This window comes from Coregonus lavaretus, assembly GCF_964263955.1.
Source record: "Coregonus lavaretus genome assembly, chromosome: 1".
In the NCBI taxonomy this organism is placed as follows: Eukaryota; Metazoa; Chordata; class Actinopteri; order Salmoniformes; family Salmonidae; genus Coregonus; species Coregonus lavaretus.
Window position 1 is genome coordinate 80,278,344 of NC_139988.1, and position 72,089 is coordinate 80,350,432.

A 72,089-nucleotide genomic window follows, 5' to 3' on the forward strand; every position below is an offset into this window, starting at 1 on the left:
TTGACAGTTGCAAAATCAACTGAAACATTGTTTCAACACATTACAGTGGTTGTTCCAAATGAACATTGTATGACCACAGGAAGAAAGAATGGTTCTGAGGCAGCAGTGAAATGCAAGGGGCCTCATTTCGACAGCACTAAAATATGCTGAAATGTGCAAAACACTACTGTATTATTCACCTATAGATTTTTGATCTCTGCAATTTTATACTCTCAAAATGTCACCCAAAGAGGACTTCCAAATATGGAATAGGCCTTATGGAAAAGTATGTAACGTACCTTGGCCAGGGGACAGCAGCCCCAGGAACCGTCTGGGAGTTGACAGCAGGTGGTGTCGTCTGGACACTCTGCCTCGCCGTCGGGACATTTGACTGCCTTCACTCCCTCCAGCATCTAATGGAGTGACAGGCAACACATACCAATGAGTGAGTTTGAAACATGCGTTACATTTATTCAGGCAACAAAGTGAATTACCATGAATGAATAGGCTTCATAAAATTAAGAAATATAATCTATATTAAACAAAACATAGATATAATAGATTATACTAGACCAAAATACACAGATATATGGAGAATAACGTTGCATTCCCTTTACCAGATGGCCGATTAGGCGTTTGGCAGGAACTCTTCTGACCCACGGCAGAGAGACGGTTTTATTAAGGCACTTGGAGTGCACTAAATCACACACTGTCCCCTCATAACAGCAATGCAGGTGGTCTGAGCAGCACTCAGCCTGGAGATGGGATTCAAAACAGCGTCATGATTTTGGCAGCAAAACAGTCCATTTTATAGCTATGTTACAACAATTGAATGAAAAGCACCCCCACAGAATTAGCAAGACCATCAATGCTGATTATGGTTTTGCTGAGCAATGGCCATAAAATTAGCTACAGCATGTTCTTAGCTTTGTTCTTTCACACTATGGTGTTGAGTAAGCATGTTTCACACTACCAGTATGATTCAAAGCGGGGTCAGCTAGACTGACAATATGTCCTGCAGTAACCAAATTTAATCAAGCAACCACACACACAGAAACTTTAGACCAGAGACTAGTCACTTACATTCGGTAGTGGACAGCAGCCATATCCACCGCTGGGCGTCTTGCAGCAGGTGTTCCCATCTTCACACATCCCACCATCGGGACAAATCAGAGCTGAAGTCAGGCCTAGCAGAGCCAGACACACCACCCCTATCTGCACAGTCTGAGGAGAGAGATTAAGAAAACCTAAGACTGTGTGCTCGAGACATATTTCTTCATTTTTCTGATTCTGCTATGTCAATAGGTGGTGGTGATGAATAACGTTGTACACAGGGTGATCAATGTTTCAGCTGTAGGCCTACTGCGTTCGCCCACTTTAGGAATGCAGAAATCTGTGCTTAACTCCATATATTTGCTCTGAGGTTCATGTCCTTTCTAGGCAAATATTTATATGTGCTGGATCACACTAGAAAATGTAAACTCCAATCTTTAAGTCTTTATCTACACAAAACCGCCATAGCTAGTATGTCGTCTGTGTACCTATGAACCTGAAATGGCCTATTTATCTCACTCACTCACTGTAGCCTAGTAACCCATGTCCAGAAACATGATTGCTAAAATGTTATCAGAATGGACTTTTAGCACGTCCAACTCATTCCAAATAAGTACTGTAGCTAGCTAACTCAGCTACAATGCTTATTTAATACTCCTACAATGATTTTAATTTATTCTCAACAAAGAGTTGGAGGTGAATCTCTTACCATTGTATTCAGTCTGAGAAGAGGGCAGATGAGGGAATATTGTCATAAATTAGCCTTCTAAAGATGAAAGAAAACAAGAGTACACCATTATCAGATGATCACAACAACATTGAATAACAGAGCTGACAGTTGTCGCTAGCTTGGCTCGCATATTAGCTAACAAGTTAAGCAAAATCAATTGGTCAGGCGTGACACAAAATGAATGAAATGTGTTCTCTACCTTCGTGTGCAATGTAAAATTATCCTTCATTCGACGCGAGGTTGGAGTATTTTGCGATCTGGGATGACTTCAGCTTTTTTCTGAAAACAACATGCTTATCACAAGATACTCGCACGGTGTGACCAAGGGGCTTGTTCCAAATCGTCATCAGTCGCCCTGCTTGGGCGCGTTCCACAGCTAAGGCGAGGCGATGCAACAACCAATGGTGACTCACTCATCGACTGACAAGGGTTTTAACATATGATGTGGTTAGCTGATAGTTAAATACCTATCCAGGCGTTGTAAGATCTGTTACGCGTCATCAACGTCTAAGTCCATTAACGCTAATATTTTTCTCTCAAAGCTGGAGAACCTGGAGAACTGACTTCTCAGGAAGGAACCACATCAATATAATACATTATTGTTAAATATCTTTGTCAATACTGTAACTAACCAAGCGTTGATAAGACCTTCCGAGATTGGTACAGTGATAACACAGATAGAACAAAGAGACAGATGTTTCACCAGATGTATAAATCTGAAGCATCAGGTTGGAATTTCCCTCCCCACCAAATGTGGTGAGGAGAGGAAGCCCAGTGGCTGGCAGTGGGAGAGTATGGACCGAGATGGAACTGGGCTGACATTCTGCAGATTTAATGTGTTATGGGTTTTTAACCTCTGCCATATTGTGGATTCAGAGCTATCTATCTAATAAAAAACAGAGGGTATTCTTTTATGGAAGCTTCTCTAATGTTAAACATGTAAAGTGTGGTGTATCGCATGGCAGCTCTCTTGGCCCTCTACTCTTTTCGATTTACCAATGACCTGCCACTGGCATTAAACAAAGCCTGTGTGTCCATGTATGCTGATGATTCAACCCTATACGCGTCAGCAACCACAGATTCATACAGATTATACAGCCTAATCTGTTTTAATTTTCTTTTGAAGACGTCTCTTTCCCCTTGTCCGGCTGCTGCTGTGAATGAATTTTGAGTGAAGGGGATGAGTACTGTCCTGTAAAATGCTTTCAAGTTTTAGGAGGATGAGTTTTGTGTACAGGTTATTGGCTGATTCTTGATCTATACCAATTATCCTTGCCATCGTCTTAATCAAGTGCTGAAGCTTGACTTGGTCTTCCACTCGCATGTTTCCAAACACGCATATCAGACCAAAGGACAGCACACTCTGCAGGACAGATTTATAGAACATTTGTAAGATATGGCGATCGACATTAAAATGGTTGTTGCGTTAAAAAAAATCATTCTCTGTTGCAATTTCTTTATCTTTGCAAAGGCACAGTCATTGAATTTCAGTTTATTATCTATTTTGATTCCCAGGTACTTATATGAGGTCACTCTATTTCCCCATTGATCTTCGTAGGGGTTAGTGGAGTTTTGTTCCTTCTGAAAACAATTTCCATCTCTTTTGTTTTCTTAACGTTTATTTTCAAGAAAGTTATCTGGGCACCACTGGATGAATTTTGCCGTATTCACCATTCTAGATCTAGAGATGGTGGAGTTAAACTTCACTTGTTGAGTATGGTTCACAAGGAAACTATTAATCCACCTGATCAGTAGAGAGTTGACACCCAAATTCACCAGTTTATCCACCAGTAGGTGGGGTTGGATGGTGTTAAACGTGCTACTGAAGTCAATGAATACAATTTTCAATAGGCTATTTGCCTTTTCTAAATGTTCGTAGATATTGTTCAGCATGACTAGTAATGCATCATCAACACCCCTGGAGGCACGGTAGGCTAAGTGGTTTGAGTCTAATTGGGATGAGAGACAGCTAGTGAAATCACTGCAACCCTAGGGTTGCAGTCCGTTTTAGAATGGGTGGCCAGTAATAAACTGGTCCTGAACATCTCTAAAACTAAGAGCATTTTATTTGGTACAAATCATTCCCTAAGTTCTAGACCTCCGCTGAACATGGTGTGGCTGTTGACCCAGTTGAGGAGACTAAATTACTTGGTGTTACCACAGATTGTAAACTGCCATGGTCAATAGGTTCAATGGTTGTAAAGATGGGGATAGGTATGTCCATGATAAAGAGATGCTCTGCTTTTTTGACACCACACTCCACAAAGCAAGTCCTGCAGGCTCTAGTTTTATCTTATCTTGATTATTGTCCAGTCATATGGTCAAGTGCTGCAAAGAAGGACCTAGTTAAGTTGCAGCTGGTCCAGAACAGAGGGGCATGTTTTGCTCTTCATTGTAATCAGAGGGCTAATATCAATAATATGCATGCCAGTCTTTCTTGGCTAAGAGTTGAGGAAAGACTGACTGCTGTATCGCTTCTTGTTTTTATAAAGAACATTAATGTTTTGGAAATTCAAAATTGTTTGCATAGTCAACTTACACACAGCACTGACACACATATTCAAGGAAACGTACGGTATTATACAGAGCCATGATTGCATGGAACTCCCTTCCATCTCATATAGCGCAAGTGAACAGCAAACCTGATTTAAAAAAAAACAAATAAAGCAACACAAGGCATCTCCCCCATGTGCAGTGGTGGAAAAAGTACTAAATTGTCATACTTGAGTAAAAGTAAAGATACCTTGACAGAAAATGCTCAAGTAAAAGTGAAATTTACCCAGTAAAATCTACTTGAGTAAAAGTCTAAAAGTATCTGGTTTTAAATGTACTTAAGTACAGTAGTAGAAAAAGTACTCAATTGTCATACTTGAGTAAAAGTACAAAGTAAAAGTAAATGCTATACATCAAATTCCTTATATTAAGCAAACCAGACGGCACAATTTTTGTATTATTTTTAATTACGGACAGACAGGGGCACACTCCAACACTCAGACATAATTTACAAACACAGTATTTGTGTTTCGTGAGTCCACCAGATCAGAGACAGTAGGGATGACAAAGCGTTATAATAATAATAATATAATAATATGCCATTTAGCAGACGCTTTTATCCAAAGCGACTTACAGTCATGCGTGCATACATTTTTGTGTATGGGTTATATTGATAGGTGCCATAATTCTGTCCTGCTTGAGCATTCTAAATGTAATGAGTACTTTTAAGTGTCAGGGAAAATGTATGGAGTAAAAAGTAAAAGTTGCAAAAAATATAAATAGTAAAGTAAAGTACAGATACCCCAAAAAACTACTTAAGTAGTACTTAAAATTATTTTTACTTAAGTACTTTACACCACTGCCCATGTGACATACTTTTTGTGTGTATGTAGGTACTGACAATGTATGTGTAATTGATAGATGCAAACACACACGCACACTACAGGTTAATGTTTTAAAATGTATGTAAATTGTAAAGTATTTTGTCTGTAATGTATTTTTCGTTATGTATCGGACCCCAGTAAGACTAGCTTTTGCCACTGACGTCAGCTAATGGGGATCCTAATAAAATCACATTTTAAAAAAATGCTAATTGAAGAAAAGCCCGATATCAGTACAGTTTTCTGTTCCCAAAACTAGAATCTGTTATGAACATAGTGCACTAGGTTTTGTAGACGTGACCCTTTGCCAAAGTTTCTAAAAATGGCGTTGTTTACGAGGAGCGCAAGAGCGAATTGAGCTATTGCACAAGTGCACTCCACAGAGAAGGCGTTCCCTACAGGAAATATACATGCTAGAATGCACCAATAGGATCTCGCTAGCTCATGCTTGGCTCTGCCCACCTCTTTCCTTGTTCTGCCCACTATGCTTAATTTGCTCCCATTGAAAACGACATAGATGAACTATTTGGGGTTAGTTATTTATTTGGTGATAATCTTTCGTGACAGGGCTAAAATTAAGATGACCTGGAACGCGCCCAGTCTTTGCTTACAGCTGATTTCTGACCAATCACTGGTTAGGTACATGGTTCCGTAATTTCCGTTTCCGCTCCGCCATCCAAGCCCTTCCCCCTTACCGTGAAAACCCAAAATAGTTTTTAAAAGCTTCTAACAGCTCGCATTTCAATTAAATAAACCACTGAGCGTAACGTGTGTGTGTTGAGGCAGGCGGAGTTTTGCAAGAATTTGCTACGAATTCAGGTGGTGAGTGAACGCACCCGTAGCCACCTGTTTAGCCAATAGCTAACTAGCTAGCTAGCCAGGCACAGAGACCCCCCCATAATGTCATGGTGTAATTCGCACTAGCCACTGAGGTAACCCATACAAATGAATGGAAGTATGGAGGTAGTTTTGTGCCAACAAAAATAAGGGTTTAAATATGTGTCCAAAACCCACAAATATTTCCTGAGCTTTCTTATATCTCCTACATATTAAAAACCTTATTCCTTAGGATTTATTTTTTGACTATTTAGCCATTTATGAATGTGTTATTCAATGCGTTTCTATGGGCTATAATTCAATATTTTATGAAAATATTTTTTTATATACCTAAAGGGGTCCTACAATTCAAAATCAAATAGCTAAATGATCCATGGTATAACCATCAGGGTTTTTTTTATCAAGAAGGGGCACATAAGTGACCCTGCAGGGACAGTTTCATCAGCTACCCCATAAAAGCACATGAGGGGGAGGAGTTTCTGTGATGTAGGCTGGCTTTGGCTCTGCCATTGGTTGATGGCAGGTCTTGTTTATACTGTCTGGAATGTTTAATAAAAAGGTTGGACAGTAGCCATTTCAAAGGAGATGGGCTTATAGACGTGGCTTCATAACATACATAAACAGGACTTGGTTGATAAGCAGGTATCACCGTGAGTTTTTCTCTCCTTTATCCAAATGCAGACAGACTATGTCATTCAATAAAACCTGGAATCCTAACTTCTGTGACTTTTTTCAGTGTTCAGCTGTGATGTGAATTCTGCAAGTTCAAGAAATGAAAAGAGAGATAGAACTTGGAACATTGAAGATTTGACAGGGATTTAATTTCTCTAGCTTTTATAGCGGCTGAAAGTGCGGGTCAGTTGACCATGCTGCTACGGAGGCTGTCTCTGTGTGTCGGGCTCCCCCTGAACCCCAGGACTCAACGCGCCATCATCTTCCCTCGTCTAGCCAAAGCACTGACACAAGGCAAGTGGGAATGGCAAACATATGCATACATTCAAATACCCACACACATAATATAGGCCTACGTGCACCTGTAATTGAGGAGATGTATAGATGTCTATGTAGGATAAATGTTGAAAATATTAGGCTATTATTCCAGTGATTGCAATTTCAATGATTTCAGTAGCTTGAGTTTTTAGTAATAGCATGATCATTTCCCCAAGCAAGAAGGATAGCCTAGTTCCCTAAATTGATCAAGTCCCAATCGTTCAATGATATCATCTTGCATACTTGTGTATACTTTTTTATCCTCCTGGGGCCCCTGATAACATGAGTTGGGATTGATTGCATTAAGATAATGGAGGCCTATCCCTTTCTGTCCATCTTAATCTATCTCTCTGTTTCTGTTATTTCCCCTCACCCCTGCACCCCAGTCTTTTTCTCTTCCCCTCTCTGTTTCTATCTCCCTCTCTCCCTATCTCTCTCATGCGGTTGGCTGCTCTTTAGTGGAGAGATGTGTGCAGTTAGCACTGGCTTTGGCGGTTGCCGTGCTGATGTGACAGTTTGCACCCTGGCATTTTCCATCTCCATGGATACCAGGGAATTTAGGAGGGGGGTGAAGGGGATTCCTGGCTGCTCTGTTAGCCTAACACTTTATATAATCAGTGATGGACCAAAACAGAACCTAGCACACACACATACTGGTAGGAGATGTACTGTTGTGTGTATGCTTATGCTGGTTAGGCACAGTGTTTATGAACATTGTCTCAAGCTAACATGGGTATGTGTGCACAGCACACTATATGCATATGTGAAGGTTGCATGAAGCTGATCTGTTATCTTAGATCTTCCCTCCTCCATTTAGGCCCTGCTTTAATTATTATTTCATCCAAGTAAGGGAGGGAGGCAATAAGGATACATGTATAAAGCATTTGAACAGGGCTTCAGACTAGAGCTGGGACGATAAACTGGAAATGATCGACACCGACCATACTGATCATTTATCGCTGTAGCGGGTGATGATGGACAGAGTCAGACGCAGGAGAGGAAATCACAGAATAAATGGTTTAATCAATAAACAGAGGTACGCAGCAATGTGTAATACACACCAGTGCGGACAAACGGCGCACTGGGGAAAATAAGGCACACGGGTGAATAACCCAGCGATACACAATAGAAACGAGCTCCACCGAGCTATAATCTCTACAATAAACAATCCCACACAAAGACAAGGGGGCAGAGGGAACACTTATACAGGTACTGATGAGGGGATATGAACCAGGTGTGTGTAATAAACAAGACAAAACAAATGGAATGATGAGATGAGGAGCGGCAGTGGCTAGAAGGCCGGTGACAACGAACGCCGAAGCCTGCTCGAACAAGGAGAGGAGGCAGCTTCGGAGGAAGTTGTGACAGTAGCCCCCCTCCCCCTTGACGCGCAGCTCCAGCAGCGCGCCGACTCCGGCCTCGGGGACGGCCAGGAGGACGTGGAGCAGGGCGAGCCGGATGGCGACGGTGGAAATCCCACAACAGGGAGGGATCGAGGATATCCCTCACCGGGACCCAGCACTGCACCTCCGGACCGTACCCCTCCCACTCCACGAGGTACTGAAGGCCCGGCCTGAGGAGAGACACAGGGAACGAGGGGTTAATACGGTAATCTGGAGGGAGTAGTAACCTAAAGGTAACCTTGTTTATTCTCCTCAGGACTTTGAACGGCCCCACAAACCGTGGGCTCAGCTTCCACCAGGGCAGGCGGAGGGGCAGATTCCGGGTTGAGAGCCAGACCCAATCACCCGGTACAAAGACCGGGGCCTCATTGCGGTGGCGGTCAGCGTTGGCCTTCTGGCGACGCATGGCGCGCTGGAGGTGGACGTGAGCAGCGTTCCACGTCTCCTCCGTGTGCCGAAACCAGTCATCCACCGCAGAAGCTTCGGTCTGGCTCTGATGCCACGGTGCCAGAACCGGCTGATAACCTAAAACACATTGGAATGGCGATAGGTTAGTGGAGGAGTGGCGGAGAGAGTTCTGGGCATATTCGGCCCATGGCAAGAACACTGACCACTCCCCCGCCCAGTAGGACCGCAGGAACCTACCCACGTCCTGATTCACCCGTTCCACCTGCCCATTACTCTCGGGGTGAAACCCAGAGGTCAGTCTGACCGAGACCCCCAGACGTTCCATGAACGCCTTCCAGACCCTGGATGTAAACTGGGGACCCTGGTCAGACACTATGTCCTCTGGCACCCCTTAGTGCCGGAAGACGTGAGTAAACAGGGCCTCCGCAGTCTGCAGGGCCGTGGGGAGACCGGGCAGAGGCGGCAGGCTTTTGAAAAGCGGTCCACAACGACCAGGATGGTGGTGTTACCCTGAGAGAGGGGAAGATCAGTGAGAAAGTCAATACACAGGTGGGACCATGGTCGTTGTGGAACTGGTAAGGGCTGTAACTTACCCGCTGGGAGGTGCCTAGGTGCCTTACTCTGGGCGCACACTGAGCAGGAGGAGACATACACCCTCACGTCCTTAGCCAAGGTAGGCCACCAGTACTTTCCGGTCAGGCAACGCACTGTACGGCCGATACCTGGGTGACCAGAGGAGGGGGATGTGTGTGCCCAATAGATCAGACGGTCACCGCGACCAAGCATGTCCCGAAACACCTCACTCAAAACATTCCTCCCTCTCTCAATCATTCTATCTCTCTCTGTCAGTTTCAGTCAGTACCAGTTCTGGAGGCGCGGGTCTGTGCGGTAGCCGGACAGAGTGGTCTGATGGCCCTGTATGAGGCCATGTTCACGCAGTACAGCACAATGTACCTACACTTTCTCAATGTATTTGAATTCGCACTGTTACCCAGCACAATTGCCCCTCAATAAAGTTTTATCGAAACAGGATTTGCTCTGATGTAATCCCAGGTCCTGGTCACCAACCTGGACTTCCACGACGACCAGAAGCGGCGGAACCTGAACAACACCCTGCAGGAGCTGCTCCGCATGAACATCATACCCATCATCAACACCAACGATGCCGTGGTACCCCCGCCCGAGCCCAACAGCGACCTCCAGGGGGTAAACAAGGGTACAGGGCACAGGGGGGAGAGGTGTGTACAGCGGAATAGTGTTAGCTGCTAGCATACTAGCATACAGCTGTTACATTTCACCGCCTCGCCTCGCTCTACCTGCCCGCTAACCCTCCTTTGCATGCAGGGAGGGCTAGAGGAGATGGGAGGGGTGCATGCATCACTTTAGTTTCCTTTTGGATGAGAGCGGACTGGGCCTAGAAGTGTGGCTGTCTGGGGCTGACTCCTGGAGGAAGAAGCACGCTTCTTTTCTCCTTTCGCAAGCCCAGGCGGAACGAACAAGTTCTTCTGCTGTAGAAAACGCACTACTACTAGTAATAAACGACTAAACATTGTAGTATCAGTGGCTTTGCTAACCCACACAGTAGGCAAACCAATATCAACAATAGCTCATCTGCATAGTGGAGCTAATCTACATGTGGTGCTTCACCTTATCATGAAATGCTTCGATTTTAGTGACACATTTTCTTATCAATTTCAACTGATAACAAACATCAGAAAACAGTCTAGTCATTGACCCTTGACCCCATCAATTTCTATCTCTTGCTGTGAGACTAATACGTTTTTCCTCCACTTCAGGTCATCAGTATAAAGGACAATGACAGTCTGGCTACACGCCTGGCCGTGGAGATGAAGGCAGACCTGCTCATCGCTCTCTCTGATGTAGAAGGTACGCTGCTAACACAACAACACATTAACACCCATTAGGTAACGCTACAACAATACATTAACACCCATTAGGTAACGCTACAACAACACATTAACACCCATTAGGTAACGCTACAACAACACATTAACACCCATTAGGTAACGCTACAACAACACATTAACACCCATTAGGTAACGCTACAACCACACACAGTCATTTAGGAGCATTCATGTAAGAGAGAGAACTACAGGTTTTTGGGGTTGTGTTTATCAGGCACTGAATGGAAGAAAACAGAGTGAAACAAGGAGTGACCACCTGGACTTGTCCAATAGGAAACCCTAATTTTTGTGCCCTAATAAACACGACCCTGGTTGTATTTGGAAATATCACTGATGGATTGGACTGGAAGGTCATCTTTGTGCATGTTAGGCTAGCACTAAAGTAAACAATCATGTGACCTCCCATCTCTCGTAGGACTGTACGACAGCCCTCCTGGAACGGATGACGCCAAACTCATTGACATCTTCTACCCTGGTGACCAGCAGTCGATCACCTACGGTAAGAAATCCAGGGTGGGGATAGGAGGCATGGAGGCCAAGGTACTTATACAGATGCCAATGTTAATTTTGGCAGTCTTTTTTTAGATTTAGTCTAGTCTTAGTCATTTTGACTAAAATATCATTAAGTCTTAGGCACATTTTTGTCATTTGAATAATTATTTAGTCTAGTCATTGTCAAAATGACGAAAACAGTGGGCCATTTTAGTCAACTAAATACCCTTTCATTTTAGTCACATTTTAGTCACATCGCATTTGTGTTGCCTCATTAACCTATAGTAAACATAAATCAGTGACTTCCATGTGCGCAAACATAAAGTCTTAATAGGGCGTTGGGCCACCACGAGACACCAGAACAGCTTCAATGCACCTTGGCATAGATTCTACAAGTGTCTGGAACTATTGGAGTTCTTCCACGAGAAATTCCATCATTTGGTGTTTTTTTGATGATGGTGGAAAATGCTGTCTCAGGCGCCGCTCCAGAATCTCCCATAAGTGTTCAATTGGGTTGAGATCTGGTGACTGAGACAGCCAAGGCATATGGTTTACATAGTTTTCATGCTCATCAAACCATTCAGTGACCACTCGTGCCCTGTGGATGGGGGCATTGTCATCCTATGGGGCCATAGCCATGGTAGCCAAAATAGTGGCCTGCCCAGCTATTTTATACATGACCCTAAGCATGATGGGATGTTAATTGCTTAATTAACCCAGGAATCACACCTTTGTGGAAGCACCTGCTTTCAATATACTTTGTATCCCTCATTTACTCAAGTGTTACCATTATTTTGGCAGTTACCTGTAGATTAGAATAGAAAAAGTGTGTGTTCAATACATGTAAGAGTGGAGGACTACAGAGGTTCTAGGTCTACATGTCTGTAATCAGGTTTTAAGAAAGTCTTTGGAACTCAATGTGTGTCAGAGTGAGATTTGGCTTTAACCCACTGTTAAGCAAGTCTTTACATTGGGGGCCAAATCCTTACTTGGGAAACAGAAAATTGGTTAAGTGTATCCCCCCCTCTACCTCCAGGTAAAGGCTGCCCTGTGGGCCCTACAGGGGGGCACGTCGGTAGTCATCGCCAACGGCATCCACCCCAAGGTGACGGGCCACATCATCACTGACATCGTGGAGGGCAAGAAAGTGGGCACCTTCTTCTCCGAGGTCAAACCTGCCGGTGAGTTCCCCCGGGTCATCTCTGGGTGACAGACACTGGTGATGAAGGTTTGATGATGATGATCACCATGACAACAATGAGCATAATGATAATGGTGATAATTATGGCGAGGATCACAATAATGAGGATTATGGTGGTTCTTATAATGAAGAAGATGTTTGTAATTCTAAATGATGATGATAATTATGGTCACGACAGCCTCATCGAGAACCAGGCTTCCCTAATCGGAAAAGCCTGGTGAAGTCTATGGCAGAAAGTAGCTACAAAGGGGTGGAAACCAGTGACGCCTCGCAACACGTCAAACCAATCAACTGCCTTGCTTGGGCAGAGCTCAAAAGTGTCTGAAGATGGCCGGGAAATGGCCGATTTAAAAACCCCATCGAAATATGTTGATGTATGCTGTGTTTGTGGTGGCTTTCAATTTCAATAAATGACAGAAGGTCAGCCACATTTGATACACTAAACGTTTACCATATCCTGTAGGTAGACACGGGATAATGTCTGTTGAGTGATCAAGAAGATGAGTTGCAATGCCTTCATCGACTCGGAAAACAGTGACGAACATAACACCTGTGTTGTCCTTCTACGGGCATGTGTGGGGTTGTTTTTGTACACTGCTGATAATTTTTTGGTAAGATGGAGTGTTCGTGCTGGGAGTCAAGCTATACAGTGCTATGAAAAAGTATTTGCCCCCTTTCTAATTTTCTCTACTTTTGCATATTTGTGATACTGAATGTTATCAGATCTTCAACCAAAACCTAATATTAGATAAAGGGAACATAAGTGAACAAATAACACAACAATTACATATTTATTTCATTTATTTCATAAACAAAGTTATGCAACACCCAATTCCCCTGTGTGAAAAAGTAATTGCCCCCTTACACTCAATAACTGGTTGTGCCACCTTTAGCTGCAATGACTCCAACAAAATGCTTCCTGTAGTTGTTGATCAGTCTCTCACGTCACTGTGGAGGAATTTTGGCCCACTCTTCCATACAGAACTGCTTTAACTCAGTGACGTGTGGGTTTTCAAGCATGAACTGCTCGTTTCAAGTCCTGCCACAACATCTCAATTGGGATTAGGTCTGGACTTTGACTAGGCCATTCCAAAACTTCAAATTTGTTGCTTTTAAGCAATTTTCATGTAGATTTGATTGTGTGTTTTGGATCATTGTCTTGCTGCATGACCCAGCTGCGCTTCAGCTTCAGCTCACAGACGGATGGTCTGACATTCTCCTGTAGAATTCTCTGATACAGAGCAGAATTCATGGTTCCTTCTATTAAGGCAAGTCGTCCAGGTCCTGAGGCAGCAAAGCATCCCCAAACCATCACACCACCACCACCACCATGCTTGACCTTTGGTATGATGTTCTTACTGTGGAATGTAGTGTTTGGTTTTCGCCAGGCATAATGGGACCCATCTCGTCCAAAAAGTTGACTCAAGTTTGCCAAAAAGCACCTGGATGATCATCAAGACTCTTGGAAGAACGTTCTATGGACAGATGATTCAAAAGTATAACTTTTTGGACGACATAGTTCCAGTAATGCCTGGCGAAAACCAAGCTCTGTGGTGCCATATTCTTTCCATTTTTTAATAATGGATTTAATGGTGCTCTGTGGGATGTTCAAAGTTTCAGATATTGTTTTATAACCCAACCCTGATCTGTACTTCTCCACAACTTTGTCCCTGACCTGTTTGGAGAGCTCCTTGGTTTTTATGGTGCCGCTTGCTTGGTGGTGCCCCTTGCTTAGTGGTGTTGCAGACTCTGGGGCCTTTCAGAACAGGTGTATAAATACTGAGATCATGTGACAGATCATGTGACACTTAGATTGCACACAGGTGGACTTTATTTAACTAATTATGTGACTTCTGAAGGTAATTGGTTGTACCGGATCTTATTTAGGGGCTTCATAGCAAAGGGGGTGAATACATATGCACGCACCACTTTTCCATTATTTATTTGTTATAATTTTTTGAAACAAGTTATTTTTTTCATTTCACTTCACCAATTTTGACTATTCTGTGTATGTCCATTACATGAAATCTAAATAAAAATCAATTTAAATTACAGGTTGTAATGCAACAAAATAGGAAAAACGCCAAGGGGGATTAATACTTTTGCAAGGCACTGTATTTGAAGTATTTGAAAGTATTTAAAAATACTATTTGAAACTTTTTCCAAATATATTTCAAATATCCCTAGGACTAAATAGACCTGGTTCAAATGTATGGGAGTATTTAAATATTTGTATTTGAAAATATACTAATAATACATGCCATTACTTTTCCAATAAAAAATATCAAAATACTTAATGTAATGTATTTGAAAGTAATTGAAATACCTTTTCAACTAGTATTTGAACCCAGGTCTGACACAGACACGCCCACATAATTGAATTGTTGTTTTACTACCAATGAAGGAGAAGGAAGTGATTGATTGATGTTTTCTCTCTCCAGTCAGAGACTCTAAATGTGACTATCCTGCGGCCTGCAATGCTATGGAAACACTGTTGGTTCACAGGGACATACTCAGGACTCCTCTGTTTGACCAGATCATAGACATGCTCCGTACCGAACGGGTAAGACCACTCACTCACACACAAACAAATACACAGGTACAGACACACTGACATAAAGTGATATAATCCTCCTTTTCTCCAACTAAAATACAGGTTGAAATCACTCAAAGGTTTCTTGGTTAAATAAGATGACTGGTTGGTTGGTGATATGATTTGTTACATTTTACTACAACTTATAATCAAATATTCCATTTATTTTCCTAGGGTTGAGGTGAGGTGGATGGGTTTACACATGTTGATTAACTGCATTTCTCATGTCTCATTGTTGATGATTTATGCTTCTGAAAACAAATTCACAAAAATGAACACTAACAACTTACTATGCAATTGATGATTATCATAAGACGACATACTACCAAGTATCACTAAAACTTAGGTTGTGTTTCACAATGGCAGATCTATCTATGGAACTCTTGTCACGGTTTCGGCCGAGGCTGCCTCTCTCCCTTGTTCGGGCAGGCTTCGGCGTTCGTTGTTTCCGGAATACTAGCTGCCACCGTTGTATGTTTCATGTTCGTTTGCTTTTGTCTGATTGTTGTCACACCTGTTTTCATTTAGTGTCATTAGTGTCCTATTTAGTTCTCGTTGTGTTTGTCAGGTGTTGTGTGTTATTGATTTTTGTCTGTCGTGTGTAGGGCTGATGTTCGCTATTTCGCTCGGTTGAGCTTCTCTCCACTGCGTGGAGTGTTTTCGCACCTGTGTAGTGCGCATTTGTTTTGTGCGCCTTCGTGCGTTATTTCGCCTTCGGGCAAGTGTTCTCGTAATTTCCTTGTTGGAGAGTTACTAAAGTCTGTTGGACTATACTTCGGTGTCCTGCGTTTGATTCCACCACTACACCCACCTACAGCACGCGTGACAGAATAACACACCTTTAAATGGAATCAGCAGGAGCTGCAGCAGCCCAGACGACGCTGGAGGACCAGGTTCGGGAACAACGGGACCAGATCCTGCAGATGGGGACCGCACTGCAGGAGGTGATCACCACCATTCGAGGCTGGGGAACGCCTCCACCGCCACCCTCCCTGCCAGCACCATCGGCCAGTCCGCCCATTCCAGCACCGGAACCCCGAGGAGTCCGACTCTCGCTCCCGAGGTCCTACGATGGAACCGCGGCCGGGTGTCAGGGATTCCTTCTCCAGGTGGAGCTGTACCTGGCCACCGTGCACCCGGCGCCCTCGGGACATGAGAGCGTGTCCGCCCTGATCTCCTGCCTTTCCGGGAAGGCATTGGAATGGGCCAACGCGGAGTGGAGGAGGATCGACGCGGACACCATCACGTACGACGAGTTCTCCCGCCGCTTCAGGGCGGTGTTTGACCATCCCCCGGAGGGGAAAGCGGCGGGGGAGCGTCTGGTCTTCCTCCGGCAGGGGAGGAGGAGTGCGCAAGAGTTCGCCCTCGAATTCCGTACTCTAGCGGCAGATGCAGGGTGGAATGATCGGGCTCTCGTCGATCACTACAGGTGTAGTCTACGAGAGGACGTCCGTCGGGAGCTGGCTTGTAGGGACACCAGCCTCTCGTTCGACCAGTTGGTCGACATGTCCATCAGGCTGGATAACCTACTAGCTACCCGCGGACGTTCCGAGGGGGGTCCGTCCATTTCACCCTCCAGCGCCTCCGAGCCGTGTCCCATGGAGCTCGGGGGTGCTGGCGCTAGAGAGAGGAGGGGTCGGCTTACTAGGGGGTCCATCCCCTGCACCAACTGTGGTCGGGGAGGGGGATTGTGCGATAGACCTCCAGGCAGGAGCTGCGCTCCCACGGAGCCATGTGTATCCTCTGTCTCAGGAGGAGAAGAAAGCTATGGAGACTTACATAGACGAATCTCTGAGACAAGGATACATACGGCCTTCCACTTCCCCTGCGTCCTCGAGTTTCTTTTTTGTGAAGAAGAAGGATGGTGGTTTGCGCCCATGCATCGATTACCGTGGTCTCAATCAGATCACGGTGAAGTACAGTTATCCACTCCCGCTGATTGCGACCATGACTGAGTCCTTGCATGGGGCGCGTTTCTTCACTAAATTAGATCTCAGGAGCGCGTACAACTTGGTGCGCATCAGGGAGGGCGATGAATGGAAGACAGCCTTTAGTACCACCTCGGGCCATTACGAGTATCTTGTCATGCCATACGGGTTGATGAACGCTCCGTCAGTTTTCCAATCATTCGTGGATGAGATCTTCAGGGACATGCAGGGGCAGGGGGTCGTGGTGTACATAGATGACATTCTCGTGTACTCGCCGACCCGTGTCGAGCATGTGGCCCTGGTGCGCAGAGTGTTGCGGAGGCTGGTGGAGCACGACCTGTATGTTAAGGCAGAGAAGTGTCTGTTTTTCCAGGAGTCGGTCTCCTTTTTGGGGTATCAGTTGTCTGCGTCAGGGGTGAAGATGGAGGTAGACCGGGTGTCAGCCGTGCGTAATTGGCAAACACCAACCACTGTGAAGGAGGTGCAGCAGTTTTTGGGGTTTGCGAATTACTACCGGAGGTTTATCCGGGGTTTTGGACAGGTGGCAGCTCCCATCACGTCTCTCTTGAAGGGGGGCCCGGTGCGTCTGCAGTGGTCTGCCGAGGCGGACAGGGCATTTGGGAGGCTGAAGGACCTGTTTACCTCGGCTCCAGTGCTGGCGCATCCGGATCCCTCTTTACCATTTCAGGTAGAGGTGGACGCGTCTGAGGCCGGTATAGGAGCCGTGCTTTCACAAAGATCAGGCGCGCCACCTAAACTCCGCCCCTGTGCTTTTTATTCCAAGAAGCTCAGTCCGGCGGAGCGAAACTATGATGTAGGTGACAGGGAGCTGTTAGGTGTGGTACAGGCCCTAAAGGTGTGGAGGCACTGGCTTGAGGGGGCTCAACACCCTTTCCTCATTTTGACGGACCACCGTAACCTGGAGTACATCCGGGCAGCGAGGAGGCTAAACCCTCGGCAGGCTAGATGGAATATGTTTTTGACCCGGTTTACGTTTAAGATCACGTACATCCCTGGGTCCCAGAACGGTAAGGCAGATGCGCTGTCTCGGCGGTATGACACGGAGGAGAGGTCCGTGGAGCCCACTCCCATACTGCCGGAGTCGTGTCTGGTGGCACCGGTAGTGTGGGAGGTCGATGCTGAGCTCGAGCGGGCGTTACGCACCGACCCTAGTCCACCACAGTGCCCGGAGGGTCGGAAGTACGTTCCGCTCGAGGTTCGGGATCGATTGATCTATTGGGCTCACACGTCACCCTCCTCTGGACATCCGGGTATCGGGCGGACAGTGCACTGTCTTAGTGCCAAGTACTGGTGGCCCACGTTGGCAAGGGATGTGAGGGTTTATGTTTCCTCCTGCTCGGTGTGCGCCCAGTGTAAGGCGCCTAGACATCTGCCTAGGGGTAAGTTACTACCCCTGCCCGTGCCACAACGACCATGGTCCCACCTCTCGGTGGATTTCCTTACTGACCTTCCTCCTTCACAGGGGAATACCACTATACTGGTCGTTGTGGACCGGTTTTCTAAGGCCTGTCGTTTGCTCCCCATGCCGGGCCTTCCTACCGCCCTGCAAACTGCCGAAGCCCTATTCACCCATGTGTTCCGGCACTACGGGGTACCCGAGGATATTGTGTCTGATCGAGGTCCCCAATTTACCTCCAGAGTCTGGAGGGCCTTTATGGAGCGGTTGGGGGTCTCGGTGAGCCTCACCTCGGGTTACCACCCGGAGAGTAATGGGCAGGTGGAACGTGTAAACCAGGATGTGGGCAGGTTTCTTAGAACATACTGCCAGGACCGGCCGGAGGAGTGGGCAAGGTACGTTCCCTGGGCCGAAATGGCCCAGAATTCCCTACGCCATTCCTCCACTAACCTAACCCCTTTCCAATGTGTGTTAGGTTACCAGCCGGTTCTGGCACCCTGGCAGCAGAGCCAGATCGAGGCTCCTGCGGTGGATGAGTGGGCGAGGCGCTCGGAGGAGACATGGAACGCTGCACACGTCCACCTGCAGCGGGCCCTCCGACGTCATAAGGCGAGCGCCGATCTCCACCGCAGTGAGGGACCGGTGTACGCACCTGGTGATCGAGTCTGGCTCTCTACCAGGAACCTGCCCCTCCGCCTGCCCTGTCGGAAACTGGGTCGGCGGTTTGTAGGGCCATTTAAAGTTCTGGGAAGGTTGAACGAGGTGTGTTATAAATTACAGCTACCTGTTGAATATAAAAGTATTAACCCCTCGTTCCATGTGTCCCTTCTCAGGCCGGTGGTAGCTGGCCCACTCCAAGAAAGTGAGATCAGGGAGACTCCTCCGCCCCCATTGGACATCGAGGGGGCACCGGCGTACTCCGTGAGGTCCATCTTGGATTCGAGACGTCGGATGGGGGGTCTCCAGTATCTAGTGGAGTGGGAGGGGTACGGTCCGGAGGAGCGGTGCTGGGTGCCGAGGAGAAACATTTTGGACCCGTCTCTCCTGACGGAATTCCATCGTGGGCACCCGACGCACCCTGCTCCGCGTCCTCCGGGTCGTCCCCGAGGCCGGAATCGGCGCACGTCTGGAGCCGCGCGTCAAGGGGGGGGTACTGTCACGGTTTCGGCCGAGGCTGCCTCTCTCCCTTGTTCGGGCAGGCTTCGGCGTTCGTTGTCTCCGGAATACTAGCTGCCACCGTTGTATGTTTCATGTTCGTTTGCTTTTGTCTGATTGTTGTCACACCTGTTTTCATTTAGTGTCATTAGTGTCCTATTTTGTTCTCGTTGTGTTTGTCAGGTGTTGTGTGTTATTGATTTTTGTCTGTCGTGTGTAGGGCTGATGTTCGCTATTTCGCTCGGTTGAGCTTCCCTCCACTGCGTGGAGTGTTTTCGCACCTGTGTAGTGCGCATTTGTTTTGTGCGCCTTCGTGCGTTATTTCGCCTTCGGGCAAGTGTTCTCGTAATTTCCTTGTTGGAGAGTTACTAAAGTCTGTTGGACTATACTTCGGTGTCCTGCGTTTGATTCCACCACTACACCCACCTACAGCACGCGTGACAACTCTATGGAAACTTTGGTCATTTATACTTTAACTTTTTTTTTTATTATTCATATAAAAAAATTATCTAATCAACAATGACATTTGCAATTATTTTCACAACTGCCACCAGTTTGGCGTCAAAACATTTACAACAAAGACATATTGACATAGTACAATAAATACAAGCGTGTAAAAATATAAAGGACATCCATGCTGAAACCCTCATATTTGTCACGAACATTGACTGATGACTCGTGGAACCAAGGCGCAGCGTGATAAGCGTACATTTTATTTAGTACACAACACACGAACAAAACGAACGATACGTGAAGTCCTGAGGTTACAACAACACAAACCTTTACGGAACAAGATCCCACAAACTAACTGGTGCCAACAGGCTGCCTAAGTATGGTCCCCAATCAGAGACAACGAGCTACAGCTGCCTCTGATTGGGAACCACCCTGGCCAACATAGAACTAAACGATCTAGAACAAAAAACATAGAAAACCAAACATAGAAAATCCACACCCTGGCTCAACATTTAAGAGTCCCCAGAGCCAGGGCGTGACATTCCCCCCCCCCCCCCAAAGCCGCGCCACACAAACACAAGAGGGTAGGGGCCGGGTGGGCATTCCGCCTCGGAGGCGGATCCGGCTCCGGGCGTGACCACCACCTTTTCTCCACCTCCCCGTTGCACCCCTGGTCTGGTCTGGTCCCGCTGACTGGAGCTGGACCCGACGACGGTGGACCAGACCTTACCGGCTCCGGACTGGAGCCGCTGGCCGGAGCTGGACTGGACACCGGTGGAGCGGATTGCTCTGGCTCAACATTTAAGAGTCCCCAGAGCCAGGGCGTGACAATATTAAACACAAACGGTATTCACTAAGTTGATGGGTTATATATAGGATAATGTTTAACAGCTTTGTCATTCTATTTTAATATATTTTTTAAATAATCTTATTTTATTAGTTTATATATTTTACATGTTATGAAAATTCAATAAAATCCTTTAAAGTTTCAAAAATTCCAGTAGTTTACTGGTAAACTTTTAAAGTTACCGGTAATATACCCTCCCTTTGTAATCCTAGATCCAAACAAATTAACTGATTGCTAAACTGGCTGAGTCAGACAACCTTAACTCCCCGATTGATTGATTAATTCACCGATCGCTTTATGTAATGATGACCCCCTTCCATGTGCGACCCCTCTAGGTGACGATCCACGCTGGCCCCAGGTTCGCCTCCTACCTGACCTTCAGCCCATTGGAGGTCAAGTCTCTGAGGACAGAGTACGGGGATCTGGAGTGCTGCATCGAGGTGGTGGACAGTATGCAGGAGGCTATAGATCATATCCACAGATATGGCAGCTCCCACACCGACGTCATTGTTACTGAAAACGGTAGGACTGTCTAGTTGTTAGTTGTGAAAAGTTTCTGTTTTGCTCTTTTGTTTTTATCTCACCTTGATTCACCCAGATTAGTCTGGGTGAGAGAGACCAGATCTCTCTTCAAGAGAGACCTGCCCCCCCCCCCCCCCCCCCCTTCTCTCTCTCCCTTGCTCTCTCTTTCTCTAAGTGATGACAGCACTTTTTGGCTCAGTGTTCAACCTCCCTGTGAGACTACTTTGAAGAGGACAGAACTGATTTGAATGTAGAACAGGTTTTGCTAAGGGATCAGCGTTATTCATTTATATTTAGTTATAGGACTTATCGTCATCTTAAATGTTATTGGCCTCTCAATTTTGATAATTCATTTTGATTGAGTACTTTACTGACAATATCCAAGATAGGTTGGATTATAGATGTTTAGTTTTGTTGGTACCCTGCAGAGGACAAAATTTGAATTATAGATGTTTTTTTAGTCGGTTCCCTGCAGACAGCATTTCTGCCTCAGTTCTACCATCTAGTGGCCACAGATTGTACAACACGTAGAACTACATTGAATTCTCCATTGTGTGTAATGGATGAAATATATTGTATATAGCTGAAGAGAGATGTTGATGTTTAATGATGATGACAGTGACAATGATGGTAGTTGATGATGGTAGTGGTGACAATGATGGTGATGATGAGGATTCTTACAGAGGACACAGCGGAGCAGTTCCTGCAGCAGCTGGACAGTGCTTGTGTGTTCTGGAACGCAATTCGCAGATGGATACCGCTTCGGACTAGGTATGTGTTCAGTAATTATTTTTGTATCACCTCACTTCCTGTTCAACTATCCTACTCACTCCCTCCCTCCTCTAGGTGCTGAGGTGGGCATCAGTACAGCTTGTATCCATACCCGGGGTCCCATGGGCCTAGAGGGTCTCCTCACCAGCATGTGGGTCCTGAGAGGAGACGACCACACCGCAGCAGACTTCTCTGAACAGGGCACCATAAAGTACCTCCACGAGAACTTGCCAGTCACACAGCCACAGCCCAGACAGATAGCTGCCCAGAGTGAGGACTGACAGGACCTCCAACTAGAGACGCACCTATACACACTTAACCACTTGCTGAGAGAAAAGCTGTACCCTGTTACCAAAGAAACACTCCCATTGTCTTATTCATTCAGTCTGGATCAGAGTTTACATTCATTGGATCAGAGTTGACATTAATTCTACATCAGCTCTCAAAAGTTGTGTTGTAGTGATTGCCTCACTCAGTATTCAGTGAATCAACTCATGATTGGTTACATTGATCCTGTTGGACTGTAGAAGGTCTCACATCATTGGTTTAGACCTTAATTGGTCTAGATCTTATGCGCAGTAGTGATGTGTAGCTCAGTTGGTAGAGCATGGCGCTTGCAACGCCAGGGTTGTGGGTTAGTTTCCCACGGGGGGCCAGTATGAAAATGTATGCACTCACTAACTGTAAGTCACTCTGGATAAGAGTGTCTGCTAAATGACTAAAATGTAAATGTAAAATATAAATATGCTCTCCAGGACCCACACTTAATGGGAATTTTCCCTTAAGCTAGTTTACATCAGTGTTATTATCACTATCAAGAAGCTCCCCTCTTGGTTTTAGTTCCTGTTGATTGGTTTGTTGTGCTGTGCTCAATCAGATGAGACCCTTACCCTCAGAATTGATTTGGTCTCGCACAGGATACTCACATTACATTTAATGATATTTACATTTTAGTCATTTAGCAGACGCTCTTATCCAGAGCGACTTACAGTCAGTGAATACATATATATATATATATATTTTTTATACTGGCCCCCCGTGGGAATCAAACCCACAACCCTGGCATTGCAAATGCCATGCTCTATCAACTGAGCTACATCCCTGCCGGCCATTCCCTCCCCTACCCTGGACGACGCTGGGCCAATTGTGCGCCGCCCATGAGTCTCCCGGTCGCGGCCGGCTGCGACAGAGCCTGGATTCGAACCAGGATCTCTAGTGGCACAGTTTGCACTGCGATGCAGTGCCTTAGACCACTGCGCCACTCAGGAGTCTGATATCAGAAGTGTTACGAATGCACAACCAAACCGTTTTGATGCTAGGTTTAAAGCTAAACCTAATTTAGGAAAGTTACTGATGTGTCATTTAAATGGGTCTTGAATTGTAGGTCCTCATTGCCACAAATTGTATGAATTGCTATTAACGTTAATACTGCATCGTTTGCAGCTCTACCAACACAATCCTTATTTATATGCAGTTAAATGACCAGTGATGAACCGCTGGATAAACAATATTTAATAACCTTAAATGTGTTTTATCATAGATATGGATGAATAAAAAGTGATATAACCCGATCTGATTCATAAGCATTCAAGTTAGATTTTATATATAAGAAAACACATCACCCCCCCCCCCCCCCCCCTTTTGAACGCAAATGCTTTATTCTCCTTACTTGTGCTTTTTTTACGCTATCTATTTATGTCAAATTTACAGTGCCCAGAGCCTCTGTCAAATACAAGAGCAGTAATTGACAAGCTGCTTCCCATCTCCTTCAGGGGACTTCTGCCTTAAGATACAGTGCTGCTGTTACATTCCAGCTTATGAGCTTTATATCTGATGTCAAGCGACGCACACCACAGATCAGTTCAGTTTTTTTGGTATTTTATAGACATATTGTAGAATAAAAGTTTTTGTTGAATAACAATGGGATTTTCATTTTTCTTTGGTCCTTTGATTAGGAGATAAATAACTCAAGAATCCCAATGACTTTACATGTATGTTCTTCTCTGTCCTACCACCACTCTTTCTACTAACACAAATAACAAATTAGCACCAAAGAAGGCATACTGATCTGAAAACAGACGTCTAAAAAGGGACTTTTTAATGGTTCTCATCTGGGAATAAGACTTTTCCGTAAGTGGGGCATGGAAGATGGAAGACAATACTACAGAGGTTTAATTATCCAGCTATCAGAAATGAAAAGAAAGAAGGAGAGAACTGAGACTAATAATGGAATCACAGAGTCTGTTATTCTGTGGTTCTTCTACTCACAGCTAAAGAATTCATCCTCCTAAACGCACTACTTACCCTTCAATCAGCCCTCCATCACGTCCAGAGGGTTCATTGATGAAGAATAGATGAAGAATAGACAGGATCTTGTCAGATCTCACTGTTTTGGTACTTCTATGGAAGGAGCTTGATATTTGTAACGGAAAGTATTGTATTAATGACTTGCTGAGGTAGAGAGTCTGATACATGGATATCTTGCTGTTCTAGAATGGTCTATTGATGAGGGATCATGCAGCTTTTGGCCGGCCTAGTAGGGCCTATACGTGTTCTTTGCATGTAGCGGGAGTAGAGGTAAACATACTGAAACACACATACATAACATACATGGTTGATACTAGATTGAAATCACGTCAGGACCCCCTGCATTAACTTCCATTTACGACAGACGTCAAGCACCCTGTGAATCTTTTGTCGGACGTTTCCCCGTTTAGGCAGAGCCAGATCCCATGTTTCACCCTGTTGACGCACTGACGTCCGTGGGGATTGGAGTCCACATATATCAGAGGGCGCAGGGCAAATCACTGGACTTTTACATCAAAGTCAACAGTCCTTTAATTGAACATTACTCAAGGCCCAAACTTATATTTCTTGTTTTGTTTGATCTTAAGAGACTCTCAAAAGTGTTCCCTGCTGGGCTTCAAATTTTTAAAATCAATAATTAATTGTTTAAGTTATTTATTCATGTGTATCTTCACCAATTATGTGCGTCTAATTAACAATTTCAATAATTGATATTTATTTCTGAAAGGGTTCCTTATCACGCTGGCTGCTGAAAAATGCATGAGCAGGGATGCAGACTCTGTTAAGTTTTTTTGTTCTGAGAGAGCTTGATGCTCGGGGCTAGTACCAGGACACTTTGACTCTTCCTCTTTGAGTTGGCACTAGCCTTGTGATATGGGTCTAATACGGGCTTCTTTCATGGACTCAAAGCCCCAGCTCGGCACCATGTGATCTCATAAAGACTCCTACATGCCCATCCTCAGATACCCTTTTTTTTGTTCTTTAATAACCGGCTTCAAATAATAATGTTCCATGATCATTTTGCTTTGTGTATGGGGGGATGATGATGTCACAAAAGTCTTCAGAGTTGGACCTTGATGTATATGCCTATATGGCTATCCAACTCCATGGCTTATGTTTAAAACTCAAAATAATTAACTTTAATAAAAGTATGCAAAAGAAGTGTGTTCCCGTAACCTCTTTTGATAATGACAGTAGTTAATAAAAACAAAAGGTTGACTTTTATCAAGTTTTCATTTATTTTGGTTCCTATAGGATAGTGGGTTGGGGACTGGCAAAGCACATCATTCTGCTCTGTAACAACCAAAGCTAGAGAGACCATCACCGTTACCATACGAGCATCGCCTGAGCATCGAGGTCTACTTTCCCAGTCTAAGCAAAGCAGCAAAGACCCAACACCAAATGGACCAAAACCCCCAATCACATGAATGTGATTTCAGGGTCAGAATACCACAGTAGATACACAACAGTCGAACAGTGCTAGCAATAGAGGGTAGGGGTGCAGTACAGGATTTAGAATAGGGCTGCTTTAGGGGAGGAATAGGGGGGTCTCGGTTGACCTTCAGGGGGTCTCGGTGACACGTCTCAGGGAGCCAATGGTGGGGTTGGAGCTTCCCCACTCACTGTGCCTCCTGTACTCGCCAGGGCGAAGGAAGTACTGACGACCCCTGTAGTGGGGGTGCTCGTGGAGGATCCAGTAACCCTCCATGACGTTGGCGGAGGAGATGTCGCGGCTGTGGAAGCTTTCGTGCAGGTCGGGGCAGTCCTCCATCATCTCCATGTTCTGACCCCTGAAGTCAGAGCGCTCGTAGATCTTCATCCTGTAGTTTCCATGATACTGGGAAGAAGAAGACAGACAAAATGGAGAATGGATATATTAAATTATACACTTGACTTGACAAACAGTATATAGATGGTAATGTAAGTGTTCCATAATGAATGAAACATAACTTGAACCATGACATTTGTGAAGAAGAAATTGACCGTGTTAAAAAAAAGGTGTTGGGTGGCATTTGTCAGTAATAATCTCTAGCCAAGAAATGATAATAAATGCCAAGGCAGAAAAAAACATTAGACACTGTGGCCCTCAACTCAAGGGACTGAAAACTATGTGGGACTCACAGGGGGCACCATACGGCAGGAGCGGATGCAGTCGTTGAAGCCAGCCCAGCGCTGGTAGTCGGGGTACTCGCCCTTGTTCAGCATGTACTGGTAGCCAGTGTAGTTGGGCTTCTCGTAGGCAACCCAACAACCACTGTCCACCTTAATGGAGTTACAGCGGCTGAAGTGGTTGTGCATCTCAGCACAGTCGCTGCTGCACTCATAGTGGCGGCCCTGAAAGTTCCTGTCCTCGTAGAATATAATCTAGAAAAGAGAGATGGAAAGTGAAAATCAAAATAATAAACACATGATAACCTAATGTAGCAGGCGTAAAAGAAACACCTGAGCGGAGTTCCCACATCCAGTTTCCAGCGGAAAAGGAAGCTAGGTTGAATTAACTGTATCCCTGAAAACCGGATGCATCCTATAGTTGGCAACACCCCTAAGGGTGCACACATGATAACACACATATTGAGGAAATGTTTTGACTGTCTTCTGAAAAATGTAAATAACCTAGCTCAGAATGAATACAGAATTACATTTTCAATAACATTATTTGTATCAGGAACTGCAGTCCAATGTACACCATTTATGATGGGAAATTGAAATAGGCCAAGCCTACCTATAATATATACTTTTAGTACAAGTGTCTAAGAAGAGAGTGTTATTGGACCAATAACAAATTATCCACTGCTCATTTTCACATCCCAAAAACCTCACTGAGGTACATGCACATCCTTTAGGGCATGGGACAAAGGAATGTGTAGTATTGGTGGAAAAACTTGTGTTGTATCAATTGTGCCCGGTGCGAGAGAGACAGGTTGAGGTTGCCAGGATGAGAGTAGAACAGAAGGTGTCGTATGCTGAGGCAGTGAAGAGGATGATGTGTCATGGATGAGTATCAGGCCTAGGCCAATACAGAGTGATACGAATTTGTGCTTCAGTAAGGTCTTCTTAACATTCATTGCCATGGTTATCAACTGTACTGCAGTAACGGAATGTAAACCACAGAAAATAGATGCTGTGGTGGCATTATTTACAGGTTTTACTGCAAAAGAGTTACAAGGTGTGTTGAACGAAATAGTCCGTTAGGATCAACGTAGTGGAATCTGGTGTTGTTTTAATTTTTTTTATTAAATGGTGGTGCAATTCTTCCCTTTCCCCCTTCCTTTTTATTTTTATATCACAAAATGTAACGCGATCGACCACACACTCCCACACAGTAGGTGGCGGCATGCACAAACAAATGTGTGAATGCCATGATACCAAAGAAGAAGAAGAAGAATATGTACATCCTTGAGGCGCCAAGCCCTGCCCACAGGTGATACTTAATTGTTGCACACGATTTCACCTGGGTCATAGCTAGAAGGGATCCAGCATTTGTCAAATTCATGTTAATTTGACAAAAGCTGGATCCCTTCTAGCCATTAACCTTTATCTGTTACAGGTGATGCTGCTCATCATCACGTGACCAGTCCTCGCCATTTGATTTTCTATGTTTTAAAAGGCTAGAAAGTATGCCGATTTGTCAAGAGTCTTCGCCAGCAATTTAGTCAAATAATTTCAAAACAGAATGCAAGCGAAACAACATTGACAAGACGAACAAATGACTTCCATCTTCTGGTTTAGTTGTGAAAGTGAAGTTGAACTACAAGACTGAACCTACACAAGTAGGCCTAGCATTTTGTTAAAGTCCTTCGAAGTAGCTCAAGCCACATACATGTGAATTACATTAATCTGTTAATTTACTTAATTTTATCATACTAAAAGTGTTATTTTAGAATAAAGGAATACTCTACATAATGTGTTGCAAAATGTACATTTATTGTCAGCCACAGCGTGCAATTAGCAGCTATCAGAAAGCTGGTGTGGCAACCTTCACAGCAGTAAAGTTATGATTCAACTAAGTAACCTACAGCAGCAGACTATTTTTACATTTTTAGCAGACGCTCTTATCCAGAGTGATTTACACGAGCAATTAGGGTTAATTGCCTTGCTCAAGGGCACATCGACAGATTTTTCACCTAGTCGGCTCGGGGATTAGAACCAGCAACCTTTCAGTTACTGGCACAACGCTCTTAACCACTAAGCTACCTGCCGCCCCGACTATGGCCTATGCAGTGCTATTACTTAATGTCTGATATTCTTAGGTATTTTTTTCCTGGCAAAATATGCATTATGTGGGTGATAGGGTGCCATTTGACATCTGCCTTTGAGGTATGGGCTTTTTGCAACGCCTTTGTAGTTACATACACTAGTGTTGCTTTCAATTGTATTGGGTTGCACAAAAACAGTCCGTGGGAAGCCAGAAGATAAATCCATTTTAACTTACTGTGCCGGTGGGCAGGATGGTTGGTTATGACGGGGGGGGGGGGATTTGAGACAAAATATCTAAAGGATCGTATTATTAAACAGACTTTTCAAACATGGGTCTGTTGTAGACCCACTTCCTCTCTGCTTACCTCATGTCAAAATAAAAGTCCTGCACTTGCGCCAAATGTGGAAAAAAAATGAATAACTTGTGGGGGACTTTATTTAGTCTATTTAATAATACAATCCTTTAGATCCCTCAATCTCAAGTCTGGACCTCAAAGCCAGTTCCACTGCATTTATTCATTGTTCTCTAATTAGGGACTTATTTAGACCTGGGACACCAGGGGTGTCCAATTAATTATCAGGTAGAACAGAAAACCAGCAGGCTATGGACCTCGTAAGGTAAGAGTTGAGTACCCCTGCTTTAGATAATAAATACACCCGTGTTGCTAAAAGCACCTACCTTTGAGACTATGCATTTGTGCAGCCCTCCTCTCTGTCCAGTCCATTCATACTTGCACATTAGCTTTGAGCCTTTGACACATTCTATTCACCATCTCCTAAAATCCCCCTCCAATATCATTAATGGCCATTCATTTCTGCATAAATTGCAAGCTATTTAGCTATTTATAACAGTATCCAGCAAAGCCAAATATGAAACATGTATCGCGTTTTATCATAGAAAATTGATAAATAAGCCTCTTTCCTGTATTTCCCTGTGAAACGCATAGTGTCTTCATGCTTACCTTGCTCATTGTGACTGTGTTTAGTTCGGACTGGACCGGGTAGTGAGCGGTACTGGACCTCTTTATAGACCCTGCAGGGATCAGGCCTTTGTAAATGTGACACAAAGCTTTGTCGTGTCAGCACAATGTGCTCTACAGACTACAGAAAACTATAGGGCTGGCCCACAGCAGCAGCTCTTTGTCTCTGTCAAAGCTCTCTATCTCTGTGGAAAATACTGTACAACGGCACTTTCCGAAGTACCACAATAAGAGTTGCAACCTCTGCCTTTATTGGCATAGAGGCTAGCAATGTACAGATAGACTGCCAGAGAGAGAAATACTAGGCCCTCCTAAACAGCTTTAGAATGGATTGAACTTGTTGCAATGAGTGTCTGATTTGCAGTTCATTCAGTCAATCAGTTAGTTAATAATACACTTAACGTTAGGGCTGTGACATACCAGTATCGCAATATTTTTTCCCATGGCAAAAATGAAAACAGGAAGCAGACCAAACTCTTTGGTCCTTTAAAAACCTGCTGTATGTAAAATATTGTGTGCTATAGATTGGAATATAGATAAATGTGACTCTGGATGACAACATAATGATTTTTGTTTCCAACATTAGGGCTGTTTTACTAAAGAAGTTGAATCCACCTTGTTTTGTTTCCTTGCCATGATACTAACGAGTATGGCGATACTGGTATCATCCCTGCTCAACTTAAAGGAAAACTCCACGTAAAAACGATATTTTGGTATTTGTTTCATTAGTCCATTGTTGATATACTCCCAAAATGTTTTGCATGTCAGCAATCAAGTTTTCAAGATGTATAACTTTCAAAATACAGAAATACAGCTGGATAAATCGTTTATGAGGGTGCATCCATATTTTAGGGCTAATTATAGTATAGTATACATGCACAGCAATTCTCCTGTCTAATAACCATACTCTCTATCCAACACTTGCCATTTGCTGGAACTTAATTATTTACTCAAAAGCTTTGTTATTGTTTTGCCAGTGATTTGAGATGGAAAGAAAATCACACAGAGAAGCCACATTTTAAAAACCAGCACGTTTAATCACTTTGTTACAGTCCAGAGGTGAGAAGCTTACAGGCCACTCCTCATTCTCCTAAAGGAGCCCACCATGGGGTTGTGGCAGCCCCAGTCGCTGCAGGCCCTGTACTCGCCGGGGCGGAGGAAGTACTGACGACCCCTGTAGTTGGGGTGCTCGTAGAACACCCAGTAGCCTTCCATGACGTTGGAGGAGAAGATGTCACGGTAGCGGAAACGCTCATACACGTCGGGGCAGTCGTCCATGAATTCCATCATGTGACCAGACATCTCAGGCCTGTTGTAGATTCTCATCCTGTAGGCTCCTCTGTACTGTTGGCGGAAGAGACAGAAAGGAGAGGATAGGGAGAACATGAAGTGATTAGGGGCGTAATGATCACAGAGGTCACAGTAGAGTTTTATACACTGGGCAATCTAAGCATTTCTACACATCGATTAATACCAGAGACTTGATTCCTTTAGAAATAGATCTTCAGTCAAATGAGGAGCAACCTCTCAAAGCAGCAGTATAATACTTTTTTTTTAAACTGCCAAAAACACTGAGTGATGATGAATAGAATGAAAATTAAGAAGGTAAGTCTTTGGGGGTGCATGTAGCCTATTCCTTTATAACATGACTGGATCTCCTTGTGGTACTTTGATGCTTTGACTCCTCTCTGTATCTATAAATGACATCAAAAGGCTGGTGATTGACGCTGATTTCTAAAGTGCCATTTGATGTGTGGCAGGAGTAACCCTATCCATCAGTTTGATTGACTTACGGGGGGGAACATCTGGCAGGAACGGATGCAGTTATTGAAGCCCATCCAGCAGTGGTAGTCAGAGTACTCTCCCTTGTTCAGGATGTACTGGTAGCCGTTGAAGTTGGGCTTCTCGTAGGCCACCCAGTGACCGCCGGTCACCCTGATAGAGTTACAGCAGTTGAAGTGTCTGAAGGTGTCAGCACAGTCACTGTTGCACTCATAGTGTCGACCCTGGAAGTTGTGGCCTTCGTAAAAGATAATCTACAAAGAACAGAAATGTATAAAATAGTTTATGTAGAGAGTTATTTATACTGAGTCGGGATGATGGTAGTAAAATGACTTTTGACTGAAAGCCATACTCATGGATGTAGTGTTGCTCCTCAACAAGCTAGCTCCCTCAACAAGCTAGCTCCCTCAGCAAGCTAGCTCCCTCAACAAGCTAGCTCCCTCAGCAAGCTAGCTCCCTCAGCAAGCTAGCTCCCTCAGCAAGCTAGCTCCCTCAACAAATGTTATTTGATTTGAAACTGTGGCAAGCTTAAGAAGCATTGTGCCTAAGTATGTTTGATCTGGTCTGTTAAGGGACGCTGCACACCATAGATATCTCTCACTGTATTGAGATACACTACCGTTCAAAAGTTTGGGGTCATATAGAAATGTCCTTGTTTTCGAAAGAAAAGCAATTTTTTTGTCCATTAAAATAACATCAAATTGATCAGAAATACAGTGTAGACTTTGTTAATGTTGTAAATGGCTATTGTAGCTGGAAGCGGCTGATTTTTAATAGAATATCTACATAGGCGTACAGAGGCCCATTATCAGCAACCATCAGTCCTGTGTTCCAATGGCACGTTGTGTTTGCTAATCCAAGTTTATCATTTTAAAAGGCTAATTGATCATTAGAAAACCCTTTTACAATTATGTTAGCACAGCTGAAAACTGTTGTGCTGATTAAAGAAGCAATAAAACTGGCCTTCTTGAGACTAGTTGAGTATCTGGAGCATCAGCAATTGTGGGTTCGATTACAGGCTCAAAATGGCCAGAAACAAATAACTTTCTTCTGAAACTCGTCAGTCTATTCTTGTTCTGAGAAATTAAGGCTATTTTATGCTAGAAATTGCCAAGAAACTGAAGATCTCGTACAACGCTGTGTACTACTCCCTTCACAGAACAGCGCAAACTGGCTCTAACCAGAATAGAAAGAGGAGTGGGAGGCCCCGGTCCACAACTGAGCAAGAGGACAAATACATTAGAGTGTCTAGTTTGAGAAACAGGCTCCTCACAGGTCCTCAACTGGCAGCTTCATTAAATAGTACCCGCAAAACACCAGTCTCAACATCAACAGTGAAGAGGCGACTCCGGGATGCTATCCTTCTAGGCAGAGATGCAAAGAAAAAATGCCATATCTCAGACTGGCCAATAAAAAGAAAACATTAAGATGGGCAGTCTGAGATATGGCTTTTTCTTTGCAACTCTACCTAGAAGGTCAGCATCCCGGAGTCGCCTCTTCACTGTTGACATTGATACATGGAATAGCCTTCATTTCTCAGAACAAGAATACACTGACGAGTTTCAGAAGAAAGTTATTTGTTTCTGGCCATTTTGAGTCTACATTGTATTTCTGATCAATATGATGTTATTTTAATGGACAAAAAAAATGATTTTCTTTCAAAAACAAGGACATTTCTAAGTGACCCCAAACTTTTGAACGATAGTGTACATTTTGAGAAAGTTATTGCAAGGCTGATGTCAACATTGTGAACAGAGTGCTCCATGGTGGCGGTGGGGTTATGGTATGGGCAGGCATAAGCTACGGACAACGAACACAATTGCATTTTATTGATTGCAATTTGAATGCACAGAGATGCCGTGACGATATCCTGAGGTTCATTGTCGTTCCATTAATCTCAAATAAAATAAAATCAAATTGTATTGGTCACATGCGCCGAATAAAACAGGTGCAGACATTACAGTGAAATGCTTACTTACAGCCCTTAACCAACAGTGCATTTATTTTTAACAAAAAAAGTAAAAATAAAACAACAACAAAAAAAGTGTTGAGAAAAAAAAGAGCAGAAGTAAAATAAAATAACAGTAGGGAGGCTATATATACAGGGGGGTACATTTGCAGAGTCAATGTGCGGAGGCACCGGCTAGTTGAGGTAGTTGAGGTAATATGTACATGTGGGTAGAGTTAAAGTGACTATGCATAAATAATTAAAAGAGTAGCAGCAGCGTAAAAAGGATGGGGTGGGGGGGCAGTGCAAATAGTCCGGGTAGCCATGATTAGCTGTTCAGGAGTCTTATGGCTTGGGGGTAGAAGCTGTTGAGAAGTCTTTTGGACCTAGACTTGGCACTCCGGTACCGCTTGCCGTGCGGTAGCAGAGAGAACAGTCTATGACTAGGGTGGCTGGAGTCTTTGACAATTTTGAGGGCCTTCCTCTGACACCGCCTGGTATAGAGGTCCTGGATGGCAGGAAGCTTGGCCCCAGTGATGTACTGGGCCGTACACACTACCCTCTGTAGTGCCTTGCAGTCGGAGGCCAAGCAGTTGCCATACCAGGCGGTGATGCAACCAGTCAGGATGCTCTCGATGGTGCAGCTGTAGAATGTTTTGAGGATCTGAGGACCCATGCCAAATCTTTTCAGTCTTCTGAGGGGGAATAGGCTTTGTCGTGCCCTCTTCACGACTGTCTTCGTGTGTTTGGACCATGATAGTTCGTTGGTGATGTGGACACCAAGGAACTTGAAGCTCTCAACCTGTTCCACTACAGCCCCGTCGATGAGAATGGGGGCGTGCTCAGTCCTCTTTTTTTTCCTGTAGTCCACAATCATCTCCTTTGTCTTGGTCACGTTGAGGGAGAGGTTGTTGTCCTGGCACCACACGGCCAGGTCTCTGACCTCCTCACTATAGGCTGTCTCATCGTTGTCGGTGATCAGGCCTACCACTGTTGTGTCGTCGGCAAACTTAATGATGGTGTTGGAGTCGTGCCTGGCCATGCAGTCATGGGTGAACAGAGAGTACAGGAGGGGACTGAGCACGCACCCCTGAGGGGCCCCCGTGTTGAGGATCAGTGTGGCATATGTGTTGTTACCTACCCTTACCACCTGGGGGCGGCCCGTCAGGAAGTCCAGGATCCAGTTGCAGAGGGAGGTGTTTAGTCCCAGGATCCTTAGCTTAGTGATGAGCTTAGAGGGCATTATGGTGTTGAATGCTGAGCTGTAGTCAATTAATAGCATTCTCACGTAGGTGTTCCTCTTGTCCAGGTGGGAAAGGGCAGTGTGGAGTGCAATAGAGATTGCATCATCTGTGGATCTGTTGGGGCGGTATGCACATTGGAGTGGGTCTAGGGTTTCTGGGATAATGCTGTTGATGTGAGCCATGACCAGCCTTTCAAAGCACTTCATGGCTACAGACGTCAGTGCTACAGGTCTGTAGTCATTTAGGCAGGTTATCTTAGAGTCCTTGGGCACGGGGACTATGGTGGTCTGCTTGAAACATGTTGGTATTACAGACTCAGTCAGGGACATGTTGAAAATGTCAGTGAAGACACTTGCCAGTTGGTCAGCACATGCTCGGAGTACATGTCCTGGTAATCCGTCTCGCCCTGCGGCCTTGTGAATGTTGACCTGCTTAAAAGTCTTACTCACATCGGCTACGGAGAGCGTGATCACATAGTCATCCGGAACAGCTGGTGCTCTCATGCATGCTTCAGTGTTGCTTGCCTCGAAGCGAGCATAGAAGTGGTTTAGTTCGTCTGGTAGGCTTGTGTCACTGGGCAGCTCGCGGCTGTGCTTCCCTTTGTAGTCTGTAATAGTTTTCAAGCCCTGCCACATCCGACGAGCGTCAGAGCCAGTGTAGTACGATTCAATCTTAGTCCTGTATTGACTCTTTGCCTGTTTGATGGTTCGTCGGAGGGCATAGCGGGATTTCTTATAAGCGTCCGGGTTAGAGTCCCGTTCCTTGAAAGCGACAGCTCTACCCTTTAGCTCAGTGCGGATGTTTCCTGTAATCCATGGCTTCTGGTTAGGGTATGTACGTACGGTCACTTTGGGGACGACATCATCAATGCACTTATTGATGAAGCCAGTGACTGATGTGGTGTACTCCTCAATGCTGTCTGAAGAATCCCGGAACATGTTCCAGTCTGTGCTAGCAAAACAGTCCTGTAGCTTAGCATCTGCGTCATCTGACCACTTTTTTATTAACCGAGTCACTGGTGCTTCCTGCTTTAGTTTTTGCTTATAAGCAGGAATCAGGAGGATAGAGTTATGGTCAGATTTGCCAAATGGAGGGCGAGGGAGAGCTTTGTATGCGTCTCTGTGTGTGGAGTAAAGGTGGTCTAGAGTTTTTTTTCCTCTGGTTGCACATTTAACATGCTGGTAGAAATTAGGTAGAACGGATTTAAGTTTCCCTGCATTAAAGTCCCCGACCACTAGGAGCGCTGCATCTTGATGAGCGTTTTCCTGTTGATTTATGGCCTTGTACAACTCATTCAGTGCAATCTTAATGCCAGCATTGGTTTGTGGTGGTAAATAGACAGCTATGAAAAATATAGATGAAAACTCTCTTGGTAAATAGTGTGGTCTACAGCTTATCATAAGATACTCTACCTCAGGCGAGCAAAACCTCAAGACTTCCTTAGTATTTGTGCACCAGCTGTTGTTTACAAATATACACAGACCGCCACCCCTTGTCTTACCGGAGTGAGCCGTTCTATCCTGCCGATGTAGCGTATAGCCCGCTAGCTGTATGTTATCCATGTCGTCGTTCAGCCACGACTCGGTGAAACATAAGATATTACAGTTTTTAATGTCCCGTTGGTAGGATAACCGTAATCTTAGGTCATCCAATTTGTTATCCAATGATTGAAGATTGATCTGCCGCCATCACCTCGTGTTTCAGCCCATATCACAAGGATCTGTACACAATTCCTGGAAGCTGAAAATGTCCCAGTTCTTCCATGGCCTGTTTACTCACCAAATATGTCACCCATTGAGCATGTTTGGGATTTACATTTACGTCATTTAGCAGACGCTCTTATCCAGAGTGCATTCATTATTTTTATTGATTTTTCATACTGGCCCCCCATGGGAATCGAACCCACAACCCTGGCGTTGCAAACGCCATGCTCTACCAACTGAGCTACATCCTTGCCGGCCATTCCCTCCCCTACCCTGGACGACGCTGGGCCAATTGTGCGCCACCCCATGGGTCTCCCGGTCGGCTACGACAGAGCCTGGCTTCGAACCAGGATCTCTAGTGGCACAGCCTTAGACCACTGCGCCACTCGGGGATGTTCTGGATCGAGGTGTTCCAGATCCCGCCAATATCAAGCAACTTCTCACAGCCATTGAAGAGGAGTGGGACAACATTCCACAGGCCACAATCAACAGCCTGATCAACTCTAAGGATTCACTCCCCTACTTTATTTTTAAGGTATCTGTGACCAACACAGATGCATATCTGTATTCCCAGTCATGTGAAATCCATAGATTAGGGCCTAGTTTATTTATTTCAATTGACAGATTTTCCTTATGTGAGCTGTAACTCAGTAAAATCTTTGAAATTGTTGCATGTTGCGTTTAGTTTTACAACTGAAGTCTTTAACATAGCTTCATAAATTGTATGCGTAGCTTACTTTGCCAAATAGCTTCCCTATACCTTAAGCCTAACAGCATTTGGTTATCCCCCTAATTACATCAGCAATCATCAAACAAGTAAGCTAAACGTGTTAGCTCATACCTTTCCCATGGTTGGAGGGCTTGATGTCTGCACCGTAGCCCTCAGCAGACTCACAGGTCCTTTTTTTATACTCTTCTACTGACAGTAAAATAGACCTGTGTCTACATCGTAGTGACTAGAAGTTACCTTTTTAGACATCAGTTACCATTCCAATTGTCTCTCAAACCATAGGCTCCTCTTTACCCACAAGTGCTAGAGTTTACCGAAACAAATATGAAAACTCCCCCTCTACCCCATATGCCTGCCTCATTCTGTTTTCTCTACACAGACCCTTGTTCAGCCATGACCTGGTGATGCACCCATTGAAACATCACACAAAAGGCCTTTAGGTATGTAGTGTGAACAACAGAGCTTTTAATGTTTGCAGGAGGTGAGACTGTTCGTGCACTCTCTAGTAAACAAAACAAAGCCATATTTCTACAAATATTTGGGGTTGATGTGAATTTTTTTTATTGAATGTTGATATGACAAAGTTACGAAAATGTTAAATGGATTATCATCGTTTATTTCAGTGTGGGTTCATGTTTTCCCTCTCCCTGATCTCAGGTCACAGAATCGTGGTTGTGTTTTGTTCATAGACCTGTGTGTGTGTAAGTGATTCTGATGTTATTGATTGAATCAAGCCCTTGTGTTGATGTAATCTAGAGTGATCTGTTCTCTTTTTGCTTCCATAGCCTGCAGACCTACTCTGATGCCATGTACAGACAACTGTGTGTGTGTGTGTGTGTGTGTGTGTGTGTGTGTGTGTGTGTGTGTGTGTGTGTGTGTGTGTGTGTGTGTGTGTGTGTGTGTGTGTGTGTGTGTCAAAGGGAGGGCATAGTTGTGTCTGAGTGTATGTGAAAAGTAATAGTGCTTTGGCTTGTAAAACATACCCCAGAGCGTAAGGGAAAAGGCCAGAAAGAGTTGCCCTTGTGTGTTCTGTTCCCAAAGCCCAGCTGATGCCAGAAAGGTCAGTCTCATCCTTTAGCCTTTCATGAGGATAAAGAGCCCATGCCCTCTCTCTACTTCTGCATTTTGCTGCTTCAACTCTGTAGAAAGACTATGTTTTCTGAAACACAATAGCCATTCTGTTCCTGGGCAAAAACCTGCTACTCTGGCAACGTTTCTAACCAAATGTGACTCATTTTCAGAGTTAAAGAACAGTTGATGAGCTTTAATTTTTTGATAATCGTTGCCTTGAAATTCCCCTTGGCTTCTTTAGGTTTCATGTTTTAAGCGGCACTCTATGACATAAGTAGATCATTGATATCCTTTTATCACATTGTGCAGTGTAATTGTCTCTGATTCATCAGATGTCTGCTTCTCTAAAGGTTCTTGTGATAATTGTTTGTTGTTGTTGAAAATGTGACCAGATTGAGGTCTTGGGTGCATAATAGGACTCAGTCTTCATCAGACTCTTCGTTAGACACTTCATCATTCTAGTTGCACTCATCTTAGGTTTTTTTGCTAACGCTTTTGGACTGCATCTTCATCGTTGTCGTTAACACCACTATCATCATCATCATCATCATCATCATCATCATCCTCCTCCTCCTCCTCCTCCTCCTCATCATCATCATCCTCCTCATCATCATCATCATCCTCCTCCTTATCATCATCATCCTCATCCTGGGGGGGGGGGGGGGGGGGGGGGGGGGGCATTGCAGCCATCTCTGTGTTGTCCAAGGAACACACAGTGCCAGGGTTGGGGAGTAATCAGTTACATGTAATCTGATTACAAAAAACGAACTATAATCAGTTACGTATGTTACCAGAAAAAATATTGTAATCAGATTAAATATACTTTGGAAAAACTACATGATTACTTATTGGATTTCTTTTAAATTCAGAAAGGATGTTTGTTGGGAAAAAACTACTTCTTGGATTACTTTTAAATTCACACTATGACACCTTTCTGTTTTCTCAATGACATTCAGTAACTGAGCATAATCAGATTACATTATTGAGTTTGGGTAACCCACAGTACAGTACTGATTACAATTTCGGACAGGTAACTATTAACTGTAACGGATTACATTTAGAAAGTAACCTACCCAACCATGCATAGTGCAATATGTGTAGGCTAATCACATAGGAAATGATGACACTATTAGCCCACTGAAAGGGGCCTTGGAGATTGATTTGCACTCTGCAGTGCAGAGAATGTTGACAGAAATCAGCCTAATGCTGGTTAACTCTCAACCTTTTTAAAAAATCTTACACAGTTGGGAAAGAAAGAGCCATACCACATATTTGATAGGCTACCTAATTAAACTGAGCCTATAACATCATGCAAACAGATTTTAGTCAAAACAAAGAGACATTGAATTGCACTAAAACTGAACATGGCTTCAAATTCCAAACCATGATGTCTTTAAACTCACTGTCAAAAACCATCACAATATATCTCCAAAATATTGCAGGCAGAGATAGGACCACTTAGCCTAAGTAGGCCTCCAATGTGGCCCTTTCTAAGCAGTCATTTAAAGAACACTATCTTGCTGACTCTTCTGGGGTGTAAACAAGGGGTCTGTATAAATATATTAATTCGATGGAGGCTTCTCTTCAGAATTGGCTAATCTGGTGTTGAAAACGCGGCGTGATCGGTCTGTGCTTGCCAAAGTCTCCCACGTGAATAGAGTGAATACCTGTTTTGCTTAGAGATCATCCTCCCCATTCTTCCATTAAACATTTCCAGGCAGCCTCTCTCTCTGCCAACGCGCGTTCTCTATCGGGTTTGCCAGACGCAGACGCGGGAACTGCTATGAGCTCGTGCCAGGGCTGGGATTTACCGCGATGCGTCTGATGTGCTCCATCTTTTTGCTTGGGGATAATTAAAAGAGGAAATGGTGCTGGAAGAACAGAACGGAGGAGGAGATGGAGGAGAGGGAGAGGGCGGGGAGGGGGTGCAGCTGTCATTTATTTTAAGCCGTTCACACATGTTGTTTTTCCCTCATTTGTGACTTTGCTTAAAACTTTTCTCACCTGAGGATTTTGTATAAATCCCTCACTGGGAATGAAGCAGACAACACACAGGTGGACATTTTAGCCAATGTGGTTTTTCGGGGGAGTTAGGTTTAGGCCTATGCTTCATTCAGCCTATAGGCCTACATTGCCATTTTTTATGAAATAACCCTGCTATTTAGCCTACTTGGAAAGGCCATAGTTCACAATCTAAACACAAAACTTGAACCTTGCACCATAAACGAGACTAACTGAATAGTAAACCCACTTCTTCCTATCCAAACATTCACATCAATTTCACATGTGGGAGTAGCCTAGATCCGAAATGGATCTTGGTCTCAAAGTGTTTCCCCATCTCTAAACTCTATGTCTCGCATGCCCCAAAGCTTTGATCCACGCACCTTTCAAACAATTCATGCTGTTTACTGACACATGACAAAAAAGTTAGGCTACACCTCACCTCAGCCGTGCTTGTGCATTTAGAGCCCGGTAGAAAACAAACGGGGAATTCAGTTTGAAGGAGCTCTAACTTTCACCAATCCCTAAATTTATAATCACATGTGATGCCATTTCTTACTTCCTCAAATGTGTCATCAAAACAAATGTGTTCTGACAACAGTTAGTGACAAGTGCGCCAAAGGAGAGGCGGGAAATCAGCGGTTGGGCTTGCTATCAATTATTGATTGCGTCGCGCCCGACCAACCAGCAGACTTCTTGTGATAGGCTAATGAAATACATGAATTTCAAAACAAAAAAATAAACCAAGGTCGGCCCCATTGTTGTGTGAAGGCTTGTGAGTTTGATTGACTGATTGAACATTTTCCTCGTTTGCTAGTGCGGCTGATCAAAGGCGGGCCCTTATTGCCCAAGGCCACTTGCAATTTATTTAGAGGGGCTGTGCCGCTGTCCCAGCAGGTAACAATACTGGGCCAAGCCACTCAGGATAATCATAGCTTTGAGGTGTCTCCCCCTCCCCCCATAGGCCACACACACACGCACACACACGCACGATTAAGAGGAAACATCCATATTAGGCTGATTTAGATTAAATTGGTAATACGCAAGGGTGTATTTTGCGCTCACATTCTGAATAGCCTCAAAGGAATACCCACCTTACCTTGATAAAAATCTATAGGCCAACCAAGTGTTTTTCATGTAGGCCTATAGCTTAGACTTTATTTATAGTTAATTTCGGACCCATGTCCTGATTTCCAACATGCCTTATCTGATGAAAATATCACGTGACAATTCTTCCCTCAAGTTTGTTTATATTTTCATTTGAATTATTATTAGTTGTTTACTTTGAATACAGTACCCCAGGCCTGATACATTAGGCTATCCGTTACAAAGCAGTTGAGTAGCATAACCTGCAGTTATAGAAAGAGAAGAGGGAAATAACGTGGTGTCACAAGAAAAACGATTCTTGGATATTAGAAATTAAAGGAAAATGCTTTCTATTAAGAAAAGGTTACACACAACGGAATTCTAGTAGTAGGTTACTATAATTTAATGGGGATAAACACATTTGAGCTGGTGCGAAAAAGAAAGAATATTGGTGCATCCGAGAGTGGAAAACAAGTTCCATGTTGTCTTTGTAGTAGGCTACATCTGCATGCCACCTTGATACATTATTTTAGAAAGTGTGTTTGAAAACCCGTCCTGTGTACCGCATTAATAATACACGACAGAGAGCATATTAACGGTGTGCATATTCTGCGTCCGGACGCACTCGGGTGTTTACGAGCATGTGCCAAAAACAATAGGGGTCTCAGATCTCTTCCCCATAGGAACCCGTCAGAAACAGAAGTCTGAAATACTATACCAGTTTTACTCATCTGACGGAGCTTTTATCTCAAAATTTTCAAATTACAGCGAGGCCATCATTTCAGAACCGTTTTTAATAATCAGAACCCAAGAGAGAGAAATGTTTTAACTTTTGCAAGCACAGGTTTGAGTTCAGGTGGCATAGTGATCTGAACAGATAAACTATTGTATTGAATTGTGTTGTATTATTTGTAATATTAGTATAGTAAATGTAGTCTGCCTACGTTATAGGCATAGCCCAATAGTAGCTATAATAATAGGCCTATAGGTGTCATGCTTTGATAAGAGGTCAACTTAAAAACGTTGCAAGCAGACTTTATTTTTCCTTTCATTATTAAAAATCTGTTTATTTTTTATTCACTCTATTATTTTATGCAAATAGGCTAATTTACAATAATTTATTTAGTCATATGTTTCAAATGCCCTGTCAAAATATGAGATTTACGTTTCAGTAATGTAGCCTAATATTGTCTGATTGCACAGGTTATGGCACTATTTGATATTAAAAAGGTATCTTTGGATTAAGACTTTTTCTAGCACCATAAACATTTAGAATGTTTTTTTTTTGTCTTATATTAAGAGGAAGATAGAATGTGTAGGCTAGGCTACAATCAATTTTTAAATAGAGGTGAATTTCATAATGATGGTTCTCTTACCTTGTTCCTGACCGGTTTTGACTAGACGGATACAGCTTTTGTCAGATGTGACTTTTCGTAGCAGGTTAGGAGAATTAACGTAGCAGGTTAGGAGAATTAACGTAGCAGGTTAGGATGATTAGATTAAGGTTAGGGAAAAGGTTAGGGTTACCTAAAATGCATTTTAAAAACTTTTGACGTTAATTTGACAAACTGTATCGCTTCTTGCCATGACCCTGCTGCCCTCCCACTAATGAGATTTATTCAATCTCTTGGATTTGAATAGACTCCAATTAATTAATTCAAAGTCCATGTGATGTGGCATCACTTTCTCTCATTGCTTTTTTGTCCTCTCATTTGTCGAGCAGAAACCGTTTATATGGACGAGTGAATACTGCAATAACATTGATTTTAGGGATTTATCTTTTTGAAGGACATGAAGGATGAGCCAGACCATGTGTTTCATTCAGTACTCAGCACTAAGTAAAAACACTACCGACTGCATCTGTATGCAACCTGCTCTTTTATGAGTTGAAAATAATGAAGTCCGTTGGTCAACTTTTTATAGCTCCTTGTAGAATACAATGACATTATCCATTTGGGATCCATGTGTTATCAAGACGCCAATGCTTTCTTGTACGTCTATGGATCCAACGTGTTAGAACAGTGACTCGTTACCACTAGAGGGCACTAGAACCCAAAACATAGGCCTTTCTCAGATAATCTGTCACCTGCCTTTATGCTGTATCTCTGAGGCAGTTTATTGAGAGAGAGAGAGAGAGAGAGAGAGAGTGAGAGAGAGAGAGAGAGAGAGAGAGAGAGAGAGAGAGAGAGAGAGAGAGAGAGAGAGAGAGAGAGAGAGAGAGAGAGAGAGAGAGACTTTGGGACACAGTCACAGATGTATATTTGCTGAGGTAGACATGTAGCACATAGATGTGTGTTCTCCGGGGGAGATGTAGGGGCACACAGCACAGATTTGTGTTTACTGGCTCTGTGGTCCCTTTCTTTGCACTAAATACTATAATTGTGTGCAGACACAGGGTTTTGCTCAGTGGAGGCAGCACCAGGGCGTTTTAAGCAGCCACTGAGAGAGAGGTGACCTGTCACCCAGAATATAACAAACATACATGTACTGCTGATGTCAAACTGGCTGCCACAAGACTGAGTTTAGCTATGGTACATGCTCACATATCTACATTGACATACACTTGTGACACACACACACACACAAACACACACACACACACACACACACACACACACACACACACACACACATACACACACTCAGTCACCCCTACAACAATAGGCAGTTGGCTTTGTACCAGTTTGTAGCTCAGTGGATGTGGATGCTGATTGAAAGATCAGTGGAAAACCTGCAGGACTGCAGAGATGCCAGTTCTCCCATTGGGAGGGGCTCTGTCCAGGCCTTTGTGCTGTTGACCATTCACTCCATTAATTTAGCTTCATTCTCTCAAAAGCACCAGTGTGGCCAATTGATCATTCAAAAGTATGTCCTCAAGCCAGTCTATCTGTCCTCATAGCATGCCATATATGCTGTGTGCCATATGCATTCAGTCAACATTTTAGATGTGGTATAGCTGGGTAGCTAGTATACTCTTGTGGTACCTCACTCAAATCAAATCACATTTTATTGGTCGCGTACACGTATTTTGCAGATGTTATAGTAGGTGAAACAAATGCTTTTGTTTCTAGCTCCAACAGTGCAGTAATACCTAACAATACAAAACAATACAAAAATTTAAATAATGAAATTAAGAAATATCCGAGTGAGCAATGTCAGAGTCTGGAATATAAATACATACACTACCGGTCAAAAGTTTTAGAACACCTACTCATTCAAGGTTTTTTTTTATTTTTACTATTTTCTACATTTTAGAATAATAGTGAAGACATCAAAACTATGAAATAACACATATGGAATCATGTAGTAACCTCCTCCTCCATGCTTTACGATGGGATATACACATGCAGAGATCATCCGTTCACCCACACCGCGTCTCATGGCGGTTGGAACCAAAAATCTCCAATTTGGACTCCAGACCAAAGGACAAATTTCCACATGTCTAATGTTCATTGCTCGTGTTTCTTGGCCCAAGCAAGTCTTTTCTTGGTAGTAGTGGTTTCTTTGCAGCAATTCGACCATGAAGGCCTAATTCACACAGTCTCCTCTGAACAGTTGATGTTGAGATGTGTCTCTTACTTGAACTCTGTGAAGCATTTCTTTGGGCTGCAATTTCTGAGGCTGGTAAATCTAATGAACTTATCCTCTGCAGCAGAGGTAACTCTGGGTCTTCCATTCCTGTGGCGTTCCTCATGAGAGCCAGTTTCATCATAGCGCTTGATGGTTTTTGCGACTGCACAAAGTTCTTGAAATGTTCTGTATTGACTGACCTTCATGTCTTAAAGTAATGATGGACTGTTGTTTCTCTTTTCTTATTTGAGCTGTTCTTGCCATAATATGGACTTGGTCTTTTACCAAATAGGGCTATCTTCTGTATACCCCCCCTAACTTGTCACAACACAACTGATTGGCTCAAACGCATTAAGAAGGAAAGAAATTCCACAAATTACCTTTTAAGAAGGGACACCTGTTAATTGAAATGCATTCCAGGTGACTATCTCACGAAGCTGGTTGAGAGAATGCCAAGAGTGTGCAAAGCTGTCATCAAGGCAAAGGGTGACTATTTGAAGTATCTCAAATATAAAATATATTTTGATTTGTTTAACACTTTTTTGGTTACTACATGATTCCATACAGTGGGGAAAACATTTATTTAGTCAGCCACCAACTGTGCAAGTTCTCCCACTTAAAAAGATGAGAGAGGCCTGTAATTTTCATCATAGGTACACGTCAACTATGACAGACAAAATGAGAAAAAAAAATCTAGAAAATCACATTGTAGGATTTTTAATGAATTTATTTGCAAATTATGGTGGAAAATAAGTATTTGGTCAATATCAAAAGTTTCTCAATACTTTGATAAATACCCTTTGTTGGCAATGACACAGGTCAAACGTTTTCTGTAAGTCTTCACAAGGTTTTCACACACTGTTGCTGGTATTTTGGCCCATTCCTCCATGCAGATCTCCTCTAGAGCAGTGATGTTTTGGGGCTGTCGCTGGGCAACACGGACTTTCAACTCCCTCCAAAGATTTTCTATGGGGTTGAGATCTGGAGACTGGCTAGGCCACGAAGCCACTCCTTCATTGCCCGGGCGGTGTGTTTGGGATCATTGTCATGCTGAAAGACCCAGCCACGTTTCATCTTCAATGCCCTTGCTGATGGAAGGAGGTTTTCACTCAAAATCTCACGATACATGGCCCCATTCATTCTTTCCTTTACACGGATCAGTCGTCCTGGTCCCTTTGCAGAAAAACAGCCCCAAAGCATGATGTTTCCACCCCCATGCTTCACAGTAGGTATGGTGTTCTTTGGATGCAACTCAGCATTCTTTGTCCCCCAAACACGACGAGTTGAGTTTTTACCAAAAAGTTATATTTTGGTTTCATCTGACCATATGACATTCTCCCAATCCTCTTCTGGATCATCCAAATGCACTCTAGCAAACTTCAGACGGGCCTGGACATGTACTGGCTTAAGCAGGGGGACACGTCTGGCACTGCAGCATTTGAGTCCCTGGCGGCGTAGTGTGTTACTGATGGTAGGCTTTGTTACTTTGGTCCCAGCTCTCTGCAGGTCATTCACTAGGTCCACCCGTGTGGTTCTGGGATTTTTGCTCACCGTTCTTGTGATCATTTTGACCCCACGGGGTGAGATCTTGCGGTGAGCCCCAGATCGAGGGAGATTATCAGTGGTCTTGTATGTCTTCCATTTCCTAATAATTGCTCCCACAGTTGATTTCTTCAAACCAAGCTGCTTACCTATTGCAGATTCAGTCTTCCCAGCCTGGTGCAGGTCTACAATTTTGTTTCTGGTGTCCTTTGACAGCTCTTTGGTCTTGGCCATAGTGGAGTTTGGAGTGTGACTGTTTGAGGTTGTGGACAGGTGTCTTTTATACTGATAACAAGTTCAAACAGTTGCCATTAATACAGGTAACGAGTGGAGGACAGAGGAGCCTCTTAAAGAAGAAGTTACAGGTCTGTGAGAGCCAGAAATCTTGCTTGTTTGTAGGTGACCAAATACTTATTTTCCACCATAATTTGCAAATAAATTCATTAAAAATCCTACAATGTGATTTTCTGGATTTTTTTTCCTCAATTTGTCTGTCATAGTTGACGTGTACCTATGATGAAAATTACAGGCCTCTCTCATCTTTTTAAGTGGGAGAACTTGCACAATTGGTGGCTGACTAAATACTTTTTTTCCCCACTGTATATGTTATTTCATAGTTTCGATGTCTTCAGTATTATTCTACAATGTAGAAAATAGTAAAAATAAAGAAAAACCCTTGAATGAGTAGGTGTTCCAAAACTTCTGACCCGTAGTGTATGTATATGATGATGTGTATAGACTGTATGGACAGTATATTAATAGAAAAGTTGTGTACAGTAGTAGTTGTATAGGATGAGCCTTGAATAGAACACAGTATATACATATGAAGTGGGTAAAACAGTATGTAAACATTATTAAAGTGACCAGTGTTCAATGACATAGGGCAGCAGTCTCTAAGGTGCAGGGTTGAGTATTGGGTGATAGCTGGCTAGTAACAGTGACTAAAGTTCAGGGCAGGGTACTGGGCGGAGGCCAGCTAGTGGTGACTATTTAACAGTCTGATGGCCTGGAGATAGAAGCTGTTTTTCAATCTCTCGGTCCCAGCAATGATGCACCTGTACTGTCTCCGCCTTCTAGATAGTAGCGGGGTGAACAGGCTGTGGTTTGGGTGGCTGAGGTCCTTGATGATCTTCTTGGCCTTCCTGTGACACCGGGTGGTGTAGATGTCCTGGAGGGCAGGCAGTGTGCCCCCGGTGATACGTTGGGCTGACCGCACCCCCCTCTGGAGAGCCCTGTGGTTGCGGATGGTGCAATTGCCGTACCAGGTGGTGATACAACCCAACAGGATGCTCTCAATGGTGCATCTGTAGAAGTTTGTGAGGGTCTTAGGGGCCAATCTCTTCAGCCTCCTGAGGTTGAAGAGGCACTGTTGCACATGTCTGTGTGGCTAGACCATTTCAGGTCAGGAACTTTAAGCTTTTTAATCCTCTCCACTGCGGCCCCTTCGATGTTAATGGGGGCGTGCTCTCTGTGCTGTCTCCTGAAGTCCACGATCAGCTTCTTCATTTTGTTGACGTTGAGGGAGAGGTTATTTTCCTGGCACCACTGTGCCAGGGCTCTCACCTCCTCCCTGTAGGCTGTCTCGTCGTTGTTGGTAATCAGGCCTACCACTGTTGTGTTGTCTGCAAACTTGATGATTGAGTTGGAGACGTGTGTGGCCACATAGTCATGGGTGAACAGGGAGTACAGGAGGAGGCTGAGCACGCACACTTGTGGGGCCCCCGTGTTGAGGATCAGCATAGCGAAGGTGTTATTAGTGATGAGCTTGGAGGGTACTATGGTGTTGAAGGCTGAGCTGTAGTCGATGAACAGCATTCTTACATAGGTATTCCTCTTGTCTATATGGGATATGGCAGTGCGATGGCGATTGCGTAATCCGTGGATCTGTTGGGGCGGTATGCAAATTGTAGTGGGTCTAGGGTGTCGGGTAAGGTGGAGGTGATATGATCCTTAACTAGCCTCTCAAAGCACTTAATGATGACAGAAGTGAGTGCTATGGGGCGATAGTCATTTAGGACCACATGATTAATCTGAATTAAGTCTTCCATGTTTCCTTATGATGTATTGAAAATGCACATCTCTATTCTCTGTATATCCCCTAAAAAAAGAGGCACATTCAATTGGTAGTTGCATGTGTTTTCCGGTGGGAATCAATTGTTGTGCCTTAAGACGGCTGGATGGAATCAAGCAGTTGTCATTAGCATTTGTGTGTGCAGTTTTGTGTTGGTGGATATGGTAGTGAGATGCGTAAGAAGCCTGACTATATTATGCGAGAGAGAGGTCTCAGAGGAGTTAAGAGTAGCGCTTCCCATCCCTGGACTACAGTGGATAGAGGTCCTTGACACAATCCCTGGAAGACCCGTCGCTCCACTCACTCACCGGGGACTCAACCAAATTAGAAAAGCAAAGCGACAACGAGAAAGAATCCAATGCCTATTCCCATCAAGACCCACATTCCTCCTCTTATAACGCTCTCTCTCTCTCTCTCTCTCTCTCTCTCTCTCTCTCCCCCCCTCTCTCTCCCCCCTCTCTCTCTCCCCCTCTCTCTCACTCTCTCTCTCTCTCTCTCTCTCTCTCTCTCTCTCTCTCTCTCTCTCTCTCTCTCTCTCTCTCTCTCTCTTTTACTCGCCACAGTGTTGTTTTCTTAGTTTGGTTTCTGCTCATACTCCTCTGGCTGTCGCCGAGTGCTGCAGCCACTTTCAAAGGCTCGGCTGTCACGCACCGGCTTTGAGTCGCATTTGAATTCTTTACGTACATGTTGTCAAGAGTGATTGACAGGTTCGTCCCAGAGCAGCACCAAGCTTGGCAGGCTGGCTGTCTTTGTCAGAGGCAGCTGAGGGAAAAGCAACAAAGGAAAAAGCAGAGGTGGAAAAAACACACATAGGCCTGAATAAAACAAAACTGCTCTTACCCATTGCTCAATAAAGACCAAATTAGATTAAACTTAAGGCAGGCAGGCAGACTGAGGAATAGACTTGATATTTTCCCCTTTTGTTCCTCTAGTATTGTTTTGATGGTATACTGCTCAGAAGCTCTCTCACCAGGACACAAACGGAGCTCAGCAAGAGTTGCTTATAGGAATGGCAGATATTTACATGGAAAACTGATTGGATTTGCAAAAAGTCTTCAACGTTAAGGGAATTTCATATTTTTTTCACCCAAATGTTTACCTAAATCCAATGACATGGTGAAATTCTTTGTTGATTTCACGTTCCTTTGACGTTAGTTGACAACTCAACCAAATGTAAATCAAAACTAGACGTTGAAATGACGTCTGTGCCCAGTTAGTCACCTCGTTTTGTAGATATGAGCTAAAGCCTCAATGGCCTTGTTCTGAATGAGCGACTGCTGAATACTTTTATAAGGGCTGTGGATGTAAAGCTGTTACTAGGAAACAGAAATAAAAGGCTAGTTTCAAGGAACATGAGGATGGACACTTTACCCATGCTAAGAAATAATCAATGGTCTTTATTTTTTAATTTTTTGACAATTGAATTGAGTGCCACAACAGCAAGCATAACTTGATTGCTCAATATATACTTGTCTTCAATAAGATAGAGAAAGTCATCCAAAGACAGCCATGCATTGTAATGTTGTAAGGGCAGAGATTCAGCAGGAGGCAGAAGGTTCAGGTGCATAAGTGTCCATATTTATTTACAATGCTCAAGTAGATAATATAGCCGGCAAGGAATATTTACAAAGATAATAATAATATGCCATTTAGCAGACGCTTTTATCCAAAGCGACTTACAGTCATGCGTGCATACATTTTTTTTTTTTTGTATGGGTGGTCCTGGGGATCGAACCCACTACCTTGGCGTTACAAGCGCCGTGCTCTACCAGCTGAGCTACAGAGGACCACCTATACAAAATACTTACTTGACTTAAATACAACAATACTAACTGAGCCTCAAGCAGGCTTACCGTGTAGCTTCATAGGTATTTCAGGTTGGGTGTGTACAGATGTAGGATCTTAATTTGATCACCCTGTTGCTGGAGAACATTCCTCAATCTGAAATTCTAAAGCAGAACTGAATTATCACCTAAATCAGGCTCATACCAGAGGACACTCCCTGGAACACACCAACAAGCATGGCCATGTGTAGCAACCAAAACGGGCAAATTATACAAATATAACTGGCATTCTCATTATAAGTACATTACATAATATTCCATTGAAACCAGATGTGATCACTTCCATGTACACTTTAAAATACCTTTCCTAATAAAGATTTCATAGCGAATTGGACACTAATTAACTATAAATAGAACGCGCTATTGTGGCAGATTAGATAGTGTATGCGTTTGTGACGAGTGGTCATAGATGCACTTCGTCATAAATGTTTATTGGTTGGGGAGATGTTTGTTTGAATTAAATAGTGGAGTGGGTAGGTTGTATGGCATGAATAATGGTAGCTAAGGACTGGATGATTGCTTCTGTATCAAGTCTTCCCAGTGCTGCTGATCTTGTCAAGCTGAGCCCCATCATCCCATCTCCCCACGCTTTACAAGTGTTCTGTACTGTGAGGGGAGTCCAACCAACATCAGCCCTGAGAATTAGATCAGGCGTTTGCTGGGGATTTAGTTGTGAACAAGTTGTCCCTGTCAGCCGGTCCAGGCAGATGAAGACACAAAGCCTCTTTACAGACATCATGGGGGATGGATGTACATGTAAACATAATGTGGGAGCTACTTTGGAGTGTCAGACATGACAGGGGGGGCCTTGAGCCCCGTCAGTGCTGAGGAGGACCCTGTGAGGAGAGGAGGGGCTGTCTGGGCTCAGTCCAGGGACGGCAAAACTAAGACCCCTCATTGCCGGTGGTACAATGTACAATATTTAGACTGCTGTTGTTGAATAGTCTGACAACTTCCTGAGAACTTATTCCTACTTGGCAATTGAAGTAAAATGTCTGTTTCTTTTTTTTTTGTGCTGAAATCCATGATTTACTCCCCAAACAAATAATTGTTTTTGCCAGGCAGTGAGTCCAACCAGTCAAGTTTCTTTTATAATTTAGAAGCATACCGTGGTGTGGATTTTTGTCCACATGGATTTAATCATCTCAACTGAATCATCTCAACAGCTTACGTCAACAGCCGTAGATTTCAATTGGAGGTGAAAGTCTAAGCCTGGTAAAAAGGAAGGTTTTTACTCATCTATTCTAGAGGACTGCACTTGATGGAGGAAGAGTGACTTCCACTCCCCCACTGAAAGGGTACGCTTTTCCTTCTCCCGGCATCTTTCCTAAAGAAAACATGTCTGCCGTTTGATAACTCCTTGACATTTGACAGTCTTCTCAGACCAATCAGTCAGCTCTGACTGTCTTTTTAATGCTACCCGTCTCGGGGAGTAGCACTTGAGAAAAAACATCCTGTCACTCTCCTCAAGCCTATCAAAGGCAGCTCTTCACCACAACGATCAACATCAGATACCGCTGCCGTCTTCCTTGTTTTATCTACTTATTTTATTTTTATTTATTTCATTTCTTTCTCTTAACCCAGTCTTCTGAGACCTCATCGCTAACATCAGAGCTGAACCCTGACGGAATGAAGTGACCCACTTTCCAGTGTCAAAGGGTGGCAGGTGACTCTCTCCGTCCTAACCTTCTCCCGGTGTTGCCAGAACGTTTCAGTGATGTAATTTTCACCAGAGGCCTGACGATTCAACTCAACTATTCCGTATTGGAGCTTAATGCTTTTATTCTCAAAATGTCATTTTTCCCATATCCTTTCTATATAGTCATACAATTAGACCTACTGTACATTATTTACTGTATATTGTCTTGGAGGAGAGTGAGGGCTATGGGGACGCAACAAAGCCGGCAGTCTCTCTTACATTATTCATATCCGCCATATTCAAACAATATTTAACAATTGTCATTCATCTAGGCAGGCGTGTGTGTGTGAAAGCACAGATAACTCCAAAGTACTAAATTAATAACGCTCTACCATGGGATCATGTGAATGAGCATGTTTAGTCATTCTGTTTGACAACAAAAGGAAACAGCCTATTCCGGGGAGTGAAAATCAAATTCACACTTTCACTGATATAGTTCCCTCCTCCAAACTATGGAGTCTGGGACCTGTGCTGGCAGTAAAATGGCTCAAATACACTGTATGGAAGCAACTTTTGTTTGCCCAGAAAGAGAGAAAGATATTCTCTCAGCGTCCTTGGTTTTAGAAAACATTGTTTGTTGAAGAAAACATGAGTTTATGATTGCTTTTAAAACTGTATAAAGGATTGGGAACCTTGAATCTGGAGGTAACAGGATGTGCTTGTTTATATATGCAGGGTTTAGGAAATATTACATTTTTTATTTTAATTGTCAGTTTTTTATTAGTTTTTTTCTTGTGAAGCACATTGCATTGCATTCCATGTCTGAAACGTGCTGTATAAATAAAGCTTGATTTGATTTGATGATATGTTGTTGCCTAGTATTGTACACAACCGGCACAATTATTTGAGAAAAAGTTGCTCCGATTTGATATGTTTCAAGGATGGTGGAGAGAAATATTGAGAAAAATACACTCAAGTGCACCCTCAATATGAGCGATATTGGGTTGTAGTGATATAGACTGACTGTTGTTTTTTAAGCCACATTTGTATGTAACCTAATAGAAGCGAACTGAATCAACAGTTTTTTGGCATGCAATTTTCTTTACTCACACAGACACACAGACACACACACACACCAGACCTGGGTTTAAATACTATTTCAAGTACTGTATTTCAATTACGTTTCAATACATTTCAAAACAAGTATTCAGATAACCTTTATTTGAAAAAACAAGTAGTTGAATGTTGGAATGTGTTTGGAAATACACTTGGAAAGTATGTGAAACTCCCATGCATTTTACCCAGGTATTCGAAAATAGTATTTGAAATAGGTATTTTAACATACTTTCAAATACAATTTGGACAACTATTTGGTTTATTCAAATAACCATTCAAATACTCATATAAAAGTACTTGTTTTGGACACAAATACACAGAACAAAAGTATTTAAATAACAAATACTCAAATATACATGTATTTTAACCCAGATCTGACACACACACACACACACCCACACACAGCCAACTCCACACTATCACTGCCTGTAAGTCTTTCTATCTACCCTGTCAATAGAGTTCGTTCGTCTGAATGCTTGCTTGTACATCGTGAGGTGTGATTGAAGATTTGATTAAAAAAGACAGCGAGAGAGAGAGACATGCCGACTTCCACTTATCACAGACTCTAAAGTCAGCCAGGTGTCGAGTTTTTGGGAGAAATCATTTGAAATTCTTGTGAGAGTGAGTGGAAAAGGGAGACTGAGTGAGTGAAATACTCTTATCCCTCCCAGATAGAACGGTTATGAGTAAGAACAATGCGCTACAGATAAACGAACCTTCAGATTTCAAACGGCAAGTCTCAAATGTGTACGTTTTGATATTTTATCATCGCAGTGTTTTTGCTCTTATCGGCATGAAAGGCGGCATGAAAGGACACTTTCAGTGCACTCCTCTATCACCATATGTGCTTACATACTTCATGTGCTCTTGTTTGGATGAGTGCACCGGATGATAGAGATATTGCCTCTTTCTAAACCGAAGGATTCCGAACAACTCTTCCTGTCCTTTTTGTCTGGGGCTATTCTGACCCCTGTCTTGCACTAGGTGTGGATTTCCTTGATCACTTTCTCTCCTCCCCTGATCCCCACCCCCGCCACCCGCAATGAATGATTGACTTGGAAGCTACCAACATCAGAAAGAATCACAACCAACCATACACTACAGCCAAGCTTCTACCTCTCTGATCTCACTCTGTTGTGTAACACTTGAAAAGCCTTTGCGTTCCTCATACTTCTCTCTCTTTTTCACACTCTCTCTTTCTCACTCAGAGTTACATTCAGTATTGACTGTTTATGCTTTTTAATGTTTTCTAGAGGGCCCCCGGGCTTGCGGATGGTGGGGAAAAGCGTTGTTCTTGACACACTTACGCCCCCGTAGTGAACTCTAGCTCCCAGCGCTTTCGCAAGTACAGAGACCCTCTCTCTCTCTCTCTCTCCCTCTTTCTCTCTCTCTCTTTCTCCAACTGGGGGCTCTTCTGAACATCGGCACCCGGGCTTTCCTCCTTTCCAAAGATCACCCAACGTAAGATTAAGACGCACAAACACTTGCGCAAAATGTTTACACAATAACCCCTTTCGCTTCAAGGCGGAGGCATTTGGGTTTTGCTGAGTTTTCTCAGAGGGGGCTTGTAGTGCGTGTAGTGTAGAGTCACCCTAGAAAAGGCCAGGCCTCAGTCAAACCTGACTGCGAACAACAAACATAATATTTCTTATTTCTCTCATCTCCATCCGTCTGTCCGTCTTTGTATCAGTCTTTGAGTTGTTCCCTCTCCCCATACTTCATCTTATCGTTCCACTAGGGTACCTTTGGACCAAGTCTAGTGAGAAATGCATCGGACCTAGCATTAGATATTTTAACCCACACAATTTTGAAATTGTACATTAGGCTATTTGCAAACACAATTCCAACATTTTGTCCGTCAACATTCATTATGCTGCATTAGAGAAAGAATCGACATGCGTGGGCTTTCTCAGAAGATCAGTGTGTCTAAATAAAATGGATAAATATAAAAACTTCTTATCTCCCAGTAAAGTATGACCAAGCCAGACATACAGCACTGTGGGCCGCTGGGTTCAGCCAAGTCTTTCAACTCTGCATCTCTGGACTTCTGCACATTTATGACCTCAACTGTAATCATATTCCTTAATGTAATATGTACAGACAGATAGTAACTCACTTGAAGCACAGTGTAGATTCAGCCCACGATGGCCAATATGAAAGGCAGTCTGAATACACAGCCATGATGTTGTATTGTTAGCTTTTCTTGTACTGTACCTGGGCGCTTTGATATCCAGTGATTGACTTCTAACTGGCATTTCAGAAAGAAAACTATTTTCAAGCCCCACACATATGCTTAAAGAGCATTTGATAGTAAGAAATGGTGAGCCTTCTCTACTGTAGAACAGAGAGCAGTCTGTAATGGAGTCGGTTTGAAGCCTGTTTGGTGTGTGTTTAATGAACACTGGTACACAGTCAGATCCATCAATGTGGCACTTTGCGGTGACAAGAAGATCCTGTAATGTCACCATTTGGAGATTATGCTACAAATTAAACAAGCGCTTCTGTCCCATCATGCCCACAAGGGAATATATGTTACAGCCAGCCATCGAAAAAATACATCCCCATTCAGCATAGGACCAGATAGATTCAATATGTCTTGACTAAATGGGATTATAATGTGAAAATAGCCAGGGTCTGTTTTGTTCCATCATCATCGAGTGTGATGACAAACCAAAGATGCTTTCACAGACAAAAGAAAGAGGGGTCTCGTTCTGTGGTAGCCAGTGGGGGGGGGGGGGGGGCACCAATCCTTCCCCACAGCCGGTCCTTCTTAAACCTAAAGGAAGACATCATAATGAGTCAATGACCTGGGACAGTTAATGACCCTCCCTGCCCCCCAATGACTCCTTGCCCCCTCCAGCCCCCCTGTTACTTCTGGCCCAGGCATAGGCTGCATAGGCTGCAACTCAAAGGGACGACCGCTCACGCGTTATCGATCGGCCGCTCGATAAAAGGTCAGGGGAGCCCTCCTCTGCTGTGGGGTCCAGCTTTGAGAGTAAGCCCTCTCTTCCTCTCTCTAGGCGCTCCTCCACACACACACACACACACACACACACACACACACACACACACACACACACACACACACACACACACACACAGACACAGACACAGACACAGACACAGACACAGACACAGACACACACACACACACACAGACACACACACACATACACATACACTCACACACACCGCTGTCCCCCCCACCCCAGTCCCTGCCGTTGCCTCAGCCACCTGGGGGATAAGCAAACAAGCTAATCATTTTTCTCTGCACACACACTCCCACACACCTCCTGACTGGCTGACAAATGTCAGGGTGACTTGTATGGCATTTTTATGAAAATGATTGATTCATTGAACTGGTTAATTAGGTCCCTGAGGGCTGCACGCTAATTGCGAGCCACAGAGCTGGCGAGGCAAGAAAGCCCAAACAAAAGAGAATGGCCCAAACAAACAGACAAGTGCTCAAGAGATACACACACACACACATATATACGTTTATCCACACATAAATTAGCACACTAAGAAACACACAACTGTTTTCATTTTTTACTGTTCTCGGCCTTCCCATTCCCATCACATGACCTGCCAAATGTTCTCTCCTTATTGATGTGCCGAGGAAGGAGAGAGACACAGAGCCACTGAAATCTGCCACATTGCACAAAGCATCTGTCTCCACACAACACCCTGCATTTATTAAGTTTGTACCAATTAGCGGCGATAACTTAGCACAAACATCCATTTGTGCTTCCCACGTTGAAAATCCTCCTAAAGTGACGTGTCCCTCGATGTTACCCTTGTGTCACCCAACTTTATCTTCCACAAAGTCGCTTGTTCTCGCATAATTAGAGCTGTATTTCTTCTCCCATCTTCTCACTGACTCTCAAGCGCACCTTGAGTGGCGGGCGGCGTGTCCCCCCCACATTCTGAAATTGCATATTTTGTCCCCCCATTTTCATCATTGGAATGTGATACAAAGCGAGTCAACGGTGTGTTTTAGGACCATGCGGACACCTCCGAGCGGTCGGGTAGGCTGTTTGGAGTGTTTATCCGACTGGATAAAAAAAGTAAATAATTACACTGCCAGTCAAAAGTTTGGACACACCTACTCATTCAAGGGTTTTTCTTTATGTTTACTATTTTTTACATTGTAGAATAATAGTGAAGACATCAAAACGATGAAATAACACATACACATTGAGTCATGTAGTAACCAAAAAAGTGTTAAACAAATCAAAATATATTTCATATTTGAGATTCTTCAAATAGCCACCGTTTACCTTGATGACAGCTTTGCACACTCGTGGCATTCTCTCAACCAGCTTCATGAGATAGTCACCTGGAATGCATTTCAATTAACAGGTGTGCCTTCTTTAAAAGTTAATTTGTGGAATTTATTTCCTTCTTAATGCATTTGAGTAATCAGTTGTGTTATGACAAGGTAGGGGGGGTACACAGAAGATAGCTCTATTTGGTAAAATACCCAGTTCATATTATTTTAAGAACAGTTCAAATAAGCAAAGAGAAACAACAGTCCATCATTACTTTAAGACATGAAGGTCAGTCTATACGGAACATTTCAAGAACATTGAAAGTTTCTTCAAGTGCAGTCGCAAAAACCATCAAGCGCTATGATGAAACTGGCTCTCATGAGGACCACCACAGGAATGGAAGACCCAGAGTTACCTCTGCTGCAGAGGATACGTTGATTAGAGTTACCAGCCTCAGAGATTGCAGCCCAAATAAATGCTTCACAGAGTTCAAGTAACAGACACATCTCAACATCAACTGTTCAGAAGAGACTGTGTGAATCAGGCCTTCATGGTCGAATTGCTGCAAAGAAACCACTACTAAAGGACACCAATAAGAAGAAGAGACTTGCTTGGGCCAAGAAACATGAGCAGTGGAAATGTGTCCTTTGGTCTGGAGTCCAATTTGGAGATTTTTGGTTCCAACCGCCGTGGCTTTGTGAGATGCGGTGTGGGTGAACGGATGATCTCCGCATGTGTATTTCCCACCGTAAAGCATGGAGGAGGAGATGTTATGGTGTGGGGGTGTTTTGCTGGTGACCCTGTCTGTGATTTATTTAGAATTTAAGGCACACTTAACCAGCATGGCTACCACAGCATTCTGCAGTGACACGCCATCCCATCTGGTTTGGGCTTAGTGGGACTATCATTTGTTTTTCAATAGGACAATGACCCAACACACCTCCAGGCTGTGTAAGGGCTATTTTAGCAAGAAGGAGAGTGATGGAGTGCTGCATCAGATGATCTGGCCTCCACAATCCCCCGACCTCAAGCCAATTCAGATGGTTTGGGATGAGTCGGACGACAGAGTGAAGAAAAAGTAGCCAACAAGTGCTCAGCATATGTGGGAACTCCTTCAAGACTGTTGGAAAACCATTTCAGGTGAAGCTGGTTGAGAGAATGCCAAGAGTGTGCAAAGCTGTCATCAAGACAAAGGGTGGCTACTTTGAAGAATCTCAAATATGAAATATATTTTGATTTGTTTAACACTTTTTTGGTTACTACATGATTCCAAATGTGTTATTTCATAGTTTTGATGTCTTCACTATTATTCTACAATGTAAAAAAATAGTAAAAATAAAGACAAACCCTTGAATGAGTAGGTGTGTTCAAACTTTTGACTGGTACTGTATGTCGTCGTCGTCGCCCCCCCCCCCCCCCCCCCCCCACCACCACCACTACTATTAAAACCAAAGTTGCGCCCCTGGAAAGACATGTGAGACAGAGACAGAGGCAGAGGTGTATTTTAGGGACCAGAACACAGAGGGAGCACGCCAACACTTCCACAGTTCCACCTGTTTCAACAGTTATTCCACACTTTGATAAGGAACTCCTTGGATCTGTGTTTGGTTGCGTTAACAGAAGAGTTTTAGTGTTCTTCTTGCCATAGTTGTCTTGTGTTTCCCCAACTTTCAAGCGTTAGTAGTAGAACAGTATCTGAAGGGATGCTGATATTGTCAGAAAATAAGCCGACCTGCTCAAGTTGATTTAAAGATGTGCCAACACCTTTATTTTTATCCGTCAACTCCTTTATTTTGATCCTTTCAGCCACTTGGTAAGGAATACATAGTGCTATTGTCACGATCGTCTACCAGAGAGGAGGACCAAGGCGCAGCGTTGAATGCGAACATTTTAATATATCAAGATGATCACACGATCAAAACAACAAAAACGAAACGTGACGTCCCTGGTTACATAAACCAACCAACACGGAACAAAAACCCACAAACACAAAGGGACAGACACAGTTTAAATATGGCTCCCAATCAGAGACAGCCAGCACCAGCTGATACTCGTTGCCTCTGATTGGGAGTCACTCAGGCCAACATAGAAATACAAACATAGAACTACACACCCTGGCTCAACATAACCGTGTCCCCAGAGCCAGGGCGTGACAGTACCCCCCCCTAAAGGCGCAGACTCCGACCGCGCCAACTAAATACCACAGGGGAGGGACCGGGTGGGCACTCCGCCTTGGCGGCGGATCCGGCTCCGGGCCTGATCCCCACTCCAACCCCCCAAAGTACCCCTGGTCCGGTCTGGCCCCGCTGACCGGAGCTGGACTGCACACTGGTGGAGCGGATAGCTTCAGCTCCGTAGTGGAGCAGTTTACCGGGACCTTACCAGGCACCGGTGACCCAGGCACGGGTTGTGCTGGACTGACGACGCGCACCCCTGGCTTGGTGCATGGAGGAGGAACGGGCCTTACCAGGCTGACGACGCACACCGTAGGCTTGGTGCGTGGAGCAGGGACAGGCCGGACTGGGCTGACGACGCACACCACTGGCTTGGTGTGGGGAGCCGGAGCGGGCCGCGCCGGGCTGACGACGCACACCGTAGGCTTGGTGCGTGGAGCAGGGACAGGCCGGACTGGGCTGACGACGCACACCACTGGCTTGGTGTGGGGAGCCGGAGCGGGCCGCGCCGGGCTGACGACGCACACCGTAGGCTTGGTGCGTGGAGCAGGGACAGGCCGGACTGGGCTGACGAAACGCACCACAGACTTGGTGCGGGGAGCAGGAATGGGCCGGACTGGGCTGGCGACGCGCACCACAGACTTGGTGCGGGGAGCAGGAATGGGCCGGACTGGGCTGACGAAACGCACCACAGACTTGGTGCGGGGAGCAGGAATGGGCCGGACTGGGCTGGCGACGCGCACCACAGACTTGGTGCGGGGAGCAGGAATGGGCCGGACTGGGCTGGCGACGCGCACCACTGACTTGGTGCGGGGAGCAGGAGCGGGCCGGACCGGGCTGACGAAGCGCACCACTGACTTGGTGCGGGGAGCAGGAATGGGCCGGGCCGAGCTGGCGATGCGCACCGTAGACTTGGTGCGAGTGGCAGGAACAGGCCGGACCGTACTGGGAACACACACCACTGGCCCTACGTGGGGATCAGGAACAGGCCGGACCGGACTGGCAACACACGCCAGTACCTCTCGCCGTGCCTCTACATCTTCCACCCCCTCTTCGACCAGTGGCCCCCGTAACCTGGCGGCCTCCTCTGCCAATCCGCTGGGCCGCTCTGCCGCGGTCTCCTGCTGGCCCGTCGTCCACGGCGTTAGCCCCCCCCTAAAAATTTTCTGGGCGTCTCCCCTACCCGTGGACCAGGTCTCCATGTCCCTCGCCAGCCTTTCGCCCTTCTGCCATAATGTCAAGCCCTTCTCTTCCTCACTCGGCTTGACCCAGTCGAGGAGGCGAAGGAGATCTGTTAGGGATCTCCCTGGCGATGGCTCCTGGACACGCTGCTTGGTCACATCTTGGTGGTTTCTTCTGTCACGATCGTCTACCAGAGAGGAGGACCAAGGCGCAGCGTTGAATGCAAACATTTTAATATATCAAGATGATCACACGATCAAAACAACAAAAACGAAACGTGATTCACACCAGGACTGTGTGAATCAGGCCTTCATGGTCGAATTGCTGCAAAGTAACCACTACTGAAGGACACCAATAAGAAGAAGAGACCTGCTTGGGCCAAGAAACACAAGCAATGGACATTAGACCAGTGGAAATTTGTCCTTTGGTCTGGAGTCCAAATTGGAGAATTTTGGTTCCAACCGCTGTGGCTTTGTGAGACGTGGTGTGGGTGAACGGATTATCTCTGCATGTGTAGTTCCCACCATAAAGCATGGAGGAGGAGGTGTTATGGTGTGGGGGTGCTTTGCTGGTGACACTGTCTGTGATATATTTAGAATTCAAGGCACACTTAACCAGCATGGCTACCACAGCATTCTGCAGCTATACACCATCCCATCTGGTTTGGGATTAGTGGGACTATCATTTGTTTTTCAACAGGACAATGACCCAACACACCTTCAGGCTGTGTAAGGGCTATTTTACCAAGAAGGAGAGTGATGGAGTGCTGCCTCAGATGACCTGGCCTCCACAATTCCCCGACCTCAACCCAATTGAGATGGTTTGGGATGAGTCGGACGGCAGAGTGAAGGAAAAGCAGCCAACAAGTGCTCAGCATATGTGGAAACTCCTTCATGACTGTTGGAAAATCATTCCAGGTGAAGCTGGTTGAGAGAATGCCAAGAATGTGCAAAGCTGTCATCAAGGGAAAGGGTGGCTATTTGAAAAATCTCAAATGTAAAATATATTTTGATTTGTTTAACACTTCTTTGGTTACTACATGATTCCATATGTGTTATTTCATAGTTTTGATGTCTTCACTATTATTCTACAATGTAGAACATAGTAAAAATTAAGAAAAACCCTTGAATGAGTAGGTGTGTCCAAACTTTTGACTGGTACTGTATATATACAGTGGGGGAAAAAAGTATTTAGTCAGCCACCAATTGTGCATGTTCTCCCACTTAAAAAGATGAGAGAGGCCTGTAATTTTCATCATAGGTACACGTCAACTATGACAGACAAAATGAGAAAAAAAAATCCAGAAAATCACATTGTAGGATTTTTAATGAATTTATTTGCAAATTATGGTGGAAAATAAGTATTTGGTCACCTACAAACAAGCAAGATTTCTGGCTCTCACAGACCTGTAACTTCTTCTTTAAGAGGCTCCTCTGTCCTCCACTCGTTACCTGTATTAATGGCACCTGTTTGAACTTGTTATCAGTATAAAAGACACCTGTCCACAACCTCAAACAGTCACACTCCAAACTCCACTATGGCCAAGACCAAAGAGCTGTCAAAGGACACCAGAAACAAAATTGTAGACCTGCACCAGGCTGGGAAGACTGAATCTGCAATAGGTAAGCAGCTTGGTTTGAAGAAATCAACTGTGGGAGCAATTATTAGGAAATGGAAGACATACAAGACCACTGATAATCTCCCTCGATCTGGGGCTCCACGCAAGATCTCACCCCGTGGGGTCAAAATGATCACAAGAACCACACGGGGGGACCTAGTGAATGACCTGCAGAGAGCTGGGACCAAAGTAACAAAGCCTACCATCAGTAACACACTACGCTGTCAGGGACTCAAATCCTGCAGTGCAAGACGTGTCCCCCTGCTTAAGCCAGTACATGTCCAGGGCTGTCTGAAGTTTGCTAGAGTGCATTTGGTTGATCCAGAAGAGGATTGGGAGAATGTCATATGGTCAGATGAAACCAAAATATAACTTTTTGGTAAAAACTCAACTCGTCGTGTTTGGAGGACAAAGAATGCTGAGTTGCATCCAAAGAACACCATACCTACTGTGAAGCATGGGGGTGGAAACATCATGCTTTGGGGCTGTTTTTCTGCAAAGGGACCAGGACGACTGATCCGTGTAAAGGAAAGAATGAATGGGGCCATGTATCGTGAGATTTTGAGTGAAAACCTCCTTCCATCAGCAAGGGCATTGAAGATGAAACGTGGCTGGGTCTTTCAGCATGACAATGATCCCAAACACACCGCCTGGGCAACGAAGGAGTGGCTTCGTAAGAAGTATTTCAAGGTCCTGGAGTGGCCTAGCCAGTCTCCAGATCTCAACCCCATAGAAAATCTTTGGAGGGAGTTGAAAATCCATGTTGCCCAGCAACAGCCCCAAAACATCACTGCTCTAGAGGAGATCTGCATGGAGGAATGGGCCAAAATACCAGCAACAGTGTGTGAAAACCTTTTGAAGACTTACAGAAAACGTTTGACCTGTGTCATTGCCAACAAAGGGTATATAACAAAGTATTGAGAAACTTTTGTTATTGACCAAATACTTATTTTCCACCATAATTTGCAAATAAATTCATTAAAAATCCTACAATGTGATTTTCTGGAATTTTTTTTCTCATTTTGTCTGTCATAGTTGACGTGTACCTATGATGAAAATTACAGGCCTCTCTCATCTTTTTAAGTGGGAGAACTTGCACAATTGGTGGCTGACTAAATACTTTTTCCCCCTGCTATTAATTATATCTGATGGTGTATGCATGTTTAGGCCTGTGCTTGACTTGGACTGAAATATGTGCCAGTACTCATTTTGGGTGCCGGTACCATCTATATTTAGGTGCAGGAACTCCTCAATACTTTTGAGCTAATATTCTATAGGAGATGCAGGAACTCAAGCAGAAGAACATTTCAGCACCGGTACTCAGTTCAAGTCAAGTACTGTGTTTAGGTAAAAATACAAATAATGTTCAAATCAAATGTATTTATAAAGCCCTTTGTACATTAGCAGATGACACAAAGTGCTTATACAGAAACCCAGCCTAAAACCCCAAACAGCAAGCAGTCCAGATGTAGAAGCACGGTGGCTAGGAAAGACTCCCTAGAAAGGCAGGAGCCTAGGAAGAAACCTAGAGAGGAACCAGGCTCTGAGTGGTGGCCAGTCCTCTTCTGGCTGTGCCGAGTGGAGATTATAAGAGTACATGGCCATTAAGGCCAGATTGTTCTTCAAGATTTCCAAACGTTCATAGATGACCAGCAGGGTCAAATAATAATCACATTGGTTGTAGAGGGTGCAACAGGTCAGTACCTCAGGAGTAAATGTCAGTTGGCTTTTCATAGCTGAGCATTCAGAGGTCGAGACAGCGGGTATGGGAGAGAGAGAGAGTCGAAAACAGCAGGTCCGGGACAAGGTAGCACATCCCAGGTCAGGGTTCCATAGCTGCAGGCAGAACAGTTGAAACTGGAGCAGCAACACGACCAGGTGGGCTGTGGGCAGCCAGAAGTCATCAGGCCAGGTCCTCCGGGAGGGGAGGGAGAGAGAGAGAATTAGAGGGAGCATCCTTAAATTCACACAGGACACTAGATAAGACAGAAGAATTACACCAGATATACAGACTGACCCTAGCCCCCCGGCACATCGACTATTGTAGCATAGATACTGGAGGCTGAGTGTCACGCCCTGACTTATGGGACTCTTGTATGTTGAGTCAGGGTGTGGATATCTATGTTAGTATTTCTATGTTTGCATTCTATGTTGTGTGTGTCTATGTTTGGCCGGGTGTGATTCCCAATCAGAGGCAGCTGTCGCTCGTTGTCTCTGATTGGGGATCATACTTAAGTAGCCTGTTGGCACTCATTAGTTGTGGGATCTTGTTCCGTGTAGAGGCTTGTGTTGTGTTTAGCCTGAGGACTTCACGTTACATTGTTTTGTTTGTGTGTTTATTTAGGTTAATAAACATGCATGCATTTCACGCTGCGCCTTGGTCTGACCCATTCTTCGACGAACATGACACTGAGACGGGGGGGTCGGGGGACACTGTGGCCCTGCCCGACGATACCCCTGAAAAGGGCCAACCAGGCAGGATATAACCCCACCCACTTTGCCAAAGCACAGCCCCCACACCACTAGAGGGATATCAACAGACCACCAACTTAGTACCCTGAGACAAGGCTGAGTAAAGCCCATAAAGATCTCCTCCACCACACGAGCCCGAGGGGGCGCAAAATGTTCTGTTTGGAACACTGGCAAGTAGAGCATTAAATATATATATATATAATAATAATTGCTCAATATGATTGGGTGGGCCTTGCTCTCCAGTCCCATCCCAACCAGTGCCTACGCCTTTAGTAACTACATTGGTATTAAGGCCTCTCAAAGGGAAGCAAAAGGAAAAGGTCAAGCAGCACTCAATGCAGATAATGCTAATCTCCTGAATAAGGTCCAGTACCACAACAAGGTCAGTGTTTGATTCCAGGGTAATTTTGGAGCCCTTTGTAACAACCCTCCTTAACATTCATAAGCATTCATGACCCCAAGAAACGAGTGCTATCACAGTGTGATTGCCTGATGAACACTTCTGCATTGTTCAAATCGCCCCCCAGCGTTTCCACGGTGCCCTCTGCAAACTCTGTCTCTGACCCACAATCCTTCACTCTTAAGGGAGCGTTCATGCTCTATCTCTGCAAGAAGAGAAGGCTGATGGAGCAAGGGTCAGGTGCCAGAGAGCCGGAGAAAGAATTTACAAATAAAAGGATGAATAAATCAATTGAAAAATGAACAGCTAAACAGAAGTCATCAGAGAAAACCAGAGATTGCTCGTAGTAAAGGAAAAAGGAATAAATTACACATTTAAATGGTATATGTAAAATGCCTCTTCCGGTGTTTTCATGAAATGTTTAGATACTTTGATTCTCTCATTAACATGCCCCAGGCACGAGAAACATACTGTTTTTAAGTTGATGAAATGCAATTATTGAAATGAGAAAGCACAGAGAAAGCCTGCGCTTAATTTCTTCTGTGTCTGTTTCTGTTCATCACTCTTGGGAAAGGCCATAGCTAGAACTTTCCTAGCAACAAAATGACAGAATCTTGAAACAATAAAAAAGCTAAAAGAATTTGCCTTGCTGAGACATGACATCAGCCTGTGTAATGTGAGTGGCATTTCAGTGGCGTAGTCCATCTGCAAAGCCCAGTTAATGTGATTTGGCTTTGAATGCGGGGCGCCTCAGAATCTTCATACAAAAAAGTCCCCTACACAAATCCTGGTGTTCTAATCCCCCTCAGACTAGCGTATATCGATCGGGTTGTTATTGACATGACACCTGCCGAGCCAGGCTTTAGCTATTGATAACCGATGCTATTTCTGCTGCAGATCAAAAACGGCAGGGCGGCTTTCATGTTTGAAAACAGTATTGATTTGCATAATAACCTCAAAAATTAGTACCCCAGATTAGGCAAGGACAAACCTGTTTCAGCGTTTGTTATGATGCACGCTGCGTAAACTTAATAAAAAAAAGAGCAGAGAACAGACTGTGATCGGCTTGACAAGTCGGAGCATCGCAGTCGACACCTTTTGTAATGCCACTGTTAATGAAAGCCATTTTCTTTTATTAAATAATAAAATAACAATGTAAAAAAAAAAAACACCCCCAGATCTCGGTAGACAAAGCGCTGATGTGTCACTTTTTACACAGATGCAAATTATTGCCGTGTGTCACAATCATTTATTCATGAGAGGGCTGCCTTCCTCTTGGTGGGTTCACCTGTATGCACGGGACTGCTTTTTCTTTCTCTCCATCACACCGCGGTGAAAGAGATGTCAGCCTCCAGAAGTGATGTGGAGACAGAGTTACTCTCCCTTCTGAAAGACGGGTCCAGTTAAAACCACTGAATTATGTATCCTTTGCCTGTCAGAGTCACAATATTCCACATATCACTGCATATCTCAATTTTCTGTCTTAATAAACACATGACCTCATTGGGCTCCTGTCGTGGCGTAGTATAAGTAAACAGCTTCGGTATTGTGTTTGTGCCTCAAAGTAGATGCCACTGTGTATGTTCAGTATTATATATGTTCAGTATTATCGCTTTATTTCAAGGAATATCAACCACGGTCTACTGTATGTCAGTTTTCTTTTGGCATGAATAAGATGTGGATGAATTAAGACAATTACTCTAGTTACCTGTGATTTGAGGGAAATCCTCTTTGGTTAATTTCGGTTTATTTTAATGCCTTTTGGACTCCATCAGGCACCATGAAAGACGCTACAACAAGGGTGAGATGAAGGCACATTCCGCACCAACTCCCGTTATTGTATTATACACTGCAGCATTCCAGCGAGAAGAATTCCCCGATGCAAGATGCAAAATGAAAAGCCTGGGTTTATGAAAAAATAGAGCGGTAGTGGTGCCTGACAAGCTCTTAAATCTAGGACAGCTATCCCAAAGAGTGGTGCACACATACTCATTTCAGAAACATAAAAGCCCTTTTAAGTGTGTTAAAGAGGGAGATGCTAGACTATCAGTGGGCCGAGGTTCTTAGCCACTTAATAATTATTGTGCTCCCTAACGCTTGTAAAGTGTAGCTCAGAGGGAGGTTGTTGACTTTATAGGCAAGTGAACATACATGTTTATTCATCATAAACATTTTTTGTTGTCAGGTGACAGAAAATAGTTGGAAGGGATGGGGCTGTATTTCAAGTCTGGTTGAATTCAGATAAAATGTCTGGCAGCATATATGTCAAACTGTACCAACATCTAGGCTGATCATTTTATTGTGTAGACCCCTTTCCTGCAGTCAAACGACCATATCGCCCTCTAGTTGCTTCATGGGTGGGATGTTAATATTTGTCATAATTTCATAATTAATTAATATTATTCATTTTTTAAATGCCAAAATTCTGGTGTTTTTATGTCAAACGGTTTTGTTATATTTCAGTCTTCTGTGATGTACAATGAGGGAAAAAAGTATTTGATCCCCTGCTGATTTTGTATGTTTGCCCACTGACAAAGAAATGATCACTCTATAATTTTAATGGTAGGTTTATTTGAACAGTGAGAGACAGAATAACAACAACAAAAAATGCAGAAAAACGCTTGTCAAAAATGTTATAAATTGATTTGCATTTTAATGAGGGAAATAAGTATTTGACCCCCTCTCAATCAGAAAGATGTCTGGCTCCCAGGTGTCTTTTATACAGGTAATGAGCTGAGATTAGGAGCACACTCTTAAAGGGATTGCTCCTGATCTGTTTGTTACCTGTATAAAAGACACCTGTCCACAGAAGCAATCAATCAATCAGATTCCAAACTCTCCACCATGGCCAAGACCAAAGAGCTCTCCAAGGATGTCAGGGACAAGATTGTAGACCTACACAAGGCTGGAATGGGCTACAAGACCATCGCCAAGCAGCTTGGTGAGAAGGTGACAACAGTTGGTGCGATTATTCACAAATGGAAGAAACACAAAATAACTGTCAATCTCCCTCTGCCTGGGGCTCCATGCAAGATCTCACCTCATGGAGTTGCAATGATCATGAGAACGGTGAGGAATCAGCCCAGAACTACACAGGAGGATCTTGTCAATGATCTCAAGGCAGCTGGGACCATAATCACCAAGAAAACAATTGGTAACACACTACGCCGTGAAGGACTGAAATCCTGCAGCACACGCAAGGTCCCCCTGCTCAAGAAACACATATACAGGCCCGTCTGAAGTTTGCCAATGAACATCTGAATGATTCAGAGGAGAACTGGGTGAAAGTGTTGTGGTCAGATGAGACCAAAATGGAGCTCTTTGGCATCAACTCAACTCGCCGTGTTTGGAGGAGGAGGAATGCTGCCTATGACCCCAAGAACACCATCCCCACCGTCAAACATGGAGGTGAAAACATTATGCTTTGGGGGTGTTTTTCTGCTAAGGGGACAGGACAACTTCACCGCATCAAAGGGACGATGGACGGGGCCATGTACCGTCAAATCTTGGGTGAGAACCTCCTTCCCTCAGCCAGGGCATTGAAAATGGGTCGTGGATGGGTATTCCAGCATGACAATGACCCAAAACACACGGCCAAGGCATTAAAGGAGTGGCTCAAGAAGAAGCACATTAAGGTCCTGGAGTGGCCTAGCCAGTCTCCAGACCTTAATCCCATAGAAAATATGTGGAGGGAGCTGAAGGTTTGAGTTGCTAAACGTCAGCCTCGAAACCTTAATGACTTGGAGAAGATCTGCAAAGAGGAGTGGGACAAAATCCCTCCTGAGATGTCTGACCTCTGTGATTGCCAAAAGGGTTTTGCCACCAAGTACTAAGTCATGTTTTGCAGAGGGGTCAAATACTTATTTCCCTCATTAAAATGCAAATCTCCCGAGTGGCGCAGTGGTAGCTGTGCTACTAGAGATCCTGGTTCGAATCCAGACTCTGTCGTAGCTGGCTGTGACCGGGAGACACATGGGGCGGCGCACAATTAGCCAGGGTAGGGGAGGGAATGGCCGGCAGGGATGTAGCTCAGTTGGTAGAGCATGGCATTTGCAACGCCAGGGTTGTGGGTTCGATTCCCACGGGGGGCCAGTATGAAAATGAATGCACTCACTTAACTGTAAGTCGCTCTGGATAAGAGCGTCTGCTAAATGTAAATAACATTTTTGACATGCGTATTTCGGATTTTTTTGTTGTTATTCTGTCTCTCACTGTTCAAATAAACCTACCATTAAAATTATAGACTGATCATGTCTTTGTCAGTGGGCAAGCGTACAAAATCAGCAGGGGATCAAATACTTTTTCCCCTCACTGTATATAAAGTGTAATATTGGGATGCAAACTCAAAATTAAATACATTGGAACTCTATATCTGACATGGTACAGGTGTCTTCTTTTTCTTAAGCCCACAACCATGTGTACGAAGTGTATACTTTTATTTAAAAGTAGATTTGTTTAAGACTACCAAGAAACACTCTGTCTGACCCTGATTTAGCCCACTGCAGTAAAAGGTTAAAATGTTTAAATCAGGTTTGTTTTGTTGATAATGCTAGCAGTTTTGTACAGGTAAAACTCTGTGTCTGGAAACATGGCCAAAACAATATAAGGAAACGGGGTACGATACTGAGGGACAGACACAGGAACAGATGCTTGAAGGAGGGCAGAGGGCTGGAATGGGGAAGACTGAATACTTGATATAAAGACATTGGGGAGAAGAGAGGAGATGGGGGCGCTAGAGGGAGCGAGAGCGAGGGATTAAGGGGAGTGGGAGGAAAGAGTTGGCGAGGTTAGAGAGGCAGAAAAAGGGAGACAGAGTGTTGTAATGTCACTCAAAAAGACCATGTGTTGATACAGCAGATTGCCACAGCAAAATGGCTCTCCCAGACCTGCCTTGAAAAAACCATAACATATGTGCCTGCTTATTTACGAAGTGCTGACACGAGCGCCTGAAATAATTGATATTCTGTTAGGTAAATATTTTCCTCTGGGCTGCCCTCTCTGCAACTGCGTACAGATGTTTCAGCCATGCAGAGAGTGCAAGCCTTTTCCCTCCACGCTATGAATGAAAAAGCATGTAGAATGTTCTCCCCTGGCCAAATTCTGACAGTGATCTATGACTTATAGCTGCATACTCTTTGCCGTACTACCCCCAGCATCGGCAAAGAGTTTTGTCTGTCAGATACAGTATTTAGTGCTGCTTCTATAGACCCTAGTGCATATTTTTATGCCACAAAGTTTCAAGTATTAAGTTTACCTGGCAGCTGTCCAACAGCAGATGTGTTGGCAGCGATGCAACAGAGGGGGAGAAAGCTTACACCACATGTCCCTGTAACAGAATCATGCTAGACGCAGGTGATAATGACGTCTTGGCCTTTGTATGCAATGGGAAATGCTAGGAATGCACCCGCTGTCCTGCAGGCTTAGATGAATCTGAAGACGTCAGTCACTGGCAACATGGCTGCTAAACTCTTGAGGGCCAAGGGGAATTATGGAGACACATATCATAAAACACTGACTTTTCTTGTGTTTACACAACAAGGAATATAGAATTGATTGAGAATATTTAGCGTTTTTTTCTGTGATATTGGAGATGGAAGGTACTGTGTAAGTAACAAACACACACACACAGAGACACACACTCTCACACACACACACACACACACACACACAGAGGAAACGTAAAAGTAAACGACCCAATCTTGTTTACGAGAGTAGTGTTGGTCTCGCCAGACTGCCGGTGGAGGGGCAAGCAGCCTTGACTCCCATTATTAATAGTAACTGAGGGAGTCGAGCAGGGAAAACATTCCTATCAGCAGGCCAGATAAAACCCCTCCAGAGGTAACCGAGGATAGAGAGCAGCCCTGCCGCTAGCCAAATAGAAAGATGTTATCTCCGTGCACTGAGCTGAGCCAGTGAGCCAATCAGACCAGCAACACAGAGACTTTCTACCAGGGAGATGTATAGAGAGGGAGACAGAGCCAGCAAACCTAGTCTGGCTTTGAGGAGGTTTTGGAGGGAAAGTGGAGTGAAAGTGGACCTTGTCTGGCTTTTTAGAGACTGAGGGGCTAGACCAGGTCTGGTTTTTAGACGATTTGGAGAGCACATAGCCCGGACCTTGTTTTGAGAGGGTCTAGACTGGGGATAGTACTGTAGACCAAGTCCAGTTTTAGACGGCTAAGGAGCGCTCAACTCCGTTCTCTTATATGGAGGCGTTCCTCAGCTAGGTTTTAGATGGCTTCAGAGAGCATTAAGAGCTAATGTGGACTGAAGAGTGTTAGCAGGTGGGAGGTATACAGTACATAGTAACTAGATGTTGATAAGAGCAGGTAGAGGCCAGCGGGCTATAGCCTAGGGTTTGGCTGTAGCTGTTTAGTGAGGAGGCACGGTAGATCAAAATCATAAGCATATTGAAATGAGAATAGGCTGTTCAGCAAAATGTGACTTTCAATTTAAGCACCAATACACCCGATCCAGTCTATGCATTTGGGGAGCTTGCACCATAAGAGTCTCAGCGTTCTGCTATTCTGATATTACTTTTCAAGGAGGACATTTTACTTCTCGGCTTCTGATAGAATTTGGAAAACATATAAGGCTTGAAATTTACAGCCGTCAAATGTATGATGTTATCCCTCTGTCCTCTCTTTCTCTGTAATTGTCATTTCCACATTTCCTTTGGATGAAGGAATTTTTGCTATTTTCTTTTTCATTTCCGGGTAATGACTTTTCAGATGTTTGCGTAGTCCCAGATTTTTTAACTGACCTTGTCGTTTTTACGGTCCACGCTGTAAATCGGCACCAGGGCTTGACGAAGTGTGATAAATCAAATGAACACTGTATGGATGGTGATAAAAACACATTTTCCAATCTCCTCCTCCTCTCAGGGTTTCTATTGTGTTGTCTAAGTCTGTGTTATTCCTCTTTCTACTTTCTCTCTCTCCAGGTTTGCTTATTTCCACTGTGCTCTACCTGTATTTTGCCCGAGATGAGGGAGGTGAGATGTTTTCTCTCTCTCTCTCTCTCTCTCCTCATGAAAACAATGCGCTTAATCCTCAGGGTATACCCA

The 72,089-nt window shown here is 44.1% G+C and overlaps 3 protein-coding genes and 1 pseudogene across 5 annotated transcripts in view; 1 reads left to right on the forward strand and 3 right to left on the reverse strand.

The window, feature by feature from the left end:
- The window catches only part of LOC311111735 (progranulin-like), a 16,046-nt gene extending 13,932 nt beyond the window's left edge, over positions 1 to 2,114 (reverse strand). The window contains exons 1-5 of one of the 2 annotated variants that reach the window (XM_084154546.1): positions 1,962 to 2,114; positions 1,742 to 1,798; positions 1,063 to 1,203; positions 597 to 734; positions 279 to 392 (exon numbers count right to left, since the gene is read on the reverse strand). In XM_084154546.1, the coding sequence (XP_084010672.1) occupies positions 279 to 392; positions 597 to 734; positions 1,063 to 1,203; positions 1,742 to 1,744 (396 nt within the window). In that variant the 5' untranslated portion in view covers positions 1,745 to 1,798; positions 1,962 to 2,114. The remainder of the gene's footprint in view (positions 1 to 278; positions 393 to 596; positions 735 to 1,062; positions 1,204 to 1,741; positions 1,799 to 1,961) is intronic. The other variant, XM_084154547.1, reaches the window with a different exon arrangement.
- A 5,820-nt stretch (positions 2,115 to 7,934) lies between these two features.
- Positions 7,935 to 22,359, forward strand: LOC311134132 (delta-1-pyrroline-5-carboxylate synthase-like; annotated as a pseudogene). The gene is made up of 10 exons: positions 7,935 to 7,946; positions 9,624 to 9,743; positions 9,828 to 9,980; positions 10,571 to 10,661; positions 11,115 to 11,239; positions 12,228 to 12,372; positions 14,834 to 14,955; positions 21,121 to 21,307; positions 21,991 to 22,078; positions 22,154 to 22,359. The product of its transcript is annotated as a delta-1-pyrroline-5-carboxylate synthase-like (transcript).
- Positions 22,360 to 25,946: 3,587 nt separating this feature from the next.
- On the reverse strand, positions 25,947 to 29,321 carry LOC311131980 (gamma-crystallin M2-like; the record flags this gene model as incomplete). The annotated part of the gene is made up of 3 exons (XM_084165130.1): positions 25,947 to 26,222; positions 26,507 to 26,749; positions 29,262 to 29,321. 3 exons carry the CDS (start codon positions 29,319 to 29,321, stop codon positions 25,947 to 25,949), a joined length of 579 nt encoding a protein of 192 aa, XP_084021256.1.
- A 1,309-nt stretch (positions 29,322 to 30,630) lies between these two features.
- Positions 30,631 to 39,875, reverse strand: LOC311134138 (gamma-crystallin M2-like; the record flags this gene model as incomplete). Its single annotated transcript, XM_084167731.1, has 4 exons — positions 30,631 to 30,906; positions 31,356 to 31,598; positions 37,081 to 37,155; positions 39,852 to 39,875. 4 exons carry the CDS (start codon positions 39,873 to 39,875, stop codon positions 30,631 to 30,633), a joined length of 618 nt encoding a protein of 205 aa, XP_084023857.1.
- Between the last annotated feature and the right edge of the window lie 32,214 nt (positions 39,876 to 72,089).